This window comes from Nerophis ophidion, linkage group LG06 (genome assembly GCF_033978795.1).
Source record: "Nerophis ophidion isolate RoL-2023_Sa linkage group LG06, RoL_Noph_v1.0, whole genome shotgun sequence".
Taxonomy (NCBI): Eukaryota; Metazoa; Chordata; class Actinopteri; order Syngnathiformes; family Syngnathidae; genus Nerophis; species Nerophis ophidion.
The window spans coordinates 77,847,297-77,919,385 of NC_084616.1; the positions used below are offsets into that span (position 1 = coordinate 77,847,297).

A 72,089-nucleotide genomic window follows, 5' to 3' on the forward strand; every position below is an offset into this window, starting at 1 on the left:
AACAATCACTTACTGTACAATGTCTGCTCTCACTGGGATGCCGACTGAGGGGACGTTCATATCTTCCCATTTACATGAAAGAATAATCCTAATCCTCAGGAGCGGTTAAACAAAAAGTATTTTTGTGTCTTTCTCGCCATCGCCTGGTCTTAATTGGTTGTCAAAGTTGATCAACTTCTCGTTTATTGGCCACAACCTTTTACTATCCAGATGCGAAGCATGATTTGTAATCAAGGCGAGACTTTCACCAACGCAGAGGCGATGCAGCAGCTCACTGCCTCAATAAGCTAGTGATCACCGCACCGCTAACAATAAATCGTTAGTACTTATTATAACAATATTGCCAATACTTGCTTAATATTCAGGTCACAAGATGTATAGAGGATTGTTTAGAGTATATTTATATTATTCATATGTATATAATATATTATATACAGTATATTATAATATTTGTTATTATTATTGTCTATTGTGAGCGAACTGTGGTACTGAATTTCCCCCAGGGATCAATAAAGTACTTTCTATTCTATTCTATTTTATTCTATTCTATTTTTGGTGTTTTTTTTTCTTTAGAGGGCTCTATGAGCGGATTATTGTGAATTATAGGCAAAATTCTAAAAAAGCATAGTTCCCCTTTAAGATAAATTGTTTTAATTGCATAAAAAAGATTGTCTAATTGTGGGGAGGCGCAGCCGGCGAACGAGCAGCGGGGCGGGGCACGCTGGGGCCTGGCCCAAGATGGCGGCGAGGAGGCGGAGAATGCGGCTGAGCGGAGAGGCGGAGCGTGCCGGGAGCAACGCTACGAGCGAGATCAGGTGCGTGGCTCGCACACCGGGACACAATTAACCCATCTCCTCATGATGTATAAAAGTGGGAGAAGGAGGAGAGATCCCGAAAGAAGTTGGAGAGGCTGCAGCAGTGGACGAGGAGCGAAAGAGAGAAAGAGCAAGACGCAGACGACGACGGGTGCAGCTGAAGAGCGAGACGGACGAGCGAGCAGTGGGAGCGACGACGGCAAAAAAGACTTGTCTTATTTGAAAATATAAAAGAGTCAAACCTGCTCAAGCAAGCATGTCCTTCCTGAGTGGTCCATGGAACCCGAGCGACAGGGAAAGTCGTTAACACTAATATTACTGCACTACAGTATTTTCATAGTTTTTGATGATTTAATTTGGAATTCAAATAATTTATCCTTTTATCAATCATCAATCAATCAATGTTTATTTATATAGCCCCAAATCACAAATGTCTCAAAGGACTGCACAAATCAGTACGACTACAACATCCTCGGAAGAACCCACAAAAGGGCAAGGAAAACTCACACCCAGTGGGCAGGGAGAATTCACATCCAGTGGGACGCCAGTGACAATGCTGACTATGAGAAACCTTGGAGAGGACCTCAGATGTGGGCAACCCCCCCCCCCCCTCTAGGGGACCGAAAGCAATGGATGTGGAGCGGGTCTAACATGATACTGTGAAAGTTCAATCCATAGTGGCTCCAACACAGCCGCCAGAGTTCAGTTCAAAGCGGATCCAAGACAGCAGCGAGAGTCCCGTCCACAGGAAACCATCTTATTATAACAATATTAGGACAATAAAGATGTCATATAACAACAAGTATAATAATACAGGATTAAAACCATCATATTATGAAATAAAAATAATCGATAAAACAATATGACAAGAAAAAAACATATTTTTACAGAAAAATAATCTATTATGAAGAGTTTTTCATTTTTCTATAATTAAATGATATAGTACTTTTTTAATGGAAATAGAGTTCAAGAGAATGAAAGAAAACCAGTCAAATATGTAAAACGGTTTTATAATTCATGTTTAGAGTTGATTTATATTACAGCATATGAGAGTTACAAGTGAGAAGTGTGGCGTCGTCCCAATTACGAGCTTTTACCAAGCACCTGAAGGCAACATCCCTTCGAACCAGCATGCATTGCGCGGTCGCCATTTTTCTTGTTGTGTTGAGTAAACTCTCGCTAGCTGCCGCTTTTATACAGTCATTAATCGTGCTTTTTTGGCTTTTTGGTGTCATTTTACTTGAAAAAAAAAAGCTGCAAAAATGGCTCAATACAAAGGAGCTGCCAGCGAGGCGGGCAGAGCCATGCAACTGATGAAAAAACGAGAAAAGGAGAGAGAGCAACTGGAACAACTCAAACAGAAGATTGCAGAGGTTTGTAACATCCTAACCTTTAAACGTCATTAAGGTGTTGTCTGTAATGTGAGGCCTTCCGTACTTAACAACAGGCAACCATAGTCTGTCAAATAATAGTTTATGAAATTAACATTATTATGTGACAATACGTCGCTGTAGTTTATATCATCGCGAGACTTCCAACGAGATCTTACTAAATCTCGCGTTTTTTTTTTTTTTTTTTAATAAACCTTTATTTGTAATTTCAACATTTACAAACCGTTGAAAATACTCCATCCATCCATTATCTACCGCTTATCCCGTTCGGAGTGGCGGGGGGTTGCTGGAGCCTATCTCGGCTGCATTCAGGCGGAAGGCGGCGTACACCCTGGACAAGTCGCTCCTCATCGCAGGGCCAACACACAGACAACATTCACACTCACATTCACACACTAGGGCCAATTAAGTGTTGCCAATTAACCTGTCCTAAGGTGCATGTTTTTTGGCTGTGGGAGGAAGCCGGAGTACCCGGAGGGAACCCACGCAGTCACGGGGAGAACATGTTGAAAATATACACAAGTAGAATGTATAAATATAAAAAAGTGACATACACATAAATCAGAAATATGTATAAATAAACGTGTGTTTGTAAAATATATTTTTGAGATTTGAATATAAACATGCTTGATTTTGTATTTGGGCAGCACGGTGGTACCTTGAAGGTAGAAGAGTGCTACACAAGCATAACCCATTCACCATTTACTTTTACCTTTTAACAGTTGTTGTCCAGGGTTTGGTATGTTTATGTAAATACTCTTTTTTTATAATGGGTTTATCCACTATAACAGGGGTAGGGAACCTATGGCTCTAGAGCCAGATGTGGCTCTTTTGATGACTGCATCTGGCTCTCAGACAAATCTTAGCTGACATTGCTTAACGCGATAATTATGAATAATTTCGCTGGTAATCACAGTGCTAAAAATAACGTGCAAAATATAAAACATTCTCATGCATTTATATCCATCCATCCGTTTTCTACCGCACCTGTTCAAGAAGTCGCATTAATGGTAAGAAGTATTTTATGTCACGATGGGGGGGGGGGGGGGGTTACTGTTTGCTGCAGGGTCGTTCTCCCAGGAAGGCAGACGGACTACTCGGGACATGGCATTTAGGTAAAAACATGATTTAATTTTAACTAAAAAAATATACAAACAAAAATCTCTCACAGCGGAGGCACAACTTGGGCTAAAGAAAAAAGCTAACGCATAAACAGACTAAGAACATAAATCAAACAAAACTTACTTGGCATGGCATGAGGCACAAAACTATGGCAAGGCATGAAACAAGTCAGCACAGGGCGACTGACTGGCAAAGATGAGCTTAAATACTGCCTCTGATTAGTGCTCGGGAAGCAGGTGAGCGAGCATTTTGTCCACCCGAGACAGGTGGACAAAATGAGTAACCAAGGCAACCAGACAATGGAGTGGAAAAAAACTGGATCTTAAAGAGTCCAAATGACAAACAGCACATGGCCAAAGAAAAACATGATCAACAGACATGACATTTTATTTATTATTGATTAGCTTCAGAATAACAATGTTATTAAAAAGAATAAGAGACTTATTATACTCTAAAATGTTGGTCTTACTTAAAAATGCACACATTTAGTTGTATTCAGTGTTAAAAAATATGATATGGCTTTCACGGAAATACATTTTGAAATATTTGGCTTTCATGGCTCTCTCAGCCAAAAAGGTTCCCGACCCCTGCACTATATCATCGAAAAATGGTTTTCCTTTTTTGAACACAGTTGGATAGAAAGATAGATAGATAGATAGATAGATAGATAGATAGATAGATAGATAGATGGATGGATAGGTCTTTATTGTCATTGCACAAGTACAACGAAACTTTGTTTTCAGCACAAACCTGTTCAAGATTAGACAAACAAACAGTGTACAGGGTTACAGAACAGGAACGCTGATGGGTCGCCATAAGGCGCACCGTAAAAGATGGGGAAAAAGGTAAACGCTGGGGAAGGATGATTAAAAAAATACAATCTAGACATAGGAGCCCAGTCTGGAGTGAGAAAAAAACTCCATAGCAAAGCACATATACATATTACAACATACATCTCGAGATATCTAGCAACAGAGGGAAGGGAGTTCGAGGTCATTATGGTAGGCCGCAGCTCTCAGGCGCTGACCATCCATTCATCACCCCTATGGGATTTGCGTCGAGGGCGTTGTGTTGGGGGGGGGGGGTGTATGTGTGGCGTATATTTTTGTGAATGTGTGTGTGTGTAAGCCCGTAGTGTGTCTCTATTCCGCGGCCTTGATGTATTCTGCAGTCGCTAGTCTAAAGTCAACAACAACAGGTGTGTGTCCATGAGAGACGAGAAGGGAGTTTGTTGTGTCTTCGCCGCACTGTCCTTCAGGAGAGTCTCGAAGCCAGGGAAACAATCCAAGTTAGAATGTTTTGTATGCGGGTGAAAATAAAATTTGCTTTTCACTCTCAATCGTCTATAACTGGTCCTCAAAAACTGCGGGGTAGACAGTCCGATGTGATCCACAGTACTTCCCGCATCCTCCAATCATTTGTGGCAGTTTTGGGGTACTTTGAAGACTGCCAGCAACTTCCAATTTGTCGACAAACCAGAGCAGCGCTTACTCCAATCAGCAGAGCTATGGCATAGAAACAGCCTCATTGTTCCTGACATGATCTTGTCTACTAATAGGAGACCAAAATTGTGCATGTTGACCATAAAAGTCTAATTATGTTTTATTTATTTAAGTATGTCATTCAATTCAAACACGCCTTTTAAACACATCCCGTTTAAGCCAGTATGTTGTTATATATTCTCAAGGAACAATATTATTTCAAGTGAAATTAAATACACTAAAGAGTATTCAGGCTGTGCACAGTTCATATTGCAGTATACCGTATTTCCTTGAATAGCCGTCGGGGCGCTAATTAATTTAAAACCTCTTCTCATTTCTGCGCTTATTCAAGGCATGCGGTAAAAGTAAGCAGGCGCTAATAATTTTAAAACCTCTTCTCACCCCTGCGCTTACCAATGGCATGCAGTAAAAAATTGAGTGTGATAAAAAAAAGTTTAATAAAAAATTATTCTGCTGCCGCGGCCCGGTGGTTGGGGACCACTGCTCTACAACATGTCATCGCGCACACCTTTACACCATGCTATCTGCGTGTCGGCCGGACGCATGCATTTCGCTGCTTCTCATACGAGATTGCAATGCATACTTAGTCAACAGCCATACCTTTTACACTTATGGTTATGATATAAACAACTTTAACACTCTTACTAATATGCGCCACACTCTGTGAACCCACACCAAACACATTTCTTGAGAACATCGGCTCTGTAACACATTATAAACGCAACATAAGAATTACCCAGAATGCCATGCATCCATGACTCTTGGCTATATTATACACGCGCCCCCAACCCCGCCCACCTCAACCGACGCACGGAGGGGGAGGCGGGGTTTGGTTCTAGCGGTGTGTGTATTATAGCCAAGCGTCATAGATGCATGGCATTCTGGGTAAGTGTTATGTTGCGTTTATAATGTGTTACAGAGCCAATGTTCTCCCGAAATGTGTTTGTCATTCTTGTTTGGTGTGGGTTCACAGAGTGTGGCGCATCTTGGTAAGAGTGTTAAAGTTGTTTTATATCACAACCATCAGTGTGATCTGTACGGCTGTGGAACAAGACCCCTGGTTTACACATAGTAAAAGCAAAAAAAACCCTCCTCCGCTATTTTGAAAATGACGATAGGAGTAGCGTCGCCCGTGACGTCACGAATTTGACCCGGCGGCAAAAGTAAACATGCGCTAATAAATTTGGGGAGCGAGTTTGACCCGGCAGTGATTCAAGGCAGGCGCATATTACATGTCCGGCGGCAATTCAAGGAAATACGGTAGTTGTTTTCTTTGGAAAGTAAAACAAAGCAGTTATGCCTGAATAGCTGGCAACATAAGTCCACCTCATTTCCAAAATGTGTCCTTGGTTTGATACCGACCACTGCCTCTAAACCTCTTGGGAATGTAAGATATACTGTAATCAAATGATAGCTTAGATGGGGGCGTGGGGGTGTACTCTTGTGGGATACTATTATTGCATGCAGTAAATATCCATATGTGGAGCCTACTGTACTAAATATCTGCTTTCTTGCAGGACAATATGGTCAAGTCTAACATCGATAAGAAGTTCTCAGCACACTACGATGCTGTGGAGGCAGAGTTGAAGTCCAGTACTGTTGGTAAGCAAATCTTGCGGAAACGCTCCCAAAATTGGTGCCGCTACAAATGACATTACATTTTAGATGTTGTAAACAGTACATTGTTCAGGAGGTATGTATGGAGTGTTTCCTCGCCAATTAAGTGAACTCTGAACACCTTGATTAGGTCTGGTGACACTGAATGATATGAAGGCCAAGCAGGAGGCTCTTGTGAAGGAGCGCGAGAAGCAACTGGCAAAGAAGGAGCAGTCCAAGGAGCTCCAGCTGTAAGCAAACAAACAATATTCTTATTTATGTCCTATCCTTAACTACAACCTTAGAATTTAGCAAACATCTTCTTTGTACTTGCTTCTACCTGCAGTTATATTTCAAAGTGTTTCTAATATTTTGTTGACCTTACCTTGCCTTACCTTGTCTGCTTTACAAGGGGTACTAAATATCAGATACTTTCTTTACTATTTTACAACTGCCGTTCTATTGCTGGGCTGCATATGACGTCACATCCGGCTCACGTCCGGCGGTCAAGCCAGCGTCCGTTCCTAATAGATCAGGGATCGGGAACCCTTTTGGCAGAAAGAGCCAAGAAGCCAAATATTATAAAATGTATTTCCCTAAGAGCCATATATATATATATTTTTAACACTGAACACAACTAAACGCGTGCATTTTTAAGTAAGACCAACATTTCCAGAGTATAATAGGTCTCTTATTCTTTATAATAACATTATTATTCTGAAGCTAACTGTGGAGGGGGCGTGGCCTGCGGGCCTGCAGCAAAGCAGGATGTTGCCAGGACCGGCCTCTAAATCAGCGACAGGTGCGTAGATGGCCCACCTGGGCCTTGTTATCTAATCACCTGTCGCTCTGTTATAAGCAGCAGCCAAGAGGAGAGACAGGGTTGGGGTTGGGGCTGGAGCCAGAGCGCGAGTGAGGATGAAAGAGAAAAAGACAATTGCTGGAAAGCAATTGAGAGAAAAATAAAATAAAACAATATTGTAACCCTAAAACAGGCTCTTGGTGGTCTGAAGAACCCCCAGGAGGGCAAGCCCCACACTAACCAATAATAAATAAATTACTTCTTACCATTAACGCAACGTCTTGAACATAAAAAAGCATGACAATGTTTTATATTTTGAACGTTATTTTTGACACTGATTGCAAGTGGAATTATTCATTACTTATCGTGTTAAGCAATGTCAGCTAAGATTAATCTGAGAGCCAGATGCAGTCATCAAAAGAGCCACATCTGGCTCTAGAGCCATAGGTTCCCTACCCCTGTAACAGATACTAGGTGACGATTAGCCTTTCTCAGAGAAAATATATACACGTGTTGTTATCGGCTGAACGAACCGTTCGAATCAGGAAAAGGATGAACGTTTCTTCAGAGTTCCTCGAGAGGTAATCAAGACGGGTGGTCTGAAGAATCTTACGAAATGGCGATGAGAAAAGAAGCACGCACTCCAGTCTAAGGGAGCAGAGGCAAAGACTGCACACATTTTCAGTGGTCACTTCGTTAAAGGTTTGTTTGATATACTTTTAACGTTTAGTGTTTCCCATTTAGGTACTGTCTTAAAGCCCTACTGAAAGCCACTACTAGCGACCATGCAGTCTGATAGTTTATATATCAATGATGAAATATTAACATTGCAACACATGCCAATACGGCCGCTTTAGTTTACTAAATTGCAATTTTAAATTTCGCGCCAAGTATCCTGTTGAAAACGTCGGTATGATGACGCGTGTGCGTGACGTCTCGGATTGTAGCGGACATTTTTTTCCAGCCCGATCCAAGCTATAAGTAGTCTGCTTTAATCGCATAATTACACAGTATTCTGGACATCTGTGTTGCTGAATCTTTTGCAATTTCTCCAATAAATAATGGAGAAGTCAAAGAAGAAAGATGTAGGTGGGAAGCGGTGTATTGCAGCTGCCTTTAGCAACACAAACACAGCCGGTGTTTCCTTGTTTACATTCCCGAAGGTGAAGCTTCACTATGGAACAGAGCGGTCAAGTGAACATGGTTCCCGACCACATGTCAACCGGCAAGTTTCGGTGAGAAAATTCTGGTAATAAGTCTGCTCGTACCGACATGAGCGGAGTTTGCGTCCTCCTGCAGCTGTGTACTCTCTTGCCTCTTCCCACCGGAGACACTGGCGGTCACCACACCCGTGGCCACACCCCTCCGACTTTCAGGTACCATATAATCTCACTAAAACACTATTAACACAATAAGCAAATAAGGGATTTTCCAGAATTATCCTAGTAAATGTGTCTAATAACATCTGAATCGCTCTCACTGCCCTTGCCTTTTTTTTTTTTTCCTTTTTAGTCCTTCACTCTCAATATCCTCATCCACGAATCTTTCATCCTCGCTCAAATTAATGGGGAGATTGTCGCTTTCTCGGTCCGAATCGCTCTCGCTGCTGGTGGCCATGATTGTAAACAATGTTCAGATGTGAGGAGCTCCACAACCCGTGACATCACGCGCACATCGTCTGCTACTTCCGGTACAGGCAAGGCTTTTTTATTAGCGACCAAAAGTTGCAAACTTTATCGTCTGTGTTCTGTACTAAATCCTTTCAGCAAAAACATGGCAATATCGCGAAATGATGAAGTATGACACATAGAATGGACCTGCTATCCCCGTGTAAATAAGAAAATCTCATTTCAGTAGGCCTTTAATACATTTGTATTTCTTAAAACACACTTTTGCGACGGGTGTTAAGTAAAGCACCAACTCGGCAAGTCTAAATGAAATAAAGCAAATTTGAGTGAAACCTAAAAGAGTTAATTAAGTTTTTACCAATGGCAGCAATCATAAATAAAGCTTTTAGCATATACACAACATTGAAGTATAAAGTTATATTTTGATATAGACGGAGGATAACACGCATCCTCAAACATGGCCGTAGATGTGAAGTTAAGTCATGAAAAGCAACCTTATCCAATCAAAAACTATGCCTCTTTATAAAGGATGGTCTTTATAACAATTTCCTTGACCCAGCCACACACAAAGAAGTTGTGAACCTCCATGCTTTTCCAAATGTTCATCTGTTTTGTCGTGTAGAATGATGTCGGGAGCACACGATAGTTGGACATTCTTGAGAGTTTGCACCGGCTCCCTGTTCATTTTAGAATTGATTTTAGAACATTGCTGTTTGTTTTTAAAGCTTTACATGGACTGGCACCTCATTATATCTCGGACCTCATCCAAATGTACACTCCTGTGCGCGCTCTGAGGTCCGAGAGCCAGCTCCAGCTCGTGGTGCCCAAGACCAGACTTAAAACCTGGGGAGACATGGCCTATGCTCTGGAGCACTCTGCCCCTCCATGTTGGAACTGCTCCCACAGTTGAGTGTTTTAAGTCTCGTCTTAAGAACCACTTTTATTCTTCGTGAGTTGTGTGGTCCTCCGTGTTTTTTTAATTTTTATTTTATTTTATTTTTTTCTATTTCTATTCATTGTTTTAATTGGTTTTACCCTTTAAAATCGTTTGTAATCATTTATTTGTATATTGTTTTTGTATTGGTTTTATTTTTTATTAAGTCATTGGTGGAGCTAAGGATAATATTTGAATATTGTTTTTAATATTGTTGTGCAGCACTTTGGAAACATTTATACAAATAAAGTGGATTAAATTGGATTGGACATGTCTGGGAACGCCACCGACGGATAATCCTTGATATCACACAACAAATATTTTTTGATAAACATAGGGATTGATTCCATTGCATATTTAGATTTTTTTGGTTGTATCTGCTTTTTGTAGGAAGATCCAGGCCTTTTGCGTACTCAGATAGTTTGCACCCTGCTTGCTGCACAACAGCCATCTTGGCTTTGTTGACCACCGCTGTTTTTCACTTTCGGGAAGAAGTCACGTGTCGGAATACAAGCAATACCGCTGCAAAGTACAAAATGTGTCACTATTATTAAATGAGTCCGTGGCCATTTATACACTCAGTTGTTTTTTAAAGATGATTGTTCAATGGGTACAAATTTGGGCAGTGAATCTTTGAATTTTTTGACACAGAATCGACTCTTGATTTTTTTTTAACAACATTCGATGTCAGTCCTATGATTAACTACATTCCTCTGATCAATTTTTATATTACTAAAAGGAAAACTGTTATGTTGAATAAAGCGCTTCCCAAACATTTAATAAAGGGAAATACAAATATGGCGATACGAGAAATATAACATTTTGTAAAGTAACTCTGTAAAGCAGATATGGGCATCTACATCAAAAAAATGTGTGGTTGGACAGGACAGATTAAAAAAAAAATTATTGATTTTTTAAAATTGATTAAGAATCGTTTCAAATAAGAATCGAGGATAATCTGAAAATCAATTTTTTTAGACACCCTTTGTACGAATGCATTTCTGCTAAATAATGTTCATGGTATTATATGTATTTTATACATTTTCACGAAAAATGTTCCTTGTACAGCATTTATTAAATCACTCGAATATTTACATTTGTAAACCCAAAACATTATTCAAGATTGTTTTTATTTAATCTACTTTATCAATAACAACATGATTATTGATAATGTTAATAGTAATACAATTACAGAATGATATACTTTTAAAAAAATGTATACATTTTGAGGGTTATTATCTTTTTTTGTTGATATGCTGGAAGAATGTCCAATTATTACTTAAGAGCAGTGATTCTCAACCTTTTTTCAGTGATGGACCCCCTGTGAACATTTTTTTAAATTCAAGTACCCCCTAATCAGAGCAAAGCATTTTTGGTTGAAAAAAAGAGATAAAGAAGTAAAATACAGCACTATGTCATCAGTTTCTGATTTATTAAATTGTATAGGGTGCAAAATATTGCTCATTTGTCGTGGTTTTTCTTGAACTATTTGGAAAAAAGATATCAAAATAACTAAAAACTGATTCAATTATAAATAAAAAGTTCTACACATAGAGGTAATCATCTACTTAAAGGGCCCTCTTTGGGGATTGTAATAGAGATCCATCTGGATTCATCAACTTCATTCAAAACATTTCTTCACAAAAAAAAAGAAATGTTTAACATCAATATTTATGGAACATGTCCACAAAAAATCTAGCTGTCAACACTGAATATTGCATTGGTGCATTTCTTTTCACAGTTTATGAATTTACATTCATATTTTGTTGAAGTATTATTCAATAATTATATTTATAAAGGATTTTAGAATTGTTGCTATTTTTTGGAATATTTAAAAAAAATCTCACGTACCGCTTGGCATTCCTTCAAGTACCCCCATTTTTAGAACTGCTGCTTTAGAGAGAACCAGGTTTTTATTTGAGGTCAGGAGTTTCCCCCAGGGATCAATAAAGTACTTTCTATTGTATTCTATTCTATTCTATTATTACAAAGGTTTGGTTTGCATTTGGTAGGGGGAAGAAGAAGGCACTAGTCGATGTGAGGTGTGTGTTTATTTGATGCCTGGAGAGATTATTGAGATAAGGCATATGGAGCGGGAAATACATGCCTACTTCTCTGAATCTGAATCTTTATAAATGGCCACGCAAAGAATTGGTGGAATTCACATTCGGTACAGCTTTTTATAGCTCACGTCTACTCTGTACTTACAAACAAACAAACGTACAACACACAACAACAAAAAGGCATTCCAGGTAGTATGTTGCATCATTAGTCTGAAGGAGTGTTTTTATGGCAGAGGGGATGAAACTGCTGGTGAATCTTGTAGACTTGGCTGGCAGTGATCTGTAGCGCCTCCCTGTGGGCATGAGGGTAAACAGCAGGTGTAGTGGATGTGATGTGTCAGGGATGATCGTATGGGCTCTTTGAGTAATGCTGTGCTGGTTCAGTGTGTCTATGGAAGGGAGGGGTTGCGGATGGATTTATCAACGATGCACTGAAGTTTTTTGTGGGAGTGTGAGTCCAAGTTACCCAACCAAACAGTTACTGAGAATGATGGATGACTGAAGTAAAGAACTGTCAGAGAAGGTTGGGTCTGACTTAAGCTAGCGAATGAAAAATAGCTCTTTACTTGCTTTTTTGTAAATGTGATCTGAGCAGAGTTTCCAATTACAAACCTCTTTTCCATATGAGTTGGGAAGTTGTGTTAGATGTAAATATAAACAGAATACAATGATTTGCAAATAATTTTCAACGCATATTCAGTTGAATATGCTACAAAGACTTGATGTTCAAACTGATAAACGTTTTTTTTTTTTTTGCAAATAATCATTAACTTTATAATTTGATGCCCGCAATTTGTGAAAAAGAAGTTGGGAAAGGTGGCAATAAATACTGATAAAGTTGAGGAATCAAACACTGATATGGAACATCCCACAGGCTAATTGGGAACAGGTGGGTGCCATGATTGGGTATAAAAGCAGCTTCCATGAAATGCTAAGTAATTCACAAACAAGGATGGGTCGAGGGTCACCACTTTGTAAGCAAATTGTCCAACAGTTTTAGAACAACAATTTTCAACGAGCTATTGCAAGGAATTTAGGGATTTTACCAACTACGGTCCGTAAAATCATCAAAAAATTTAGAGAATCTGGAGAAATCACTGCACGTAAGCGATGATATTACGGACTTTTGATCCCTCAGGCGGTACTGCATCAAAAACCGACATCAGTGTGTAAAGGATATCACCACATGGGTTCAGGAACACTTCATAAAACCACTGTCAGTAATTACAGTTGGTCGCTACATCTGTATGTGAAAGTTAAAACTCTACTATGCAAAGCCAAACCCATTAATCAACAATATCCTGAAACGCTGCTGGCTTGGCTGGGCCCGAGCTCACCTAATATGGACTGATGCAAAGTGGAAAGGTGTTCTGTGGTCTGACGAGTCCACATTTCAAATTATATTTGGAAACAGAGGACGTGGTGTCCTCCAGAACAAAGAGGAAAATAACCATTCGGATTGTTATAGGCGCAAAGTTGAAAAGCCAGCATGTGTGATGGTATGGGGGTGCATTAGTGCCCAAGGCATGGGTAACTTACACATCTGTGAAGGCACCATTAATGCTGAAAGGTCCATACAGGTTTTGGAGCAACATATGTTGTCATCCAAGCAACGTTATCATGGACGCCCCTGCTTCTTTTTGAACATCAAATATATTGTCTTTGTAGCGCATTCAATTGAATATGGGTTGAAAAGGATTTGCAAATCATTGTATTCCGTTTGTATTTACATCTAACACATTTTCCCAACTCATATGGAAACGGGGTTTGTAAGTGAGTTGGATGAATTTAAAAGAGTCTGTTGATAGAGATGGGTTCGGAAGCGATGCACAGGGGGGATTTTAATGTGGGGTTACCGTTACGGGTGAAGTTGATGAGTTCCTGAGTTTCAGCTGTATTAAGTTAGTTTGTTGTCTTGGCACCAGTTTACTGTTCGACCTATTTGGTGACGGTATTGTTGTCGGTTATTAGTCCAATCACGGTAGCATCATCTGCATACTTGATCATGGAGACTAAGTTGTGGGTGCAGGTGAGGTTTTTTGTGTACAGAGAGAAAAGCCATGGAGACAGAACACAGCTCTGGGGGGCCCCAGTATTACGGGTTAGAGGTCCAAATAGGAGACCGCCCATCCTGACTCTCTGCCCTTGAGGAGAGGAAATTATAAATCTTGTGGCATATGGTAGTTTGAATCTTCATTTCTAGGATTTTATTTAGAAGATTTAGGGGATATTAGAGACCTGCTTGGGATCCCATTACAGTATTTTTAGGACTATAAGTCGCAGTTTTTTTCATAGTTTGACCGGGGGTGCAACATATACTCCGGAGCGACTTATGTGTGAAATTATTAACACATTACCGTAAAATATCAAATAATATAATTTATCTCATTCGCGGAAGAGACGAAGAAAATGTCAGCAATCGTCACACACACGTCAACCAATAAGAATTCGGCGGGGAAGGGTCATGGCGGAAGTGCATTGTGGGTCATTGAATGCTAACTGCTATATGCTACTGCCGAAGTTATCAAAATGGATCATTTCATCGTTGGCGGTAACTTATAAAAACTGAGAAGGGCTGAACAAAAATGGCACCGAAAAGGAAATCATGTACTGCAGATTACAAACTGGATGTAGTGAAATATGCAGCAGAAAAGGACAAGTGGAAGCGGCGCATACCTTTGGAGTTGGCAGAGTTGTTTGGAAGCGACATCCAGGAAGAATATTTCATCGGTTTTACCACTTAGGAGTGACAGATTGTTTGGTAAACATATACAGTAGCATCTTCTATATGTTATAGTTATTTGAATGACTTACCATAATATGTTAGGTTAACATAGCAGCTGGTTATTTATGCCTCATATAACCTACACTTATTCAGCCTGTTCTTCACTATTCTTTATTTTAAATTGACTTTCAAATGTCTATTCTTGGTGTTGGATTTTATCAAATAAATTCCCCCCAAAAATGCGACTTATACTCCAGTGCGACTTATATATGTTTCTTTCCTTCTTTATTATGCATTTTCGGCAGGTGCGACGTATACTCCGGAGCGACTTATAATCTGAAAAATACGGTAAATCAGGGATTCAAAAATGTGCCCTCTTGGAAAATTGCAGCTTGTGACTATTTATTTTTTTGCCCGCTGTTCATTGTAAAAAGTTTAAAATTTAAAAAAAATTGGGGAAAAAAATTTGAAAATGGAAAAAATTAACATTAACAGGTGTAGTAATATGATGACAAAAAGCTCAATCTTGACACACATAACCTAAATGTATGTAATGTCTGTTTTTTTAACGCATTTTTAGAAAGTGAAAAATATCACAAAAGGCCCCCACAGCCTTCGGTTAATCATTTTGTGGCCCTTGGTGAGGGTGTGGGGGGGTGTATTTAGATACTCCGTTATTGGCTTATGCACGTGTACCTAATCCTATGGCCAGTGAGTTTGTCAAAGTAATCATCACACATTCCTTGCAGAAAGCTTGAGAAGCAGAAGGAGAAGAAGAGGAAAGAAGAACAGAAGAGGAAAATTGCCAGTTTGTCATTCAATCCGGAAATCGACGGTGAAGAAGAAGAAGAAGAGGAGGAGGAGGAAGAGGAAGAAGAGGAGGATGAAGAGGATTGTGAGTACTCTATATGCAGTAATTACAAGTTGTTTGTGTACAAAGTCATTAGATCATATCTTTGCTCACAGATGTTCCTGTAAAGAAGAAGAAGCTTGGAAAGAATCCAGATGTAGACACAAGTTTTCTTCCTGATCGAGACAGAGAGGTGTGTACCATTGACTTTATGTAAACCAATATATATTCCGGAGTAGGGCTGGGCGATATGGCCTTTTATTAATATCTCAATATTTTTAGGCCATGTCACGATACACAATATATATCTCCATATTTTGCCTCAGCCTTCAATGAACACTTGATGCATATAATCACAGCAGTATGATGATTCTATGTGTCCACATTAAAAAATTCTTCTTCATACTACATTAATATATGCTACTTTTAAACTTTAATGCACAGAGGGAAATCACAACTAAGTCAATTGACCAAAAGTGTATTTATAAAACAGTTATTAAGCAGTGGCACAAACATTCATGGCATTTCTAAAACAGGAAGTGCAAGATTGTCAGAGATATTTTAAAAAAGGCTATTAGTGTGTGGTGGATTGTCCGAAGCTTACACTGCAAACAAAGTGGTTTTAGTGCAAAAGTTTTATTCACCCATTAATCCAAAAGTACAGGTTGGATTAAATTGCCCATGCAGACAGACATCGTCCTCCAGAGGATCCAGGATCAAACGAAAACATGCAAATCATATCAAATATTGGTCCTCTAGATTTTTATATGATTCCCTCATGTGGTCTTTTTCTTTTGCAACTGCTGGCTCCAAACAATCGTGGATCTCTTAGTCATAACAAACAGTCATCACATTCTTGTAGACTGGTTGGCGCGACCCCAAATTCAACTTTCCCGTACATTTGCTAGTCCAGTGATTCAGAATAGGCTTTTTGATATACTTTCTTTTTCGAACTTCAACAGAAAATAAATATTGTATAAGGGTCAGAAATTCCACTACATGTGCACTTTTGTGCACAATGTCACTAAGATGAGGTGGCGACTTGTCCAGGGTGTACCCCGCCTTCCGCCCGATTGTAGCTGAGATAGGCGCCAGCGCCCCCCGCGACCCCGAAAGGGAATAAGCGGTAGAAAATGGATGGATGGATGGTCACAAAGATGACTTATCAAAACAACACTAAATGAAAGTGTACTTTTTGTACAGAACGCCACTATAATAGTTAAAAACAAATAAGGTGCACTTTTGTGCATGATGTCACACAAGATGTTTTAATAAGTGTCACATAAAAATGAGCTGCATATCAAATAGTATATGTCCTTCGCTATGTGCTAGTTTACTGTGGACGTTAGCTCATTTTGTTGTTGATATTTTTTTTCACACGGTGTCGATCTGGAAATAGTTACCTCGGCATTTTGTTGGCGTGGCACCGAACGAAGATGTTGACATGCAGAGTTTCAAGCACTCCTTATTCTCGAGAGGGTGACTTTTCAAATGATGCTACATTTGCAGTGCTGCTACTTTTTGTAGCAACGCTTTTGCCGCATAAATGTTCACCGTATTCCCGCTTGAGGCCAAACCACCGCCAGATGATGGATCCGGTGCTGTTTTTCTTGGGAATTAATTCTTCCTCCATTTGTTACCAGATTTGCACCTTCTCTCTCTAGTATTACCACTCGCACCACACCGTTAGCATCACAGCTAGCGTGATGCTAACCCCCCGGTGTTGGTTGAGGTGGGCGGGGTGTATAATGTAGACCGGAAGAGTTAGGGATGCATGGGACTCTGGGTATTTGTTCTGTTGTGTTATGGTGCGGATGTTCTCCCGAAATGTGTTTCTCAATCTTGTTTGGTGTGGGTTCACAGTGTGGCGTATATTAGTAACAGTGTTAAAGTTGTTTGGGGGGGGGGGGGGGGTGCATAACGTAGCCTGGAAGAGTTAGGGATGCATGGGATTCTGGGTATTTGTTCTGTTGTGTTTATGTTGTGTTATGGTGCGGATGTTCTCCTGAAATGTGTTTCTCAATCTTGTTTGGTATGGGTTCACAGTGTGGCGTATATTAGTAACAGTGTTAAAGTTGTTTATATCACAACCCTCAGTGTGACCTGTATGGCTGTTGAACAAGTATGCCTTGCAGTCACTTTCGTGTAATAACAGAGGCCGCATATTACATGTGACCGGCCGGCACGTAGATAGCAATGTGTAAAGGCGGGCGTGATGACATGTTTCAGAGAGCGCGAATTTCGGCACGCCATCAATATTGTCGTCCGGGTGAAAATCATACAATTTTTCCCTGGGAGAGGCACTGAAATCCGAAAACCTTCTGGAAAAATCGGGGGTGGTCGGCAAGTATGCGGCTGAGCAACATCAGAGCGATCAAAGAGCCGCGGGTTCCCGACCCCATGCCTGATAGAAAGTTCTCAAAAGTAAGGCTTTTCAAAATGCTCCAGCTCAATGTTAATTTCCATTGGATATACCACATACATCAGGGGCGCTCACACTTTTTCTGCAGGTGAGCTACTTTTCAATTGACCAAGTCGAGGAGATCTACCTCATTCCTATTTATAATTTATATTTATTTATTTATGAAAGAGACATTTTTGTTAACAAGTTAATGGTGTTTAATGATAATACAAGCATGTTTAACACATATAGATGTCTTTCTTTCACGAAGACAAGAATATAAGTTGGTGTATTACCTGATTCTGATGACTTGCATTGGTTGGAATTAGACAGTGGTGCTGATAACGTCCGCATTTTCAAATGGAGGAGAAAAAAAGTCCTCCTTTCTGTCCAATACCACATGAAAGTGGTTGGATTTGGCATCTCATTTGTCCAACTTGCATACTCCTTTTTAAACACTTTGTTATGAGAGTAGCATATGTGTGTGGCCCTTTAATGTCTGGCAGCAGGTGAGTGACGTCAGTGAGTGTGCGGGTGGGCAAGCAAGTGAGAAAGCGGTCGCTGAGGGCGGGGGAGAAATACATTGGCATCAAACTCCGTAGCTTGCTAGCTTGTGCACGCTAGCTTTCTGAGACTCTTATTTTGTTAGCACAGGGAGGATGAAACAGGTATTTTATGGTGAAGACAGGAACTGTGCAGTCGCTCTTTAGAGTTTTGACAGTAGGTACGGAGTCTCTAGAAATAAAATGTGTTTCTCTGCGTCCGCCCTGTTAGTGATTTTTTTCTTAAATATGAGCTCGCAGCAGCCAGCGTCATCTCACAAGATCCTCGGGTGCCGAGAATGTCAAACAACTGACGAAAGTGAAGTCTTGGTATGATTGATGATTGCTCATTTTTATGTATATTTTTTAATGCCTGGCTTGAGATCGACTGACACACCCTCCGAGATCGACCAGTCGATCGCGATCGACGTAATGCCCACCCCTGACATACATGCTAGTGATTAGTATTACTGATTTTACATGGGGATTTCACCACCTCCAAATTCGGTAATCAAAACTACAACTAAGAACCACGTTGCAATCAGCAGCTTAAACCAGGGGTGGGCAATTATTTTTACCGGGGGCCACATGAGCAACCAGAGCACTGGTTACAATAGTTTGACTCTTGTGCGGCCTCCGGCCTCCATCTGATAGTTTACATGTTTTTTGCGGTGCTGTGATGGTTTTTATTTTTACCAAAACACATAGCTTTCGAAAGTTGCTGTTAGACTTTGGCAGCAGCTCTTTATAGACTTGAAAATCCGAGGATAGCAGGGATTGACAAAAGCTCTGCATTGGCCAGATATACGGTTAGTGTCCACCCTGAGATCGGTAGGTTGTGAGTTCAAACTCCGGCTTAGTCTTTCCAAAGACTATAAAAATGGGAGCCATTACCTCCCTGCTTGGCACTCAGCATCAAGGGTTGGGATAGGGGGTTAAATCACCCAAAAAAGATTCCCGGGCGCGGCCATCGTTGCTGCCCACTGCTCGACTCACCTCCCAGGGTAATCAAGGGTGATGGGTCAAAGGCAGAGAATAATTCCGCCACACCGAGTGTGTGTGACAATCATTGGTACTTTAACTTATCAACTTTATTTAACATATTGGCATGTGCCTCTGTCAATTTTTGTTGATGAACTTTGGTGCCTTTGGGTTCAGGAGGAGGAGAATCGACTGCGAGAGGAGCTCAGGCAGGAGTGGGAGCTCAAACAGGAGAAGATCAAGAGTGAGTGTCAAAGACACACACAGATGAACTTGTCACATACTTCTACACATACACATGCTTCTAAACCTGTGAGTTTTCAGACGAGGAGATCGAGATTACCTTCAGCTACTGGGATGGATCCGGCCATCGAAAGACTGTCAAGGTCAGGAGTGGCTCGTATTTAAAGAAAAGTTGTGAAAATGTCTCATCAAAATTGTTCACACCATCTTTGTGTGCGTTTCTCTCAGATGAAGAAAGGCAACACCATGCAGAATTTTCTGCAGAAGGCCCTAGAAGTCCTAAGAAAGGACTTCAGTGAACTCAGGTTAGATCACCGACTTTTTAGCCAGGGTTAATGGTTTATGTTTTCTGCCAATTGTTCAGAAAAAGCATAAAGTAGGTTCTGATGACACCTAGTGGTGAAGTGGCCATCTGCAAGCTGTTAAGTTAAAGTCAAAGGCCTACTGAAAGCCACTACTAGCGACCACGCAGTCTGATAGTTTATATATCAATGATGAAATATTAACATTGCCACACATGCCAATACGGACGGTTTAGTTTACTAAACTGCAGTTTAAAATTTCGCGCGAAGTATCCTGTTGAAAACGTCAGTATGATGACGCGTGCGCGTGACGTCTCGGGTTGTAGCGGACAATTTTTTCCAGCCCGATCCCAGCTATAAGTAGTCTCCTTTAATCGCATAATTCCACAGTATTCTGGACATCTGTGTTGCTGAATCTTTTGCAATTTGTTCAATTAATAATGGAGAAGTCAAAGAAGAAAGATGTAGGTGGGAAGCGGTGTATTGCGGGCATCTTTGGCAGCACAAACACAGCCGGTGTTTCCTTGTTTACATTCCCGAAGGTGAAGCTTTACTATGGAACAGAGCGGTCAAGCGAACATGGGTCCTGACCACATGTCAACTGGCAAGTTTCGGTGAGAAATTTGTGGTAATAATTTGGCTCTTGTTGTAAACATGAGCGGAGCTTGCGTCGTTCCTCGTGCACATGTCAAAGAGGCAGCTGCGTGGCTTCCCTCAGAGACACTGGCAGTCACCACACCCGTGGCCACGGCCCTCCGACTTTCAGGTACGACATTACAATCTCACTACAATACTAGTAACACAACAAGCAGATAAGGGATTTTCCAGAAATATCCTAGTAAATGTGTCTAATAACATCTGAATCGCTCCCACTGCCCTGTCTTTTTTTCTTTTTTTTTCTTTATTATTCACTCTAACTTTCCTCATCCACGAATCTTTCATCCTCGCTCAAATTAATGGGGAAATCGTCGCTTTCTCGGTCCCAATCGCTCTCGCTGCTGGTGGCCATGATTATAAACAATGTTCAGATGTGAGGAGCTCCACAACCCGTGATGTCACACGCACATCATCTGCTACTTCCGGAACAGGCAAGGCTTTTTTATTAGCGACCAAAAGTTGCGAACTTTATCGTCGATGTTCTCTACTAAATCCTTTAAGCAAAAATATGGCAATATCGCGAAATGATCAAGTATGACACATAGAATGGACCTGCTATCCCCGATTAAATAAGAACATCTCATTTCAGTAGGCCTTTAAAGTAGAACTGCACTTTTTTCCTTTTTTGCCCTTATGTGGGCCTACCAAGGATGTCGTAGTGGTTTGTGTTGTGGTTTGTGCAGCCCTTTGAGACACTAGTGATTTAGGGCTATATAAGTAAACATTGATTGATTGATTGATTTCCCTGTGGCACAGCTGGTGAAACCGATGAAAAACCTGAATGCTCTTAAAGCCCATAAAGATGCATACAGTAAGTCAGGGGTCGGCAACCCAAAATATTGAAAGAGCCATATTGGACCAAAAATACAAAAAAATTCTGTCTGGAGCCGCAAAAAAATTAAAAGCCGTATGTAAGTGTTATAATGAAGGCAACACATGACGTAAGTGTCTATATTAGCTATATTAAAGGCCTACTGAAATGAGAATTTCTTATTTAAACAGGGATAGCAGGTCCATTTTATGTGTCATGCTTGATCATTTCCCCATATTGCCATATTTTTGCTGAAAGGATTTAGTCAACATCGATGATAAAGTTCGCAACTTTTGGTCGCTAATAAAAAAAAGCCTTGCCTGTACCGGAAGTAGCAGACTTATCTGCTTATTGTGTTACTAGTGTTTTAGTGAGATTATAAAGTCATACCTGAAAGTCGGAGGGGTGTGGTGACCGCCAGTGTCTCTGATGGAAGCCATGGAGGAGCCAAGAAAGTCGCAGCTGCCTCTTTGACAGCTGCAGGAGGACGCAAGCTCATAGCCAAATTATTACCACAATTTTCTCACCGAAACCTGCCGGTTGACATGTGGTAGAGAAACATGTTCGCTTGACCGCTCTGTACCATATTAAAGCTTCACAACAAAAAAAGAAACACCGGCTGTGTTTGTTGCTAAAGGCAGCTGTAATCCACCGCTTTCCACCAACAGCATTCTTCTTTGACGTCTCCATTATTAATTGAACAAATTGCAAAAGATTCAGCAACACAGATGTCCAGAATACTGTCTAATTATGCGATTAAATCAGACGACTTTTAGCCGTGAGTGGGGCTGGGATAAAATGTCAGCTACAACCAATAACATCACAATCACACGTCAACATAAGCGTCAACGTTTTCAACAGGACACTTTGCGGGAAATTTAAAATTGCAATTTACTAAACTAACCCGACCGTATTGGCATGTGTTGCAATGTTAATATTCCATCATTGATATATAAACTATCAGACTGCGTGGTCGCTAGTAGTGGCTTTCAGTAGGCCTTTAGCCTACTATCAAAATGACTGTGTCGCAGGCTGACACAAATCTTTGTTGACAGAAATGTTGAAATATAATATTTATTGTACCCAGTTTTACAAAATTGGAAAACATTAGTAAAACGAAGGCTTATTAGAGGGGGAGATAATGTTTAGATATTACTGGCTTAGAATGGGCAAAGGTCCAGGTTAAAGAAAATGGCGGGCTGTCTTCTTCAAATGGATTTATAACAATATATGCAAGCTGGGTTATGTTTGCTGTGGTCTGGAACAACATGGCACACAAACAACTATCAGAAATGCAGCCAATATTACATACAGATACTATGTCACGAGAAATGCAGATATAAATTAAATACACAGAGGACATAGGAAATTAAATGAGCTCAAATATACCTGCAAGTGAGGCATAATGATGCAATATGTACATATAGCTATCCTAAATAGCATGTTAGCATTGATTCGCTTGAAGTCATGCGCTGACCAGATATGCCTGATTAGCACTCCACACAAGTCAATAACATCAATAAAGCTCACATTTGTGCATTTACACACAGCATAAATAGTTTGGTGGACAAAATAAGACAAAGAAAGAGTGGCATAAAACAAGAAAATTGTATATTTAAACAAACTCTGGTGAGTTCAAGGACTGCCAAAATCAGTAGGACAAATCTCCACACAAGTCAATAACATCAATAAAGCTCACATTTGTGCATTTACACACAGCATAAATAGTTTGGTGGACAAACAAGACAAAGAAAGGGTGGCACAAAACAAGAAAATTGTACATGTAAACAAACTCTGGTGAGTGCAAAGACTGCCAAAATTAGTAGGACAAAACGACACTCGCCAAATCCTCTCATCAGAAAGGCATGTTTAATATAAATAGTGGGATTGTCCTCGAAAAACCCTATTACAAAAATATATTTTTTCCCCCCATATATTTCTATTTTCATACATTTTTGAAAAGCTCCAGGGAGCCACTAAGGAGGCACGAAAGAGCCGCAGGTTGCAGACCCCTGCACTAGGTGATCTATTGACGCTGGAAAACTTAAAAACTTAATTTTAATTTATTGTTCTGTTAATTGACTCATCAGTTATCAAGCCAGGCCTATCTACACAAGAAACAGACATCAATTTGGATTAAACAGTCGATGTGCACATTTGAACAAGAGACAAATCCAATTGGCAAAAATTACGCTGATTGGCTAAAATGCGCAGAAATGTTGCGAGGATCGTACAAAGTTGCGAGGCCGTGCATAATTCACAGGGATTGGTTGAATTTGTGTGAATTATCACGAATGTCACGTCGCAAATTTCTGGAGGGACTGTATTGTGATCTCACTTGGCTTTATTTCTCTACTCCAGAGGTAGGGAACCTATGGCTCTAGAGCCAGATGTGGCTCTTTTGATGACTGCATCTGGCTCTCGGATAAATCTGAGCTGACATTGCTTAACAGGATAAGTAATGAATAATTCCACTTGTAATCACAGTGTTAAAAACAACGTTCAAAATATAAAACATTGTCATGCATTTTTATGTTCAAGACGTTGCGTTAATGGTAAGAAGTCATTTATTTATTATTGGTTAGTGTGGGGCTTGCCCTCCTGGGGGTTCTTCAGACCACCAAGAGCCTGTTTTAGGGTTACAATATTGTTTTATTTTATTTTTCTCTCAGTTGCTTTACAGCAATTGTCGTTTTCTCTTTCGTCGTCACTCGCGCTCTGGCTCCAGCCCCAACCCTGTCTCTCCTCCTGGCTGCTGCTTATAACAGAGCGACAGGTGATTAGATAAAAAGGCCCAGGTGGGCCATCTACGCACTTGTCGCTGATTTCGAGGCCGGTCCTGGCAACATCCTGCTTTGCTGCAGGCCCGCAGGCCACACCCCCTCCACAGTTAGCTTCAGAATAACAATGTTATTACAAAGAACAAGAGACTTATTATACTCTGGAAATGTTGGTCTTACTTAAAAATGCACGCGTTTAGTTGTGTTCAGTGTTAAAAAAAAAATTATATGGCTCTTAGGGAAATACATTTTAAAATATTTGGCTTCTTTGCTCTCTCAGCCAAAAAGGTTCCCGATCTCTGCTCTACTCACTCCACCTACTCAATGAGGCAATTTAGGCTTCATAGTCGAAAGGCATACCTCATTTCAATTATAATGATGCAACCTTGTCAACTTTAACCACACATTTGAACAACCTTGAACATTGTTATTTTTAGATGCTAAAAATAACAATGTCACACCTTAAAGGTGTAATAGAAACAATGAGTAAAACGTGTTGCTTTCTGTGCAGGTCCGCTGGTGTCGAGCAGCTGATGTACATCAAGGAAGATCTGATAATCCCACATGTGAGCACACCTGACTTAAAGTGGCTAATAAAACAAACATTTATTTGCTTAATATATTTTTTTTTTTGTTGTCAAGCAAATGTCTCCTTATGCTTCTCCATTTAGCACCATAGCTTCTATGACTTCATTGTGACCAAAGCCAGAGGCAAATCGGGTAAGTCAGGAAGTGAATAGCCTCATATTTTATTCTTAAGTCAAGCATGATCGTTCCCAATTGTTTGTAATTGGGATATCGGCCAACATAAATGCAGTTTCACCAGCCTAGATTAGAACATAAGACAATTACACAACCTCCAAGGAATTTAGTTCCCTCTAAAAATAAACATGCTTTCAGACTGTTGGTAGCAAAGGGGAAATGTGCACAGAGAACGGCTCCCGTTAAAAGTTGTGCAAAGTTGTCACTTACAGTTTTAAAAAGTCTTGAAATTGTTTATCTGAAGTTTGTGCACATGCAGGTTTTTACTTAACAAAGTGACTAGCGTATTTCTTTGAATTGCCGCCGGGGCGCTAATTAATTTAAAACCTCTTCTCACTCCGGCGTTTACCAAAGGCATGCGGTAAATGTAGGCCTGCACTTATACATTTGAATGTAATGTAAGGATACCACCATGAAAAGCACATTTAATAAAAAAAACGTTATTATGGTCTTACCTTTACTTATAAATGAAGTCCATGCACAGCTCCTTCTGATCAAAAGCATCGATAACTTGTTTATAGAAGTCTTCCTTATCTTTCTTCAGTTTTAAAAGTCTCTCTGTCTCGATGGAGATCTTCCTTTATTACCTCCTGCTTCCATTGAAAGTCCAGTTTAGAAAAGTGTTTTATTTTAGATATGTAATCCTCCATGTTAAAAGTGCAAGCGAGAGGAAAAAATAAAGGATTGCTGCTCACTCTTGCTGCTTGTTGTCACTTCTTCTGCAGCCGAGTAGTCGCAAGAAGGATCACTAGCGCCCTCTACCACCAGGAGGCGGGAGTCATTTAATGACTCATATTTGACACACGCAGCTACGGTATATTAATAAAACATAGCTGCTTACTGTTTTTTTTAGCATATTCAATAGCTTGGAGCTTGAATCCTACTGAATAGCTCTTAATCTTCTTCCCTTTATGCGATTTCAAATTATTGAAATCAGCCTCCTCCGTTTTGAAAATGGTGACGGGTGAAGTGTCACTCGTGACGTGACGAGTTTGAACCGGCGGAAATTCTAGGCATATGCTAATTATTTTGCGAAACGAGTTTGACCCGGCGTTAATCCTTAGCCGGCGGTAATGCTAAGCATGCACTAATTATTTTGCGAAATGAATTTGACCCGGCAGTAATTTTAGGCAGGCGCATATTACTGTATATATTACTGTATATATAATACTGTATATACCCGGCGGCAATTCAAGGAAATGCGGTAATTTTGTATTGTGTTAAGAAACTGTCAAAACATCACAGTGAGACACTAAATAGTAATATGTTTTGAAACTACAGTATGGCCTTACTAAAAAGTTTGACTCTTTGTCTTTCTCTCAGGTCCTCTCTTCAGCTTTGATGTCCATGATGACATCCGACTGGTCAATGACGCTACTGTAGAGAAAGATGAGGTAAGGACAAAACCTTCTGTTACGTAAATTAAGTTGTTTCTGGATCCATCATAAATCCTTTATTAAGCGTGCAGGCTGTCTCTTAGGTCATTTTTATTACATTCCTAATGCTCATACAAGTGTAAAAATAAGTCAATCCCTTTTCTCAGAGGATCAAGGGCCTGATTTACTAAGATGCAATTACCACGTGCTAAACAGCGTGTGCAATTTATAAAATAATGTGTGGTATTAGCGGGCGTGTTGCTTGCAATCTACTAAACTTGCACGTCCTAATCATAACCGATGCAGACCGCCTTATTGAAATGTTTTTGCGTTTACTACGTAGCTTTCACCATGGAGAGTGGCCGTGCGCAACCCGAGGGTCCCTGGTTCAAATCCCACCTAGTACCAACCTCGTTACGTCCGTTGTGTCCTGAGCAAGACACTTCACCCTTGCTCCTGATGGGTGCTGGTTGGCGCCTTGCATGGCAGCTCCCTCCATCAGTGTGTGAATGTGTGTGTGAATGGGTAAATGTGGAAGTAGTGTCAAAGCGCTTTGAGTACCTTGAAGATAGAAAAGCGCTATACAAGTACAACCCATTTATCATTTATTTATTTATCTTATCATGCTACTACATATGGCGTTTTGCTATGTTTTTAAACAAGCAGCAGTCATGTACCACTTTTTATGGGCATTTTAGTAGTAGTCATGAGGCGCATCCACATTGAAACCCACTTTTTTTGTATGCTGCAGATGCGTTAATGTGGAGAGGCTGAACTTACTGTGCTCAAGAAACAAAAAAAGCATTCTTCAGAAACTGTTTTTTCATATTGTAAATATGTTAATATATCTTTTATGCGAATAAACAAACGCCACTTAAAAACACTGCAGGATACTAAAATGCATCCATTTAATTTGTTTTAATCAGCCTTTGAATCATCCATCAGCTATAAAATCATAAAAGGAAATTGCTGAATAGATATGTCTAATATTTTTTTTATTTCTGACGGTCCAAATATGTTGAAACGCACACGTAGGATGAAGGAGTCTCTGTGTTTATATATATATATATATATATGTATGTATGTGTGTATATATATATATATATATATTTATATATATATATGTATGTGTGTATGTATATATATATATATATTTATATATATATATGTATGTGTGTATGTATATATATATATATATATATATATATATATGTATGTGTGTATATATATGTGTGTGTATGTGTATGTATATGTGTGTGTATGTGTATATATATATGTATATATATGTATGTATGTATGTATATATGTATGTGTATGTACATATTTATGTGTATGTATATATGTATGTATATATGTATGTATGTATGTATATATATGTATGTGTATGTACATATTTATGTGTATGTATATATATATATGTATGTATGTATGTATATATATGTATATATATATAAATATGTATGTATGTGTATGTATATACAGTGCCCTCCATAATTATTGGCACCCCTGGTTGAGATGTGTTTTTTAGCTTCCAATTATTTTATTTTTTTTCTAAATAATATGGGACCTTAATGGAAAAAAAGAGAAAAATCCAACCTTCAATACAAGTGCATTTATTCAGTGGGGAAAAAATCCCACATAAAGAAATATTTATTTGACATCAAATAATGTGTGTCACAATTATTAGCACCCCTGGTGTTAATATTTTGTACAACCCCCTTTTGCCAACAAAACAGCACCTAATCTTCTCCTATAATGTTTCACAAGATGGGCAAAGACAGAAAGAGGGATTTTCAGCCATTCCTCTTTGCAGAATCTCTCTAAATCATCCAGAGACCTGGGTCCTCTCCTCTGTACTCTCCTTTTCAGCTCACCCCACAGGTTCTCAATGGGGTTGAGGTCAGGGGACTGAGATGGCCATGGGAGGAGCTTGATTTTGTGTCTGGTGAACCATTTCTGTGTAGATTTGGCCATATGTTTAGGGTCATTGTCTTGCTGAAAGACCCAGTGACGACCCAGCTTCAGCTTTCGGGCAGAGGGCAACAGATTTTGATTTAAAATGTCCTGGTATTTCAAAGCATTCATGATGCCATGCACCCTAACAAGGTTCCCAGGGCCTTTGGAAGTGAAACAGCCCCACAGCATCACTGACCCACCCCCATACTTCACAGTGGGTATGAGGTGCTTTTCAGCATGCGCATCTTTCGTGGTACGCCAGACCCACTTAGAGTGTTTGTTGCCAAAAAGCTCAATCTTGGTCTCATCTGACCAAAGCACACGGTCCCAGTTGAAGCCCCAATACCGTTTGGCGAACTCCAGACGCTTGCGTTTATGATTGTGAGTGAGGAAAGGTTTTCTCCGTGCATGCCTCCCAAACAGCTTGTTGGCGTGTAGACAGCGCCTGATGGTTGATTTGGAGACTTTGTGACCCCAGGATGCTACCATTTGTTGTAATTCTGTAACAGTGAGCTTTGGAGATCTTTTGATTTCTCTTACCATCCTCCTCACTGTGCGTGGTGGCAAAATAAACTTGGGTCCTTGTCCAGGCTTATTTACCACTGTTCCAGTTGTTTTGAACTTCTTAATTATTCCTCTCACAGTGGATATGGGCAGCTGCAGTTGAGTGGCAATCTTCTTGTAGCCTCTGCCTGACCTGTGAAGGTCGACGCACATCTGCCTCACTTGTATGCTGTGTTCCTTTGTCTTTCCCATGTTTAAGAGTGGATAAGAGAAATGGCCTCGGTGTCACGTCATATTTATACCCCAGGGAAACAGGAAGTGATGAATTACTAATTAAATGTTCCTACGTACTCTGGTAAACTTTGTAAACTACTGTAGAAATGACAGAAATGCTTCAATTATATTTATTTCCTGGGAATTGTTAAGGGTGCCAATAATTGTGGAACAGGTGATTTAATGAAAAATAATTATTTTTTAGTCAGGGATTTTTTTATTTTCTTACAATTCATTTGAGTTGAAGGCTACATTTTCCTACAATTTTCAGTGTGACAGTATTCTTCTGCAATAAACACTGAATTTATTTTAAGGCTTTTAACACATCTCAACCAGGGGTGCCAATAATTATGGAGGGCACTGTATATATGTGTGTATATATATGTATATATATATTTATATGTATGTATATATATATATTTATGTCTATATATATATGTATGTATATATATATATATATATATATATATATATATATGTATGTATATATATATATATATATATATATATATATATATATATATATATATACATATATATATATATATATATATATATATACATACATATATATATATATATATATATATATATACATATATATATATATATATATATATATATACATATATATATATATATATATATATATATATATATATATATATATATATATATATATATATATATATATATATATATATATATATATATATATATATATATATATATATATATATATATATATATATATATATATATATATCTTGATTGGATTATCCAGAGAATAGTGCTCGATACTGTGGTAGAGCGCAATATGTAAGTGTGGGAAAAATCACAAGACTACTTCATCTCTACAGAACTGTTTCATGAGGGGTTCCCTCAATCATCAGGAGATTTCTCCTGATGATTGAGGGAACACCTACATATTGCGCTCTACCACGGTATCGAGCACTATTCTCTGGATAATCCAATCAAGATATATATATATATATATATAAGTGTGTGTTTTCCTTGCCCTTATGTGGGTTCTTCCGAGGATGTCGTAGTGGTTTGTGCAGTCCTTTGAGACATTTGTGATTTAGGGCTATATAAATAAACATTGATTGATTTATATATATATATATATATATATATATATATATATATATATATATATATATATATATATATATATATATATATATATATATATATATATATATATATATATATATATATATACATATCCTCCCAACATTGTGGGTGTTAAGATGATCAGCATATATTCTGCATATTAATGAGGACAGTGGCGCAAAATAGATTGCACTCCCTGTTCTGCTCACTTAACAGACGCAATCCACTTTGCACACGTTTAGTAAATCAGCTCTGCATGTACTATCAAGTTTGCACGTGTTTTAGTACACCCAAACCTTTAGTGGATCTGGCCCCTGGTGGCAATATATGTCATTAGTATTGTTGGAACTAGTAAATGTAGTTTTACTTGGTAAAATGAATTGTGTATGTAATTGTTCTACGACTTCAAAAAAACTTAAATATTCAACTTTAATAATGGATTAGAAAGTGGTAGGGACCTTGTGGACCACCATTTAGGAACAAGTAGAATGCAACACAACACAGCAAAAACAGAACCAATGTTATAACAAATGCTCAGTCAGCCTTAAAACATAATTTATTTGCAAAAATAATATACTGTGGTATATGTCGTTATGGCTATATAGACTTTAGGGCATATTGCCCATCACTTCTGCAAGGAAACAAAGATGTGGTAAAGTAAATTCAATGTTTTCTTCAGCTAGTATGATTCCATTTAAAGTGAAATTTATAATATCCTGCTTGTCAATATAGCATCCCTTGTCAATAAATATATATTTTAATGTTTTGTCAATATATTTTTTCTTGCCAATATGTTGTCTACTTTAGACATTATTTGATATCTTTCTATTCTGGTCACAAGTCACACGCAGGGAAAGTGGTGCTGAGGAGTTGGTACGAAAAGAACAAGCACATTTTCCCTGCCAGTCGCTGGGAGCCGTACGACCCAGAGAAGAAATGGGACAAATATACGGTGAGCCTCTCCAATTCTTTCTTTATAAGCATTTTTGTTCAGTGCAATTTTCCAGTTTTTGGCATGAGTAAGTCTGCCCTGCCCACTCTCAAATTGTAACCTGTGGCCACCTATCGCTATACAGTCATCCCTTGTCTACCGCGGTCTGACTGAATGTATTAGTTATAAATCAAATAGAACGCTGTAGACATGAAATACTGTAACACCCATGTAGTCACCTTGACACTAATTTCACCCAATATAGTAGGCTTGAGTGTGTGTTACTGTAGATTACAGTACTGCCCTGTAAGCTCCTCCAAGTGTCATTGCCATGTCTATTACCGGCCCAATAAAATACTGCCACGAGGTGGAAATACTCAATCAAATCCTAGGTAATTCCTCTAAATAAGAACTGGGTTTCGATGTTTAAAGCTCGGGTGTGTGTTGTTTTTCAAAAACTGGATCAACCACACAGTTGAGATAGGCACAGCCACTCGCTGTCCTTCAACGCTTTTCATATCGCTCACATCAAAGGCTCACCAGTGTCATGTGGAGCTGTGTTATTGATCTGGAAGATGAAGTGCATCAACATACTCCATCACCGCTTAGGAAAAGGGTAGATGCTTCATTAGATGCGGCATAGCTCGGTTGGTAGAGTGGCCGTGCCAGCAACTTGAGGGTTGCAGGTTCGATTCCCGCTTGTGCCATCCTAGTCACTGCCGTTGTGTCCTTGGGCAAGACACTTTACCCACCTGCTCCCAGTGCCACCCACACTGGTTTAAATGTAACTTAGATATTGGGTTTCACTCTGTAAAGCGCTTTGAGTCACTAGAGAAAAGCGCTATATAAATATAATTCACTTCACTTCACTTCACTTATACGTCAAAAGAGATTACATTTTTGGGTGTTAGGATTTATGACAATTTAAATGCAGGGAACTCACAAGCCAAATATTAAAACTGTTAAACTTATTAAAATTCAATGAACTGGTAGAGTACAGTATTATAAAAGTTATGTATAAATTACATATAACAATACTACCAAACAATATTCAAAATAAATTGGTCAAAAACGAAAGTAATTGTAACCTAAAAACAACATTTTTTTTTAAATCTAAATTTAGAAGAGTGACAATGGAAAGATGCATTTCTTTTTTTACTTTTTTTTTTTTGTCCTGTCCAGCGACTCAGGCAAATCATGTAGTTGATGTAGAAGCCCATGTCGGCTGTACAGATTTACTTTACGAAAGAGAAGCGTGGGATACTTCTCTTGTTGCCTTATTTGTATTTGATTTGTACTTGATTCATATTATTATTTGGTGCAGGAGGGGATAGAAAGAGGAAAAAAAGGAAGACGGAGGGGGAAATAGCGGGGATAAGACAGAGAGACAACAACAACAGCAATAACAACAACAGAACAGCATCAGCGAATAGGATATGTACAAACATGAAGTCACTCCGGAGTATAAGTCGCACCTGCCGATAATGCATAATAAAGAAGGAAAAAAACATATATAGGTCGCACTGGAGTATAAGTCACATTTTTGGGGAAATTTATTTGATAAAATCCAACACCAAGAATAGATATTTGAAAGGCAATTTAAAATAAACAAAGAATAGTGAACAACAGGCTGAATAAGTGTAGGTTATATGAGGCATAAATAACCAACTGCTATGTTAACCTAACATATTATGGTAAGAGTCATTCAAATAACTATAACATATAGAACATGCTATATGTTACCAAACTATCCGTCACTCCTAATCGCTAAATCCCATGAAATCTTATACGTCTGGTCTCTTACGTAAATGAGCTTATATAATATTATTTGATATTTTACGGTAATGTGTTAGTAAATTCACACATAAGTCACTCCTGAGTACAAGTCGCACCCCCGGCCAAACTATGAAAATAACTGCGACTTATAGTCCGAAAAATACGGTAAATGTAAATATTTCTTCTCTGTCATGTCAAGCTAATATAAATCACTGCAACTTCCTAATTCCAACGTTCTTGTTAATAAGCCAGTCATTAGATTTGGTTAGTTAGGGCGGTGGTTCTCAAATGGGGGTACTTGAAGGTATGCTAAGGCAGTGGTGCCCAACCTTTTTGTAACCGCGGACCGGTCAACGCTTATTAATTTGTCCCGCGGCCCGGTTGTTTGGGGGGGGGGGGCTTTTTTTTTTTTTCTTTGTCATGAAAAAGGGAGGTTTTTGTGGTTGGTGCACTAATTGTAAGTGTATATTGTGTTTTTTATGTTGTTTTAATAAAAAAAATAAAAAAATATTTTTTTATTTATTTTTTTAATAAAAATGAATAAAAAATTCTTCTGCGGCCCAGTACCAATCGGGCCATGGCCCCCCGGTGGTTGGGGACCACTGTGTTAAGGGGTACGTGAGATTTTTTTTTAAATATTCTAAAAAATTGCAACAATTTAAAAATCCTTTATAAATATATTTATTGAATAATACTTCAACAAAATATGAATGTAAGTTCATAAACTGTGAAAAAAAAATACAACAATGCAATATTCAGTGTTGACAGCTAGATTTTTTGTGGACATGTTCCATAAATATTGATGTTAAAGATTTATTTTTTTGTAAAGAAATGTTTAGAATGAAGTTGATGAATCCAGATGGATCTCTATTACAATCCCCAAAGAGGGCACTTTAAGTTGATGATTACCTCTATGTGTAGAACTTTTTATTTATAATTGAATCACTTGTTTATTTTTCAACAAGTTTTTAGTTATTTTTAGTTTTTTTTTTCAAAATAGTTTAAGAAAGACCACTACAAATGAGCAATATTTTTGCACTGTTATACAATTTAATGAATCAGAAACTGATGACATAGTACTGGGGGATGGGGGGGAGGGAGGGGGGTCCTGGGGGGTTTGTGGGCGGGGGGGGGAATTCTTTTTTTTTTTTTATTTAATTTTTTTTTATTTGTCATGAAAAAGGGAGGTTTTGGGGGTTGGTGCACTAATTGTAAGTGTATCTTGTGTTTTTTATGTTGATTTAATAAAAAAAATATAAGTAAAAAATTTTTAAAAAATTATACTAAATTCTTCCGCGGCCCAGTGTTTGGGAGCTACTGGTTTACGTCATCGAGCAACTTTTAGAACAGCAAATAGCTACCTTTCTTACTGAGGAGTTTTTATGTTCGGACGTTCTATCGTGTCGAAGCAAACAGTAAAAGGCAGATTTGCTGCACTCAAAGTTTGTCATCTGTTGGCAGTGGTGGGCAGCACTGTGTTTGTCTTCTTTTTGCACATTCCCTGCCCACATATCTGACTTTAGTTTAATTTTTAGTGTTCCTTCAGTCGTTTTCCAGCAAATTAACCCTTTTCTTCTCTGTTTTTTCCAGATCCGGTGAAACTACATCAAACGTCTTCTGTATTGTAACATATTTCTTCTGTTTCCTTCTACAATTGGACCCTTTTAAGTTCATCAAAATGCTAACTTAAATGCTTGTGATTGAATGATGGTTAATAAATGTAGTCTGTAATGACAATTGGATGTTCTTGGACTCCTGTTTGTGTTTATCAATACAAGTTTTGGAAGGCTGGCAATTTAAATGTGCTGCAATCACGCGATCAAGCCAGCCTATGCCAGCCTGTTGTATAACGACGCCACGCCCACTGAAAGGTATTTCTTGACTGCACTATGTCTTCAGTTTCTGATTTATTCTTGCAATCATAACTCAACCATAACAACATGTTGATGGCTGCCTTCTTTTTTTACTCCGTCCTGATTTTGGCGGATTCTGAGTCGTGGAATAGTGAGCAGTGTTCTCTGAGTTGCATACGCCAGGTAAGCTCCCACTCTCTTTTTGTGCATGTCTTCCAGTCACGCGTTCACAACATCAACACAGAAGCTGCTCAGTAACTTTGTGGAAATGCGGGGTGAAAATCATTCCCGAAAAATGCTGTTATACAGTGACAAAATTGTATTATTAGGCCGAATAATATGTTCAAAATATTAAATAACTTATATGGCTAATTGTGTTACTGTTAACATTGATTTAATACATTTTTTTTTCCCATTGACTTAATATCTTTTTTTCTTTTACATTTTTATTGAAATTAAACAGCACTCTGTTTGAAAACAAAAATATACAGACTCTGGACAGGGAGGACAGATGGTAAAAAAGAGTGAGGGAAGCCATCGGTGTCGAAGTTGGAAAACCATGCCTGAACAGAGGAGGTGGTCTACAACACCACCTATTGGAAATCATAAATGATTAATGTCAAATATTATGCCAACATTATGTATTGTAATGATTTTTCTTATCACTAATGAATACAAATGTGTTATTATGATAAATGACTGATGACTTTTGACCATCCTAACAGACATTTTCTTTGCACGAACATCACTTCTAGAACACAAATGATGAGCTATTAAATAGTTCAACAATGATGCAATGCCATGCCTCTCAGACAAGAATGTCATACCATGCCTCTCGTCCTATCAGATTTGGTGCGATTATTTCCTTGTTCTACTTACAGCCAAGAGAGGAAACTTTTAACATCTGTGATTTGCTATAATGTGCTGTAATGAAGTAACCACTTAACATACATGGCTCCTCCCCTCTGGAGGAGGTCATACCATTTCTTGAATTGTATTTAATTTGTTGTTGTTCTGTTGTAGAGATGTTGTCCTGCAACTTGTCTTCTTTTTGGAACTTTGCAGTAGCAAAGTGTATCATTTGTCAATTCACAGTAACACTACACTTTTGTGATTATTGGCCTATTGTTTGTGTATACAAACTCCCGCCGAGCTTAGTTTTTGCTGATTAACATCTTATAAACTCGATTGGGATAGCTTACAGCAGGGGTCCCCAAACTACGGCCCAGGGGCCGGATGCAGCCTGCCAGCGTCCAAAATCCGGACGCTTGTTTGGTGTGGGTTCACAGTGTGGCGCATATTTGTAACAGTGTTAAAGTTGTTTATACGGCCACCCTCAGTGTGACCTGTATGGTGGTTGACCAAGTATGCCTTGCATTCACTTGTTTTTGTGTAAAGTCCGTATATAGTATGTGACTGGGCCGGCACAATGTTTGTATGGAGAAAAAGCGGACGGGACGACAGGTTGTAGAGGACGTTGAATGCAGTGCCTTTAAGGCACGTCCCCAATGATGTTGTTTGGGTGGAAATCGAGAGAAATTCGGGAGCATGGTAGCCCCGGGTGATTTTCAACGGGGGCACTGAAATTCGTGAGTCTCCCGGGAAAATCGGGAGGGTTGGTAAGTATGAATATTAACGGTGAATGCGGCGGGCCAGCTCTAATGTTAATTTGATATTGCCTCAAGGGACAAATTAAATTACACGGTGGGCCAAATTTGGCCCGCGGGCCAGAGTTTGACACCCATGGCCTACAGGATGGGTGCATTATTAGCCAGCATGAGCCTTAGTGGCGGCGATATTGCTTAATTATCGTCTTTGTGTGGGACTTGTTACTATTCGATGACACGTCCGCAGCTGCAATGAGCTAATAACTAGACAACCTAACTATCTGTGAATTATACACACACACAAGAAGATGTTACAGCACTTTCCGCAAATACTTGTGTTTTCTTGACTCTTATAAAGGACTTGCATACTTTCTACCACATTTTTTAAAAAACGCTCAGTTTTTTTACACAGAATGACAGTAAATATTCTGAAACAGAATGAATATAGAAGTAGTACAAAGACACTTTCACGATTAAACGGTATGCATTCGTGTGCATGACATAACTTTTAATCTTGGAAGTATTTCTGCCACCTACAGAAAGGACCTGGATGTCACTATTGCCGGATAAGCAACGATGAAGTGGACCAAGTGATTCGCCTGAAACACAGAAATACTTTAGGAGGTAAATGGAATTCTTTCTGCCTTTCCATTGACATCAAACAAGACAAAGAATGTAGTGGGGTGCACTTTGATACATTTTGAGCATTAGAGATTCAAACTCTGGGCCTCCGCTTCAAATGATAGACGTACTTTTTTACCTGAATTGATCATTTTGAATTTGTATATACCGTATTTCCTTGAATTGCCGCCGGGTATATGTTATCCGCATGCCTCCTTTTACCGCCGGGTCAAACTCGTTTTGCAAAATAATTAGCGTATGCCTAGAATTACTGCCGGGTCAAACTTGTTTAGCAAAATAATTAGCGCATGCCTCAGTTTACCGCCGGTTCATACTCGTCACGTCAGGAGTGTGTAACACTGGTGGGAAATAAGCCATATTTCTTGTCATGGCATCCCCTCATATTACCTGCGCCGTTTACACGTTTAATCTCGCGAGTTTAACACAGGCGCACTCGTGACCCGCTGCAGCCTATCGTGCTCTATATAATCCAGCGTTCCGAGGTGGCTGCCAGGTGCGGTGGCTAAGCCTGGGGACATCTGAAGCTGGTATCTTTTAAAGTTGACCTTGTAAACTTATAGGTGCCGACCATCAGGGCCGAGTTGCGATGAGAGAGTGTGGCGGTGTTAAAATATTAAGCCGAGTTGGTAAGTGAATTTGTTTGCTAATAGTAGCTACTAGCCGTACCCATGTATTTTCTATGGGCTGTTAGCATCGGGTTTTAATTCCGTTTCCTCCAATGTTTCTGATCCGATTGAATTTATATTTATGTCGAGTCTTTATTTTGGGTACTTGCATACGGTGACTGAGTGTTGTGGCGTTATAAGGCCATCTGCATTTTTTATGCTACATATTAACTGTTCTGAAGGTTTGCATATTTATTGATGTAATTGTTCCTTTAGTTCACGGGTCAGGAACCTTTTTGGCTGAGAGAGCCATGAAAGCCAAATATTTTAAAATGTATTCCCGTGAGAGCCATATAGTATTTTTTTAACAGTGAATACAACTAAATCTGTTCATTTATAAATAAGAGCAACATTTTTAGAGTACAATAAGTCTCATTCTTTTTAATAACATTGTTATTCTGAAGCTAACCAATAATAAATACAATACTTCTTACCAATAATGTGACCTTCCTGTACCCCAAAAGACAGCTGGGATTGGCTGAGCCACCCAAAACTTCGAACAGGTGCATTATTCATTACTTATCCCGTTAAGGAATGTCAGCTAAGATTCATCTGAGAGTCATCAAAAGAGCCACATCTGGCTCGCGAGCCATAGGTTCCCTACCCCTGCTTCAGTTCTACAAATAGGAGATTGTTTCTGTTAAGGGTTCAATTATTATTAATTATTTCTATTTCATATGTGTCGTTTGGAAAGGTAAAATGTGTTTCTTTAAGTTATTTAACCGTTGCTATGGCTTCGGTTGCTGTGGTTCCCGGTTGCTATGGTTAAGGGCAGTTTTGTTTCCGCCGGCACGTTAAACAAAGTGTTGAAAGAGCTCCGGCATTAATAAGCAACGTAGCGTTGGTAATACTACACGGGACATAGTTCACCACGGTTGCAGTTCAGAGAAATAACCACAGTAAGCTTCCTGTTTTAGTGTGTTATAAGTGACAGTTTATAAGTTGCACTCGTTAAAGTTTAGGACGTTTGGGCTCTAACGTTGCCAGTAGATGGGACGGGTGTGCTAACCGCAGCTCGCACGTGTGTTTGTTTGCTGCACAGTGACTTCACGAACGGCAGGTTTAGTCACATATTAGTTAAGTTTGTTAAAGAGACTCTCTCCCTTGTGACTGTTTACTATTTGGAGAGCGAGTGTGGAACATTATAAAGAGTTTAGTTGTGTGCTATTGTGGCTACATGGCTGCGAGGGAAGTGGGGAGGTAGCGTGTGAGTGTATCAGCGTAATTAATGTGTGTTTATTATTGTCTGGTTATCGTATGTTTATGTGGTGTATATAGTAAATTGTTCAACAATATAGGCCGTCTCCTGTCACTCTCTGTTAGACTAGATTTATTGGGTAAATAGTGAATAAATGGAGCATCCCCCCAAGGTAAAATACAGTCCTTCACAGGCTCCCCGTACATTAACGTTTTTTTTATTAAATGTGCTTTTCATGATGGTATCCTTACATCACACTCAAATTTATAAGCGCAGGCATAAATTTACCGCATACCTTTGGTAAACGCCGGCGTGAGAAGAGGTTTTAAAATAATTAGCGCATGCTTACTTTTACCGCATGCCTTTGGTAAGCGCAGGAGTGAGAAGAAGTTTTGAATTAATTAGCACCCCGGCGGCAATTCAAGGAAATACGGTGTATATATATATATATATATATATATATATATATATATATATATATATATATATATATATATATATATATATATGTATATATACTAAATTGGCCCTAGTGTGTGAATGTGAGTGTGAATGTTGTCTGTCTATCTGTGTTGGCCCTGCGATGAGGTGGCGACTTGTCCAGGGTGTACCCCGCCTTCCGCCCGATTGTTGCTGAGATAGGCGCCAGCGCCCCCCGCAACCCCGAAAGGGAATAAGCGGTAGAAAATGGATGGATGGATATATATGTATATATATATATATATATATATATATATATATATATATATATATATATGTCATTAGAGATAACATTCATATTTCTCAGCATGCACTCCATGGCCATGCTTTGAACTGCTGGCAGAAGACGACCCTCATTTGTGTGAACACTTGGTTGAAGCGCCACGCGATATCAAGATTGACCTTCGACCCAGCTCAGACCCTCATTCCGATGATGTGGTGATCTCCTGGAAGCCCAGTGAACATGGTGTGTTGAGCTCAACTCTACAACTACTTTACATACGTCATTCTATATGTCATTTCCACTTTCCGTAGATGATGTCAGACTACACAAAACCTCCCCTGGGTTTATTTCTCTTTGGCACATACAATATTAATGATTTTAAGCTAATGAATATTGCCCGAGAGACTGTGAGGTTTTAATTCTTTAAAAGCTTAGTGGCCAGATGGGTGGACAGCACCTTTTAGCTTTTATTTCCAAAATTCTGTACATTACTGAATTGGGGTCTTATGGCCACTTATGTGGACACTTATACTGCCATCTGGTGGTGTCGGTCTAGTGTAACATACAATGTAATTTGGAAAAAAATTGGAAAAATAGGAATTGGCATGTCACTAAACATGAAGTACACTTTTGTGTACTTATGGACTAAGTACATCATATCAAAAGATCATTCTTAGTTTTTTATTCTAATTAGGGTCCAATAAAGAGAAATAAACAAACAAACATGTAAACAAATAGCTTGAGCCTTAAGAGGTTATACATTTTTTTCCCCACATGATGGTTATCAATAATCATGTATTTGTTTATTGTTTTCCTTTTCTGCAGGAATTGGCTTTCTAAGAGGTTTCCAAGTGTCCTTGCAGTCCTTAAGAGGGTTCGATCTTACCTGTCAACTGTTTCTCTTCCAGCCAAACCTGACACTTCCAGCGTCCCACGCTGAAACGGTATTTTTGTTAGACACAGACACAGACACACACACACACATGTACACATACATATGTCATCATCATCGGCGGCCACTCGAAGCGAGTATGACGATCCTCCTGGTAGGGGTGTATCTCTTTTATGGAAGATGCCTGTGCGTGACTTTGTTTAACGTGGGGAGACTGGTGCACAGACAGTCACCACACCATCATTGACAGATCCAGCTCAGGGTCCAGTGGCATGGAGTCCAAGACGTCTGAAGCTCCTTTTCTGCTGCAGCCATCCTCCGCCATCCCAGCCGTTGTGACGCTCCATCGGGTTAACAATCATCCTCCGCCTGTTCCACCGTTGAGGCCTTAGGTTGTTATTTCCCCCATAACTGGGCCCACACGGATGTGGGGGTGCCTTCTTCCGCCTGCTCCGCCGTTGAGGTCTTCACCGTATCCCTGGCTAGGGGGTAGTCAGGTACTAGCATACCTGCCAACCTTGAGACCTCCGATTTCGGGAGGTGGGGGGTGGAGGGTTGTCAGGTGTGGGGCGGGGGGCGTGGTTAAGAGGGGAGGAGTATATTTACAGCTAGAATTCATCAATTCAAATATTTCATATATATACTGTGTGTATATATATATATATATATATATATATATATATATATATATATATAAATTATTGTATCATATATATATATATATATACTTGAATTTCAGTGTTCATTTATTTACATATATACACACATAACACTCATCTACTCATTGTTGAGTTAAGGGTTGAATTGTCCATCCTTGTTCTATTCTCTGTAAATATTTTTCTAACCATGCTGAACACCCTCTCTGATGATGCGTTGCTGTGTGTCACGCACAAAAGTGCTTTCTTCAAAATGCACTAGCGTCCGGAATCTTCCATCTCTCCCTAGCATGGCCCAAATCTGGTCATTCTTTGCTTCCTGAGGAAGATCTTCACTGCCAAGCACTTGGTAGTCCACTACTTCTTCCCGGAGGCTATCCAAGTCCAATCGCAGCTGCGGCTTGGAACTTACAAGCTATTTCTTCATCTTACTCGTTGTCGGCGTCGCCACAGCTGCATCTTCCTCGTTCTTCCGCTTCGTCTCCTTATTGTGTGCGCAGTTGTGCACTGCACTCTCTAAAAGCCGTACATGTTATTGTCACAAATGCATGTACAGTAGATGGCAGTATTGTCCTGTTTAAGAGTGTCACAACATTGCTGTTTACGGCAGACGAACTGCTTTACGGTAGACGAAAACGTGACTGCTGTTGTTGTGTGTTGTTACCGCGCTGGGAGGACGTTAATGAAACTGCCTAACAATAAACCACATAAGAAACCAAGAACTCGCCCTCGATCATTCTACAGTTATAACGTCATTGGGCAGACACGCTGTTTATATTGTGGGAAAGCGGACGTGAAAACAGGCTGTCCTCACTCAGGTCCTCATGGAGCTGGAAGGAGAGTGGCCTCCAGCTCCGCCTGAATTTCGGGAGATTTTCAGGAAAAAAATTGTCCCGGGAGGTTTTCGGGAGAGGCGCTGAATTTCGGGAGTCTCCCGGAAAATCCGGGAAGGTTTGGCAAGTATGTGTACTAGGCTTTTGCCAAGGGCCACCTAGGATAACAGTAGTAAAGGGGTTATCGTCCTAGTGCCCCAAGACCCCTTAGAGGAGCCTCCATTGCCAGATGCACTTTAACGTCATGCCCAGGACACACATACATAAACACAAACACACATATGTACACAAATATACATATATAAACCGTATATATTTATGTATATGGTGTAGTTTCTTAATGAAGCCTCTACTTTCTCTTGCTCCCGCTTGCTGCGGCAACAACAAACACAATCCAGATACTCCTCTTCGTTTGGTATCGTTTACTTGTCAACTTAATCATTCAAAATGTCAAACAATAACGATGTGGGAACAAATCAATGGCAAATTAAAGCCAGTGTGTTACAGTAAGAAAGCATAATAAAAATTTAAGAGTAATGTAAAAAAAAAAAAATGTGGCTCGAGTCCACCATACCTGACTGTCATTACCTATAATACATTGTGTCCAAACCTTATTACCACACAGATCCTTCCGCCATATATGCAATTAAACAGTTACTTATTCTTCGCTGTATTAAAGCAGTATAAAATAGTACGTCATCAAATTATTCAGACCAATGTAATATTTACAGATAAAGTGTACCTTATAATTATTCTAAACATGCAATATTTACAATTTCGTATTATTGAAATAAAGTTAATAGTCCCCTTTTGGCTGAATTAACATAAAGCACCTTCCATAAAGTATAAATGAACTTAAATAGCATTTAGGCTCCTACATATGGTTTAAATCAATCAATCAATCAATCAATGTTTACTTATATAGCCCTAAATCACTAGTGTCTCAAAGGGCTGCACAAACCACCACGACATCCTCGGTCAAATAAAATGACTCACACTGAAATTTGTTTATTCACAGCGTTACCAGTCGGACATTTTCTCGGGCCTCTCCCTTGGTTCCAAATATGCTGTGACCGTGATGGCCCTGCCTGTGCCTCGGGATTGGGATAAATTCTACCAAACAATGTTCTTCTCCACACGCTGTAAGTCGCATCCACTCACAAACACATAATACTGCAACTGCCATATTACTGCTTTTAAGTTTGAATAATAATAATAGATTTCATTTGTAAAAAGCACTTTACATTGAGCAAACAACCTCAACGTGCTACAGTGTATTAAAAAAATAAAAAAATAATACAAATAAAAACTACAGCAGCCTTATAGCTAGAACTAGTATGCATGCATCTATAAAAAAGGCTTTTTTTTTTAAAAGGAGGGGTTTTAAGCCTTTTTTAAAAGCATCCACAGTCTGTGGTGCCCTCAGGTGGTCAGGGAGAGCGTTCCCCAGACTGGGAGCAAAAAGCCCGGTCTCCCATAGTTCGTAGCTTTGTCCTTTGAGGTTGGAGGAGGTTAGCCTGTTTGGAGCGGAGGTGTCGTGTGGAGGATTTGGGGGTGAGTAGTTCTTTGAGGTAGAGGGGGGGGGGGGGGGGGGGCATTTCCATGGAGGCACAAGTTTTATTTGGCCCAAATTCATTGTGAACCCACAGTTGGCGCGTTGTGTAAATGGGAAATAAAAACAGAATACAATGATGCGCAAATCCTTTTCAACTACTATATTACTGTTTTTAAGTTTTATTTGGCCCAAATTTATCGTGAACCCTTATAAAAATGCATGCTTACCCCCTGTATCTATTCTAATATTCACATTTTTAATGGCATTTTGATAAAAATATGAACTGTTTGTCATGCCCCTTACAAGTAGTTTAAGTCCTACAGTTGTGCAGGAAGTTGTTGCTAGGCAGAATTCATAATAGGGTTCATTGATAACTGCAACAAAGCCCAATAAAAATGTGTTTATTCATCTAAAACAGTGGTTTTCAAATGGGGGTACTTGCAGGTATGCCAAGGGGTACAAGAGATTTTTTTTTAAATACTCTAAAAATAGCAACAATTCAAAAATCCTTTATAAATATATTTATTGAATAAAACTTCAACAAAATATGAATGTAAGTTCATAAACTGTAAAAAGAAAAGCAACAATGTAATATTCATTGTTGAAGCTAAATTTTTTGTGGACATGTTCCATAAATATTGATGTTAAAGATTTCTTTTTTTGTGAAGAAATGTTCATGAATCCAGATGGATCTTTCTTACAATCCCCAAAGAGGGCACTTTAAGTTGATGATTACTTCTATGTGTAGAAGTCTTTATTTAGGGTCCGCCAGGCCCATTGCAAAAGAACTCCAAAGGAGTCCTTTTGCAATGGGCCTGGCGGACCCTATTGAACCTGCTGCGTTTTATTCTGTCTTTATTATTATTATTATTCCGCACCTATGCGCTGTAATTTGACCCTCTTAACATGCTTCAAAACTCACCAAATTTGACACACACATCAGTATGGACCGGCAGACCAACTTATTAAGCAACCAAACCCCAAAAAACAAAATTGCGCGCTAGCGCCCCCTAGGAAAAAAAAAAACCCAGACTACTTGTAACTTCCGTTTAGCAATGTCGTAGAGACATGAAACTAAAACCTCTATGTAGGGCTGACTTACACCTAAATTTCATAATTTTACTTTCTCGGGCAAAAATCAACAACAATTTTGCAAAAACCATTCAAAGCAAAATTTTCGCAAAAAATGCTAATTTTGCCTCTTTGAGCTGTAATTTGACCCCCTTAAAATGCTTCAAAACTCACCAAACTTGGCACACACATCAGGACTGGCAGAAATTGGGATCTACTGGAAAAAAAAATACCCAAAACTTAAAATTGCGTTCTACCGCAATTTTTGAATAAAACACAGAAAAAAATGCTACAAGGAAGAAAACACAGACACAACTGCTTGTAACTTCCTGTAGGAATGCCGGAAAGACATGAAACAAAAACCTCTATGTAGGTCTCACCTAGACCTACTTTTTAATAATCGACATCCTGCAGCAAAAATCAACAGGAAGTTAAAAATTACCCCTTTAAAATAAAAGTTTTGTAAAAACCTGTCACCTTTTTTCAAACATTATCTCCTCTGAGGGCGTTTGTCTTGTCGGCTTCGAACTCGCACAGGAGAGGGATTGAACCCTTCTGATTAAAAGTTTTTATTAAAAGTTTGATTAAAAGTTTTGATTACTGCTCCGGTTTTGATTTTACACGCCTTCAAAGAACCCCTACGCAAAATTTTGCCTCTTTAAACTGTAATTTGACCCCCTTAAAATGCTTCAAAGTGCAAGTTAAAGCTCTACTATGCAAAGCGAAAGCCATTTATCAACAACATCCACAAACGCCGATCTGTAATTTGACCCTCTCTTAACATGCTTCAAAACTCACCAAATTTTACACATACAGCAGGACTGGCGAAAATTGCCATCTAATAAAAAAACCTAACCCAAAAAAATCTAAATTGCGCTTTAGCGCCTCCTAGGAAAAAACCCAGACAAAACTGCATGTAACTTCTGTTAGGAATGTTGAAGAGACATGAAACAAAAATCTCTATGTAGGTCTGACTTAGACCAGGGCTTGGGTTGCGGGGGCAGCAGCCAAAGGCGGACCCGGCCAACGCTGCTTGCAGCTTTAATTATAATTGAACCACTTGTTTATTTTTCAACAAGTTTTTAGTTACTTTTGTATCTTTTTTTCCAAATAGTTCAGGAAAGACCACTACAAATGAGCAATATTTTTCACTGTTAATAAATCAGAAACTGATGACATAGTGCTGTATTTTACTTCTTTATCTCTTTTTTTCAACCCAAAATGTTTTGCTCTGATTAGGGGGTACTTGAAGTAAAAAAATGATCACGGGGGTACTTCAGTGAGTAAAGTTTGAGAACCACTGCTCTAAAATCCAAAAAATTGAAAGGCTATTTTGTATACCCTTGAAAAGAGCACCACCTGCTGGTTTTAGTGGGACATTGCATTGAACCGATCAAAATGAATGTGTAATATAATATAATGCAATTTGTGCATGTTGTGATTTTTGCAGCATGTGAAGAGAAAACTGGTGTCCCCGAGTGCAAAGCTGGTAAGAAAATATTGTCTTCTACATTACTACTTTTCAGTCTCTGTCTAACGTCAAATACTGCTTGGTCAACCTAGACTGGTACCCCAAGTATGTTGATGTGCAGCAAAAAGAGGGCGTGGTCACGGTCACCTTCAACCTGGCTCCTCCCATCATGGGCATCACAAGCTACTTCTGCATCTGTACAGCAGACAACAAGACGACATCCAGGGACATCATTCCTGTGAGTAAGCAAAATATTGGAAACCTTGAACGCAGGGGTGTCAAACTCAAATACAGAGTGGGACAACATTTTAAACTGAACAAAGACGCGGGCCAAGGTTGAACAAGTTAACCTTTTAATAGGGACCCCAACAAGTTTTGCATTGAATATTGAACAAGCAAGGCTTACTTTATAGTGACATGCAAAATCGAGTTTGGAATAATAATAATAATAATAATAAAATATCAATAATTATTGCTCAGTTTGCTACACTGATTTGCTTTAACAGTGAATAGAATAGAATAGAAAGTACGTTATTGATAGAATAGAAAGTACTTTATTGATCCCTATGGAACAAGCAACGCTTATATAACTTAATAGTTCAAAATCAACTTTTAAAAACCAAACAAAAAAACATCAATGGCATATTAAATACAATTTTAATAAAAAAAATTGAATGCCTCTTTTCTATTTGCAGCCTTCTGAGGTAAATATCAACATTAACTTTTTACACAGGCTAATACATTTTAAAATAAATGGGGGGGGGGCTGTTTGTAGCGGGGGGTTTATATTATAGCGTCCCGGAAGAGTTATTGCTGCAAGGGGCTCTGGGTATTTGTTCTGTTGTGTTGCGGTGCGGATGTTCTCACAAAATGTGTTTGTCATTCTTGTTTAGTGTGGGTTCACAGTGTGGCGCATATTTGTAACAGTGTTAACGTTGTTAATACGGCCACCCTCAGTGTAACCTGTATGGCTGTTGACCAAGTATGCCTTGCATTCACATACCTGTGTGTAGAAGCCGCACATATTATGTGACTGTTTGTATGGAGGAAAAGCGGACGTGACGGTTGTAGAGGGCGCTAAAGGCAGTGCCTTTAAGCCACGCCCCCAATATTGTTGTCCGGGTGGAAATCGGGAGAATGGTTGCCCCGGGAGTTTTTCGGGAGGGACACTGAAATTCGGGACTCTAAGTATGAGTATTAGCGGTGAATGCGGCGTTAGAGCGACACCGCTGCTGTATAACACCGGCGGGCCAGCTCTAATGTTCATTTCATATTGCCTCAAGGGCCAAATGAAATTACACGGCGGGCCAGAGTTTGACACCCATGCTTTAACGTATCATTTAATTGTGTTCTGAATGCTGTTTGAAGTGCATGAACTATTTATTACCTGTGTGAATGTGTTTTTACATACAGTAGAGTTGTTGTTAATAAATATTTCAATGTGCATTTCTCCAGAATTTCTCCAGAAACAAAACACACCACAGCTTTGCATTCAGTGACCTCGAAGAAGGAAGTAATTACAAATGCGAGGTAAATACCAACATGCAATATCAACTAAATGACCAACATGGTAAAGTTCTTATTAATGAATATTATAAATGACAGCTTTAAAGGATGATCAATGAACCCTTTTTGAAATTTCAGACTTAACGACTAATTAATGCATACAAAAGTGTGATTGTTCTAATTTACAACTTGGCAAATTATAAACAGAACTTAAAGTCCTACTGAAAGCCACTACTAGCGACCACACAGTCTGATAGTTTATATATCAATGATGAAATATTAACATTGCAACACATGCCAATACGGCCGCTTTAGTTTACTAAATTGCAATTTTAAATTTCCCGCGAAGTATCCTGTTGAATACGTCACGTATGATGACGCGTGCGTTTGACGTCTCGGGTTGTAGCGGACATTATTTTCCAGCCCGATCCAAGCTATAAGTAGTCTGCTTTAATCACATAATTATACAGTATTCTGGACATCTGTGTTGCTGAATCTTTTGCAATTTGTTCAATTAATAATGGAGACGTCAAAGAAGAAAGATGGAGTTGGGAAGCTTTTAGCCTTTAGCCACACAAACACACGGTGTTTCCTTGTTTAAAATTCGCAAATGTAAAGCTTTACTATGGATCAGTGCGGTCAAGCGAACATGGATCTCGACCACTTGTCAACCGGCAGGTTTCGGTGAGAAAATTGTGGTAATAAGTTGTCTCTTACCGGAGACACCAGCGGAGTTTGTTCTGCTGCAGCGCGTGACTTCCCTCAGAGATTCTGGCGTCAACACACCCGTGGCCACCCCCGTCCGACTTTCAGGTACTGCATAATCTCACTAAAACAATAGGCCGATAAGGGATTTTTCCTAGAATTATCCTAGTAAATGTGTCTAATAACATCTGAATTGCTCCCACTGCAATCTTTTTTTTTCTAGTCCTTTACTCCAAATTTCCTCATCCACGAATCTTTCATCCTCGCTCAAATTAATGGGGAAATTGTCGCTTTCTCGGTCCGAATAGCTCTAGCTGCTGCTGGCTATGTTTGTAAACAATGTTCAGATGTGAGGAGCTCCACAACCCGTGATGTCACACGCACATCGTCTGCTACTTCCGGAACAGGCAAGGCTTTTTTATTAACGACCAAAAGTTGCGAACTTTATTGTCGATGTTCTCTACTAAATCCTTTCAGCAAAAATATGACAATATCGCGAAATGATGAAGTATGACACATAGAATGGAGCTGCTATCCCCGTTTAAATAAGAACATCTCATTTCAGTAGGCCTTTAAAGTGTGACGATTGACAGCATCAAAAGTTGTCTAAGAATCATTTCAATCTTTTATCTGCAATCATGTAAGATTTCATACAAACATTTAAGAAAACCAACACGTGTTGTCTGCAAAAAATGAACACATTCTGCCCCGATCCTGAGGGAGATAAAAATGTATGCAGTATAAAAAGAAAATCTAACATTTCCTGGCAGGTGGCAGCCAGTATGGTCGATGCAGTGAGGAAACAATTCAACGTGAATGTCAAAACCCAAAGTAGGTGATGTTTTGGATGATATGTTGAAATGTAGATGTGGACACTTAAACAGGAGTATATAATACACTTGCACAATATAATGTACAATCTGGCCCTCAGAAGCTACAACGAGACATTACAGCCTTTCCTACTGGAGTTTGGCCTTTCTTTTCGTGTTTGCTGGGGTGACAATACTTGCTGTGTTGAAGAAAAAAGGCTACCCACAACAAGGGAAAACCCTCACGGAACCAGGTTCATATTATTGATATTACAAACCCCGTTTCCATATGTGTTGGGAAATTGTGTTAGATGTAAATATAAACGGAATACAATGATTTGCAAATCCTTTTCAAGCCATATTCAGTTGAATATGCTACAAAGACAACATATTTGATGTTCAAACTCATTTACTTTATTTTTTTTTTGCAAATAGTAATTAACTTGGAATTTCATGGCTGCAACACGTGCCAAAGTAGTTGGGAAAGGGCATGTTCACCACTGTGTTACATCACCTTTTCTTTCAACAACACTCAATAAACGTTTGGGAACTGAGGAAACTAATTGTTGAAGCTTTGAAAGTGGAATTCTTTCCCATTCTTGTTTTATGTAGAGCTTCAGTCGTTCAACAGTCCGGGGTCTCCGCTGTCCTATTTTACGCTTCATAATGCGCCACACATTTTCCATGGGAGACAGGTCTGGACTGCAGGCAGGCCAGGAAAGTACCCGCATTCTTTTTTTACGAAGCCACGCTGTTTTAACACGTGGTGAATGTGGCTCGGCATTGTCTTGCTGAAATAAGCAGGGGCGTCCATGAAAAAGACGACGCTTAGATGGCAGCATATGTTGTTCCAAAAGCTGTATGTACCTTTCAGCATTAATGGTGCCTTCACAGATGTGTAAGTTACCCATGCCTTGGGCACTAATGCACCCCCATACCATCACACATGCTGGCTTTTGAACTTTGCGTGGATAACAGTCTGGATGGTTCGCTTCCCCTTTGGTCCGAAAGACACGATGTTGAATATTTCCAAAAACAATTTGAAATGTGGACTCGTCAGACCACAGAACACTTTTCCACTTTGCATCAGTCCATCTTAGATGATCTCAGGCCCAGAGAAGCCGGCGGCGTTTCTGGATGTTGTTGATAAATGGCTTTCGCTTTGCATAGTAGAGCTTTAACTTGCACTTACAGATGTAGTGACAAACTGTATTTAGTGACAGTGGTTTTCTGAAGTGTTCCTGAGCCCATGTGGTGATATCCTTTAGAGATTGATGTCGGTTTTTGAGGGATGGAAGGTCCCGGTCATTCAATGTTGGTTTCCGGCCATGCCGCTTACGTGGAGTGATTTCTCCAGATTCTCTGAACCTTTTGATGATATTATGGAGCGTAGATGTTGAAATCCCTCAATTTCTTGCAATGTCACTTTGAGAAAGGTTGTTCTTAAACTGTTTGACTATTTGCTCACACAGTTGTGGACAAAGGGGTGTACCTCGCCCCATCCTTTCTTGTGAAAGACTGAACATTTTTTGGGAAGCTGTTTTTATAGCCAATCATGGCACCCACCTGTTCCCAATTAGCCTGCACACCTGTGGGATGTTCCAAATAAGTGTTTGATGAGCATTCCTCAGCTTGATCAGTATTTATTGCCACCTTTCCCAACTTCTTTGTCATGTGTTGCTGGCATCAAATTCTAAAGTTAATGATTATTTGCAACAAAAAAAAAATGTTTATGAGTTTGAACATCAAATATGTTGTCTTTGTAGCATATTCAACTGAATATGGCTTGAAAAGGATTTGCAAATCATTGTATTCTGTTTATATTTACATCTAACACAATTTCCCAACTCATATGGAAACAGGGTTTGTACATCATTATGTGCTACATTCAGCAGCGTGTAAATATAACCCCTCCCCTCTCCCCTCCTTATAGAGGAAGGTAGGAACATGAACGAAGAAAACCCACCCTCCTTCCCTGAGTAGTCATGCGGTGTGACCAAGCAGGTCTGCAGACCCAAGACCAAGCAGCAGGGGACACGGACAGTCCACGTAATCTGCGCTCATGTGGACTGCACGTGTGTTTGGGAAGAACGATCGCCTGTGCTGCTGAACGAAAATTAACACCAGGCTCATTTTTTCAAACTTGCACACCCGTTTACATAAAAACAGCAATAATTTCTACTTGCAGTCTATAGCTACAAAAGCCACTTTCACATCTATAGCTACAAAAGCCTGTTTTAAAAGAAAAACAAATAAGATGGAGGCAGGTGAAAAAAAATAGTATTGTCACAAGTCCCAAAAAATAACTTTTTACTGTTTTTCTGCTGTAGTTAAATCAGCAGCAACAACGATGCACTTTGACTTATGAACTACACAGGAAGTATGCGTGCCCTCAAAAGGCTGCATGAACACTCCCATCAGTATGACATTTTACTGTTGTTTTGCTGTAATGAAGTCGCCACAACGATGCACTTTGCACTATGACCTGCACACATACTTGCCAACCCTCCCGGATTTTACGTGAGACTCCCGAAATTCAGCGCCTCTCCCGAAAACCTCCCGGGACAAATTTTCTCCCAAAAATCTCCCAAAATTCAGGCGGAGCTGGAGGCCACGCCCCCTCCAGCTCCATGCGGACAGCCTGTTTTCACGTTGTCTGCCCAATGACGTTATAACTGTAGAATGATCGAGGGCAAGTTCTTGGTTTATTATTATTAGGCAGTTTCATTAACGTCCTCCCAGCGCGGTAACAACAACACACAACAACAGCAGTCTACCGTAAAAGCAGTTCGTCTGCCGTAAACAGCAATGTTGAGACTCTTAAACAGTACAATACTGACATCCACTCTACATGTATATGGTTGGAAAAATAGTGACAGAGAATAGAACAAGGATGGACAATTCAACCTTTAACTCAACAATGAGTAGATGAGTGTTATGTGTGTGTATATGTGTAAAGAAATGAACACTAAAATTCAAGTATTTATATACATATATATATTGGGGTGTTGGAAAAAATCTCTACTTCTGTAGAGATGAAGTAGTCTTGTGATTTTTCCCACACATACATATTGCGCTCTACCACCGTATCGAGCACTATTATCCAATTAAGATATATATATACTGTAGATACCGTATATTACCAAATAAACGCCTCTTCCTAATAATAGCCCATGTATAGCTCTCCCGTCCAAAGGCAAAACCCAGTAACTCAATTTTGGTAAATCTCCTGATGATCAGGAAATCTCCTGATGATTGAGGGAACCCCTCATGAAACAGTTCTGTAGAGATGAAGTAGTCTTGTGATTTTTCCCACACCTACATATATATATATATATATATATATGAAATATTTGACTTTCAGTGAATTCTAGCTGTAAATATACTCCGCCCCTTTTAACCACGCCCCCGGCCTCACCCACGACCACGCCCCCCCACCCCCCGAAATCGTAGGTCTCAGGGTTGGCAAGTATATCTATACAGGAGGTATGAGTGCCCTCAAAGGGCCAAATGAACACTTCCATTAAAACACATTTTACTGTTGTTGTGCTGTAATGAAGTCACTTTGAACTTTGACCTACACAGTCGTCATATTTGTTGTTGTGCTGTAATGAAGTCAGTCGCCACAACGATGCACTTTGACCTTTGACCCTACACAGTCGTTATATTTGTTGTTGTGCTGTAATGAAGTCACTTTGACCTTTGACCTACACAGTCGTCATATGTGTTGTTGTGCTGTAATGAAGTCACTTTGAACTTTGACCTACACAGTCGTCATATTTGTTGTTGTGCTGTAATGAGGTCAGTCGCCACAACGATGCACTTTGACCTTTGACCTACACAGTCGTCATATTTGTTGTTGTGCTGTAATGAAGTCAGTCGCCACAACGATGCACTTTGACCTACACAGTCGTCATATTTGCCCTCAAAAGGCTGCCTGAACACGTGCGATAAGCTAACCATATATTGTGTGTTATTTTAAAGTATGGATGTTTAAAGTGTGTATTTAATACCTTGAAGTATGTTTGAAATGTTGTTTATGGTTAATATGATGAATGAATATAAACTTGGGAAGAGTTCCGTCCTCACTTGTGCAACATCATCACTTCTTCATGCTTTCAACTCATGTTGTGCTCCACATTTATTTGGACATTTATGTGTTTAGTGAGTGCAATGACAATATGAGCTGGGAAACATTTATTGGGAAAAGAAGCTAATGGTTTTGATGCACTATGTCATCTTTTTTTCTACTTTTCTTTTTATTTATTACATGTTTTTAATATCTAAATATATGACAATAAAGCAAGAAACAGCAGTTCACATGCAGATTTGTATTAAATGTCTAGATGTCATGCAACTACAGCCTTTTTTGCAGAGGAGGCCCCAAAACAGCAGTGTTCCTGTCACATAGAGGATCTTTGACTGTTCCTGTCACATAGAGGATCTTTGACTGTTCCTGTAACATACAGGATCTTTGACTGTTCCCGTCACATAGAGGATCTTTGACTGTTCCTGTCACATACAGGATCTTTGACTGTTCCTGTCACATACAGGATCTTTGACTGTTCCTGTCACATACAGGATCTTTGACTGTTCCTGTCACATACAGGATCTTTGACTGTTCCTGTCACATACAGGATCTTTGACTGTTCCTGTCACATACAGGATCTTTGACTGTTCCTGTCACATAGAGGATCTTTGACTGTTCCTGTCACATACAGGATCTTTGACTGTTCCTGTCACATAGAGGATCTTTGACTGTTCCTGTCACATACAGGATCTTTGACTGTTCCTGTCACATAGAGGATCTTTGAATGTTCCTGTCACATAGAGGATCTTTGACTGTTCCTGTCACATATAGGATCTTTAAATAAATTCCTAAAAACAGAAGAGCGCTCCTGTCACATAGAGGATCTTTTACTAAATTCTTACAAACAGAAAAGTGCTCCTGTCACATAGAGGATCTTTGACTACATTCCTACAAACAGAAGAATGCTCCTGTCACATAGAGGATCTTTGACTATATTCCTAAAATCAGAAGTGTTCCTGTCACATACAGGATCTTTGACTAAATTCCTAAAAACTGAAGAGTGCTCCTGTCACATATAGGATCTTTGACTACAGTCCTAAAAACAGAAGAGCGCCCCTGTCACATAGAGGATCTTTGACTACAGTCCTAAAAACAGAAGAGCACCCCTGTCACATAGAGGATCTTTGACTACAGTCCTAAAAACAGACGAGCGCCCCTGTCAAATGGAGGATCTTTGACTACATTCCTAAAAACAGACGAGCGCCCCTGTCACATAGAGGATCTTTGACTACATTCCAAAAAACAGAAAAGTGCCCCATTAAGGATCTTTGACTAAATTCCTGAAAACAGAAGAGAGCCCCCTGTCACATAGAGGATCTTTGACTAAATTCCTAAAAAAAAACAGAAGTGCGCCCCTGTCACATAGAGGATCTTTGACTACATTCCTAAAAACAGGAAAGTGCCCCATTGAGGATCTTTGACTAAATTCCTAAAAACAGAAGAGCGCCCCTGTGACATAGAGGATCTTTGATTACATTCCTAAAAACAGAAGAGCACCCCTGTCACATAAAGGATCTTTGACTAAATTCCTAAAAACAGAAAAGTGCCCCATTGAGGATCTTTGACTAGATTCCTAAAAACAGACGAGCGCCCCTGTAACATAGAGGATCTTTGACTACATTACTAAAAACAGGAAAGTGCCCCATTGAGGATCTTTGACTAAATTCCTAAAAACAGAAAAGTTCCCCATTGAGGATCTTTGACTAAATTCCTAAATTCCCTTTAGTGGTGTTGGAAAAAGTTAGTGTGACATCTTGAAGAGTGTGTAAGAATACACAACCGTTTCCACATAGAATGTTCTTAGAAATACCAAAGTTATCAGTGAAAGTTCCATACAATTTTTTTAAATTTTACTTATCGTGCGGCAACCCTAAAAAATATAATCTGAACAACTCCCAGTGTGTTATGTTCTTTAACATGACCCCCTGAGACATTTGGTTTTAATTTTGCTCTTTTGTCAGAGTTATACATTTTGGAAAAAACAAACTAAACAAAAGGACTGTAATGCAATACACAAATGTCCACTGTAGAGGGCGCTGGTTCTCAGAAAGATATAAATGATTAAAAAAAACAAAACATTTCAGAACAGGTCATAGAAGGAAACTGTTAAAATCGATAGATTTATTGTGCAAAACTGTGATTATAAAATAATGTTGCTGATCAATTTGTCCAAGACTTGTGTGTGCGTAAAGAATTCTTCTCACGTGTGACTTTTGCGACACTTCTGCCGTTTAAAAGTTGTGAGTTGTGCATGATCCCATAGTACCAAAAAAAAATAAAAAATAGACTCGACTATGTAACTTCACCTTGTCTTTCCCTAAACTCACCACTAGTCGGCGCCTTGCACCCACTCACACTCCTGTTGAACTCTACTGGAATAAAGGCTGAAGTGTCTTGCTCAAGGACACAACGGACATGACTGGGGGATCAACCCTTGGGCCGCTGGCACGGCCGCTCTACCAACCGAGCCACACCGTCCCCATGTTTGTTTTGAAATCCCAATTATTAGTTTTTGACTTGAAGCGCGAATGTTGTGTTTTTGTGAATTGGTGGTAGATGTACGTGTCTTCTGCTCCTTTTTAAATGTTGAATCTACTATTTTATTAGATATTGAGTGAATGAATTATGAAAAAAAATGAAAGTGTTGGAATAATCATGTTTATATTATTACACAACTCCTCTGCTTAAGGGCCGTTGCTATAGTTATTATCAATTGTGCTGAAGTTGTGTTTTAGTTTTATCCTGCCTTCTCCTTTTTTCTGCACCCGTGTAATCAGCGATTCGTCCTCGGCGAGGGGCGGACCTTGTGGCGCACCTGCTGGCAATTAGCACGCTAGTATTAAGGCTCGTCACTGACAGCTTGTGTCTTGAACCACTCTTGTTCATGCGTCTTCTTGACCTCATCAGACCTGGTATGTTGTCGCTATTTAGTCCTGCATTCCCTAACCTCTTCTCTGTTTGTTTCCCGGCCTCCCTGAGTTAAAGGGGATTCTTTTGTTGGACTCTTGCCCTGCTCAGTGTGCCCTGGCCTTTTCTCCGGCCGACCTCTGAGGAACCTATTTTTGTCCAGGTTAAAGGGTGTAACCTGTAGTTTTCCCTTTTGTCTCAATTACAATGTTCTTTTTCTGAAATTCCACCTTGTCTCCCGTCTCTGCATTCTGGGACTGGACTCTCACACTATTATTTTAGATCCATTATGGACTGGACTCTCACTATTATGTTGGATCCACTATGGACTGGACTCTCACTATTATGTTAGATCCACTATGGACTGGACTCTCACTATTATGCTAAATCCGCTATGGACTGGACTCTCAATATTATGTTGGATCCACTATGGACTGGACTCTTACTATTATGTCAGATCCACTGTGGACTGGACTCTCACTATTAGGTTTGATCCACCATGGACTGGACTCTCACTATTATTTTGGATCCACTATGGACTGGATTCTCACTATTATGTTAGATCCACTATGGACTGGACTCTTACTATTATGTCAGATCCACTATGGACTGGACTCTCTCACTATTATGTAAGATCCACCATGGACTGGACTCTCACTATTATGTTAGATCCACTATGGACTGGACTCTCACTATTATGTTGGATCCACTATGGACTGGACTCTCACACTATTATGTTAGATCCACTATGGACTGGACTCTCACACTATTATGTTAGATCCACTATGGACTGGACTCTCACTATTATGTTAGATCCACTATGGACTGGACTCTCACTATTATGTTGGATCCACTATGGACTGGACTCTCACACTACTATGTTAGATCCACTATGGACTGGACTCTCACACTATTATGTTAGATCCACTATGGACTGGACTCTCACTATTATGTTAGATCCACTATGGACTGGACTCTCACTATTATGTTGGATCCACTATGGACTGGACTCTCACTATTATGTTAGATCCACTATGGACTGGACTCTCACACTATTATGTTAGATCCACTATGGACTGGACTCTCACACTATTATGTTAGATCCACTGTGGATTGGACTCACACTATTATGTTAGATCCACTATGGACTGGACTCTCACTATTGTGTTAGATCATCTATGGACTGGACTCTCACACTATTATGTTAGATGCACTATGGACTGGACTCTTACTATTATGTCAGATCCACTATGGACTGGACTCTCACTATTAGGTTTGATCCACCATGGACTGGACTCTCACTATTATTTTGGATCCACTATGGACTGGATTCTCACTATTATGTTAGATCCACTATGGACTGGACTCTTACTATTATGTCAGATCCACTATGGACTGGACTCTCTCACTATTATGTTAGATCCACTATGGACTGGACTCTCACTATTATTTTGGATCCACTATGGACTGGATTCTCACTATTATGTTAGATCCACTATGGACTGGACTCTTACTATTATGTCAGATCCACTATGGACTGGACTCTCTCACTATTATGTTAGATCCACTATGGACTGGACTCTCACACTATTATGTTAGATCCACTATGGACTGGACTCACACTATTATGTTAGATCCACTATGGAATGGACTCTCACTATTATGTTAGATCCACTATGGACTGGACTCTCACTATTATGTTAGATCCACTATGGACTGGACTCTCACTATTATGTTAGATCCACTATGGACTGGACTCTCACACTATTATGTTAGATCCACTATGGACTGGACTCTCACACTATTATGTTAGATCCACTATGGACTGGACTCTCACACTATTATGTTAGATCCACTATGGACTGGACTCTCACTATTATGTTAGATCCACTATGGACTGGACTCTCACTATTATGTTAGATCCACTATGGACTGGACTCTCACTATTATGTTAGATCCACTATGGACTGGACTCTCACTATTATGTTAGATCCACTATGGACTGGACTCTCACTATTATGTTAGATCCACTATGGACTGGACTCTCACTATTATGTTAGATCCACTATGGACTGGACTCTCACTATTATGTTAGATCCACTATGGACTGGACTTTCACAATACTATGCTAGACACACTAGATGTACATTGCTTCCGGGGGGGGGTCACCCACATCTGCGGTCCTCTCCAAGGTTTCTCATAGTCATTCACATTGTCATCACATTGGGTGGTGAGTTTTTCCTTGCCCTTATGTGGGCTCTGAACTGAAGTTGTCGTCGTGGTTTGTGCAGCCCTTTGAGACACTTGTGATGATGTAGGGCTATATGAGTAAACATTGATTGATTGATTGATTGATTGATTGACATAAAAACAACAAGCAGCATGACATCATGCAAGTAAATATGCGACACATCTTTGCTAAAAATGGTTGATTTCCAAATTGTGCCACCTGAGGAACATTGAGACCATTGAGAAGTTCCACCTGGTGGAAGCAGACAGTCAAATCTAACAATGAGTTGGCAGAGGTGTGCAACACACTCCCTTCTTGTCGTCTGTCAGCTTCCTCTTCTTTTTAACTGTCTTGTAGTCCTGGCGCGCCCAGCAGGCAGCACCAGGCCACACCGGTCCTTCCACATGTCTGACTTGTCTGTCCAATGTTCCTTCTATTGTTTTCTAGCAACTTAACCCTGTGTTTGTGTTTGTTTTTTCCACATCTGCTAAAACTGCATCAAACACTCTTCTGTATTGTAACACATTTCCTCTCTTCTCTTCCCCGATTGGAAACTCTCATCAAAATGTTAACTTAAATGCTTGTGGTTGAATGTCGGTTAAAGGAGCCATATGTAGGAATCTGGACAGAAATGGTACTGCAATCACGGTCAAAATTGTGTAGTCCCCAACCCCAGTCCTGGACTGAGGTTGCCAGGTACGCAGCCGAATCCGGCTTGATGGACTGGGCTATTCCAAAGAACTTCAAAGAACTGGGCTATTCCAAAGAACTTCAAAGAACTTCAAACTTCCAATACCTCTTACTAAGGGTGCTGGGACCTTATTAGCAGAATAGACAAACATTTAGTGAATAGTCACTGGCTTCATGTGACTTTAAGGTTTTACTACTTACGTATAAAATACTACACGGTCTAGCTCCATCCTATCTTGCCGATTGTATTGTACCATATGTCCCGGCAAGAAATCTGCCTTCAAAGGACTCCGGCTTATTAGTGATTCCCAAAGCCCAAAAAAAGTCTGCGGGCTATAGAGCGTTTTCATTTCGGGCTCCAGTACTCTGGAATGCCCTCCCGGTAACAGTTCGAGATGCTACCTCAGTAGAAGCATTTAAGTCTCACCTTAAAACTCATTTGTATACTCTAGCCTTTAAATAGACTCCCTTTTTAGACCAGTTGATCTGCCATTTCTTTTCTGCTCTGCCCCCCTCTCCCTTGTGGAAGGGGGGGCACAGGTCCGGTGGCCATGGATGAAGTGCTGGCTGTCCAGAGTCGGGACCCAGGGTGGACCGCTCGCCTGTGCATAGGTTGGGGACATCTCTGTGCTGCTGACCTGTCTCTGCTCGGGATGGTCTCCTGCTGGCCCCACTATGGACTGGACTCTCACTATTATGTTAGATCCACTATGGACTGGACTCTCACTATTATGTTAGATCCACTATGGACTGGACTCTCACACTATTATGTTAGATCCACTATGGACTGGACTCTCACACTATTATGTTAGATCCACTATGGACTGGACTCTCACTATTATGTAAGATCCACAATGGATTGGACTCTCACTATTATGTTAGATCCACTATGGACTGGACTCTCACACTATTATGTTAGATCCACTATGGACTGGACTCTCACACTATTATGTTAGATCCACTATGGACTGGACTCTCACTATTATGTTAGATCCACTATGGACTGGACTCTCACTATTATGTTAGATCCACTATGGACTGGACTCTCACTATTATGTTGGATCCACTATGGACTGGACTCTCACTATTATGTTAGATCCACTATGGACTGGACTCTCACTATTATGTTAGATCCACTATGGACTGGACTCTCACACTATTATGTTAGATCCACTATGGACTGGACTCTCACACTATTATGTTAGATCCACTATGGACTGGACTCTCACTATTATGTAAGATCCACAATGGATTGGACTCTCACTATTATGTTAGATCCACTATGGACTGGACTCTCACACTATTATGTTAGATCCACTATGGACTGGACTCTCACACTATTATGTTAGATCCACTATGGACTGGACTCTCACTATTATGTTAGATCCACTATGGACTGGACTCTCACTATTATGTTAGATCCACTATGGACTGGACTCTCACTATTATGTTGGATCCACTATGGACTGGACTCTCACTATTATGTTAGATCCACTATGGACTGGACTCTCACTATTATGTTAGATCCACTATGGACTGGACTCTCACACTATTATGTTAGATCCACTATGGACTGGACTCTCACACTATTATGTTAGATCCACTATGGACTGGACTCTCACACTATTATGTTAGATCCACTATGGACTGGACTCTCACACTATTATGTTAGATCCACTATGGACTGGACTCTCACACTATTATGTTAGATCCACTATGGACTGGACTCTCACTATTATGTAAGATCCACAATGGATTGGACTCTCACTATTATGTTAGATCCACTATGGACTGGACTCTCACTATTATGTTGGATCCACTATGGACTGGACTCTCACTATTATGTTAGATCCACTATGGACTGGACTCTCACTATTATGTTAGATCCACTATGGACTGGAATCTCACGCTATTATGTTAGATCCACTATGGACTGGACTCTCACACTATTATGTTAGATCCACTATGAACTGGACTCTCACTATTATGTAAGATCCACAATGGATTGGACTCTCACTATTATGTTAGATCCACTATGGACTGGACTCTCACACTATTATGTTAGATCCACTATGGACTGGACTCTCACTATTATGTAAGATCCACAATGGATTGGACTCTCACTATTATGTTAGATCCACTATGGACTGGACTCTCACTATTATGTTGGATCCACTATGGACTGGACTCTCACTATTATGTTAGATCCACTATGGACTGGACTCTCACTATTATGTTAGATCCACTATGGACTGGACTCTCACACTATTATGTTAGATCCACTATGGACTGGACTCTCACACTATTATGTTAGATCCACTATGGACTGGACTCTCACACTATTATGTTAGATCCACTATGGACTGGACTCTCACTATTATGTAAGATCCACAATGGATTGGACTCTCACTATTATGTTAGATCCACTATGGACTGGACTCTCACTATTATGTTGGATCCACTATGGACTGGACTCTCACTATTATGTTAGATCCGCTATGGACTAGACTCTCACTATTATGTTAGATCCACTATGGACTGGACTCTCACTATTATGTTAGATCCACTATGGACTGGACTCTCACTATTATGTTAGATCCACCATGGACTGGACTCTCACACTATTATGTTAGATCCACTATGGACTGGACTCTCACACTATTATGTTAGATCCACTATGGACTGGACTCTCACTATTATGTTGGATCCACTATGGACTGGACTCTCACTATTATGTTAGATCCGCTATGGACTAGACTCTCACTATTATGTTAGATCCACTATGGACTGGACTCTCACTATTATGTTGGATCCACTATGGACTGGACTCTCACTATTATGTTAGATCCACTATGGACTGGACTCTCACACTATTATGTTAGATCCACTATGGATTGGACTCACACTATTATGTTAGATCCACTATGGACTGGACTCTCACTATTTTGTTAGATCCACTATGGACTGGACTCTCATTATTATGTTGGATCCACTATGGACTGGACTCTCACTATTATGTGAGATCCACTATGGACTGGACTCTCACTATTATGTTAGATCCACTATGGACTGGACTCTCACTATTATGTTAGATCCACTATGGACTGGACTCTCACTATTATGTGAGATCCACTATGGACTGGACTCTCACTATTATGTTAGATCCACTATGGACTGGACTCTCACTATTATGTTAGATCCACTATGGACTGGACTCTCACTATTATGTTAGATCCACTATGGACTGGACTCTCACACTATTATGTTAGATCCACTATGGATTGGACTCACACTATTATGTTAGATCCACTATGGACTGGACTCTCACTATTTTGTTAGATCCACTATGGACTGGACTCTCATTATTATGTTGGATCCACTATGGACTGGACTCTCACTATTATGTTAGATCCACTATGGACTGGACTCTCACTATTATGTTGGATCCACTATGGACTGGACTTTCACACTATTATGTTAGATCCACTATGGACTGGACTCTCACTATTGTGTTAGATCCACTATGGACTGGACTCTCACTATTATGTTAGATCCACTATGGACTGGACTCTCACACTATTATGTTAGATCCACTATGGACTGGACTCTCACTATTATGTTAGATCCACTATGGACTGGACTCTCACTATTATGTTAGATCCACTATGGACTGGACTCTCACACTATTATGTTAGATCCACTATGGACTGGACTCTCACACTATTATGTTAGATCCACTATGGACTGGACTCTCACTATTATGTTAGATCCACTATGGACTGGACTCTCACTATTATGTTAGATCCACTATGGACTGGACTCTCTCTATTATGTTGGATCCACTATGGACTGGACTCTCACTATTATGTTAGATCCACTATGGACTGGACTCTCACTATTGTGTTAGATCCACTATAGACTGGACTTTCACTATTATGTTAGATCCACTATGGACTGGACTCTCACTATTATGTTAGATCCACTATGGACTGGACTCTCACACTATTATGTTAGATCCACTATGGACTGGACTCTCACTATTATGTTAGATCCACTATGGACTGGACTCTCACTATTATGTTAGATCCACTATGGACTGGACTCTCACTATTATGTTGGATCCACTATGGACTGGACTCTCACTATTATGTTAGATCCACTATGGACTGGACTCTCACTATTGTGTTAGATCCACTATGGACTGGACTTTCACTATTATGTTAGATCCACTATGGACTGGACTCACACTATTATGTTAGATCCACTATGGACTGGACTCTCACTATTATGTTAGATCCACTATGGACTGGACTCTCACTATTATGTTGGATCCACTATGGACTGGACTCTCACTATTATGTTAGGTCCACTATGGACTGGACTCTCACTATTATGTTAGATCCACTATGGACTGGACTCTCACTATTATGTTAGATCCACTATGGACTGGACTCTCACTATTATGTTAGGTCCACTATGGACTGGACTCTCACTATTATGTTAGATCCACTATGGACTGGACTCTCACTATTATGTTAGATTCACTATGGACTGGACTCTCACTATTATGTTAGATCCACTATGGACTGGACTCTCACTATTGTGTTAGATCCACTATGGACTGGACTCTCACAATACTATGCTAGACACACTAGATGTACATTGCTTCCGGGGGGGATCACCCACATCTGCGGTCCTCTCCAAGGTTTCTCATAGTCATTCACATTGTCATCACATTGGGTGGTGAGTTTTTCCTTGCCCTTATGTGGGCTCTGAACTGAAGTTGTCGTCGTGGTTTGTGCAGCCCTTTGAGACACTTGTGATGATGTAGGGCTATATGAGTAAACATTGATTGATTGATTGATTGATTGATTGACATAAAAACAACAAGCAGCATGACATCATGCAAGTAAATATGCGACACATCTTTGCTAAAAATGGTTGATTTCCAAATTGTGCCACCTGAGGAACATTGAGAACATTGAGAAGTTCCACCTGGTGGAAGCAGACAGTCAAATCTAACAATGAGTTGGCAGAGGTGTGCAACACACTCCCTTCTTGTCGTCTGTCAGCTTCCTCTTCTTTTTAACTGTCTTGTAGTCCTGGCGCGCCCAGCAGGCAGCACCAGGCCACACCGGTCCTTCCACATGTCTGACTTGTCTGTCCAATGTTCCTTCTATTGTTTTCTAGCAACTTAACCCTGTTTTTTTTGTTTGTTTTTTCCAGATCTGCTAAAACTGCATCAAACACTTTTCTGTATTGTAACACATTTCCTCTCTTCTCTTCCCCGATTGGAAACTCTCATCCAAATGTTAACTTAAATGCTTGTGGTTGAATGTCGGTTAAAGGAGCCATATGTAGGAATCTGGACAGAAATGGTACTGCAATCACGGTCAAAATTGTGTAGTCCCCAACCCCAGTCCTGGACTGAGGTTGCCAGGTACGCAGCCGAATCCGGCTTGATGGACTGGGCTATTCCAAAGAACTTCAAAGAACTTCAAAGAACTGGGCTATTCCGAAGAACTTCAAACTTCCAATACCTCTTACTAAGGGTGCTGGGACCTTATTAGCAGAATAGACGAACATATAGTGAATAGTCACTGGCTTCATGTGGCTTTAAGGTTTTACTACTTAGGTATAAAATACTACACGGTCTAGCTCCATCCTATCTTGCCGATTGTATTGTACCATATGTCCCGGCAAGAAATCTGCCTTCAAAGGACTCCGGCTTATTAGTGATTCCCAAAGCCCAAAAAAAGTCTGCGGGCTATAGAGCGTTTTCTATTGGGGCTCCAGTACTCTGGAATGCCCTCCCGGTAACAGTTCGAGATGCTACCTCAGTAGAAGCATTTAAGTCTCACCTTAAAACTCATTTGTATACTCTAGCCTTTAAATAGACCTCCTTTTTAGAGCAGTTGATCTGCCGCTTCTTTTCTGCTCTGCCCCCCTCTCCCTTGTGGAAGGAGGGGGCACAGGTCCGGTGGCCATGGATGAAGTACTGGCTGTCCAGAGTCGGGACCCGGGGTGGACCGCTCGCCTGTGCATCTGTTGGGGACATCTCTGTGATGCTGACCTGTCTCTGCTCGGGATGGTCTCCTGCTGGTCCCACTATGGACTGGACTCTCACTATTATGTTAGATCCACTATGGACTGGACTCTCACTATTATGTTAGATCCACTATGGACTGGACTCTCACTATTATGTTAGATCCACTATGGACTGGACTCTCACTATTATGTTAGATCCACTATGGACTGGACTCTCACTATTATGTTAGATCCACTATGGACTGGACTCTCACTATTATGTTAGATCCACTATGGACTGGACTCTCACTATTATGTTAGATCCACTATGGACTGGACTCTCACTATTATGTTAGATCCACTATGGACTGGACTCTCACTATTGTGTTAGATCCACTATGGACTGGACTCTCACTATTGTGTTAGATCCACTATGGACTGGACTCTCACTATTGTGTTAGATCCACTATGGACTGGACTCCCACTATTATGTTAGATCCACTATGGACTGGACTCTCACTATTATGTTAGATCCACTATGGACTGGACTCTCACTATTATGTTAGATCCACTATGGACTGGACTCTCACTATTATGCTGGATCCACTTTGGACTGGACTCTCACACTATTATGTTAGATCCACTATGGACTGGACTCTCACTATTATGTTAGATCCACTATGGACTGGACTCTCACTATTATGTTAGATCCACTATGGACTGGACTCTCACTATTATGTTAGATCCACTATGGACTGGACTCTCACTATTGTGTTAGATCCACTATGGACTGGACTCTCACTATTATGTTAGGTCCACTATGGACTGGACTCTCACTATTATGTTAGATCCACTATGGACTGGACTCTCACTATTATGTTAGATCCACTATGGACTGGACTCTCACACTATTATGTTAAATCCACTACAGACTGGACTCTCACTATTATGTTAGATCCGCTATGGACTGGACTCTCACTATTATGTTAGATCCACTATGGACTGGACTCTCACCATTATGTTGGATCCACTATGGACTGGACTCTCACTATTATGTTAGATCCACTATGGACTGGACTCTCACTATTATGTTAGATCCACTATGGACTGGACTCTCACTATTATGTTAGATCCACTTTGGACTGGACTCTCACACTATTATGTTAGATCCACTATGGACTGGACTCTCACTATTATGTTAGATCCACTATGGACTGGACTCTCACTATTATGTTAGATCCAATATGGACTGGACTCTCACTATTATGTTAGATCCACTATGGACTGGACTCTCACTATTATGTTAGATCCACTATGGACTGGACTCTCACTACTATGTTAGATCCACTAGGGACTGGACTCTCACTATTATGTTAGATCCACTATGGACTGGACTCTCACTATTATGTTAGATCCACTATGGACTGGACTCTCACTATTATGTTAGATCCACTATGGACTGGACTCTCACTATTATGTTAGATCCACTATGGACTGGACTCTCACTATTATGTTAGATCCACTATGGACTGGACTCTCACTATTATGTTAGATCCACTATGGACGGGACTCTCACTATTATGCTGGATCCACTTTGGACTGGACTCTCACACTGTTATGTTAAATCCACTACAGACTGGACTCTCACTATTATGTTAGATCCACTATGGACTGGACTCTCACTATTATGTTAGATCCACTATGGACTGGACTCTCACTATTATGTTAGATCCACTATGGACTGGACTCTAACACTATTATGTTAGATCCACTATGGACTGGACTCTCAATATTATGTTAGCTCCACTATGGACTGGAATCTCACTATTATGTTAGATCCACTATGGACTGGACTTTCACAATATTATGTTAGATCCACTAGTATATATATATATATATATATATATATATACAGTATAGGTATATATAAAGGTATATACAGTGTATTATGTAGATATCAAATATCCCAGCTGAACTTCTGTTATCATTTATAGAGTTATTCGAAGAGAACAGGATTTATTAATGCCTTTAGATCGGAGGTCGACAACCCGCGGCTCTGGAGCCACATGCTGCTCTTTAGCGCCGCCCTAGTGGCTCTCTGGAGCTTTTTTGAAAATATATGAAAAATGGAAAAAGATGAGCGGAAAAAAAACATAATTTTTGTTTTAATTTGGTTTCTGTAGGAGGACAAACATGCCACGAATGTCCCTAATTGTTATAAAGCACACTGTTTATATTAAACACGCTTCACTGATTCCAGTATTTGGTGAGCGCCGTTTTGTCCTACTAATTTTGGAGGTCCTTGAACTCACCGTAGTTTCTTTACATGTATAACTTTCTCCGACGTGATTTTTGCCACTTGTTTTTCTGTCTCATTTTGTCCACCAAACTTTTAACACTGTGCATGAATGCACAAAGGTGAGTTTTGTTGATGTTATTGACTTATGGGGAGTGCTAATCAGACATATTTGATCACTGCATGACTGTTAGCTAATCGATGCTAACATGCTATTTAGGCTAGCTGTATGTACATATTGCATCATTATGCCTTATTTGTAGCTATATTTGGGCTCATTTAGTTTCTTTGAAGTCCTCATAATTAGGGACCGAATGTCCCTTTGGGACAGAGGACCCTATTGTATTTCTAAGGTTTTATTATTATTATTGTACCGCAGCCTCTTTGAGCTGTAATTTGACCCCCTTAACATGCTTCAAAACTCAACAAATTTTACACACAATCAGGGCTGGCGAAAATTGCCATATAATAAAAAACCAAACCCCAAAACTCAAAATTGCGCTCTAGCGCCCCCTAGGAAAAAACACAGACAAAATTGCTTGTAACTTGCGTTAGGAATGTCGTAGAGACATGAAACAAAAACCTCTATGTAGGTCTGACATAGACCTAGATTTCATACACCGACTTCTACAGCAAAAATCAACAGAAAGTTGGCAAAAACCCTTTCAAAACAAAAGTTTCCTAAAAAATGTCATTTTTGCTCCTTTGAGCTGTGATTTGACCCCCTTAAAATCCTTCAATACTAACCAAACTCGACACACAAATCAGGACTGGCAAATATCGCGATCTAATCAAAAAAACAAAACAAAAAAAACCTCAAAATTGCGCTCTAGCGCCCCCTAGGAATAAAACACAGACAAAACTGCTCCCATGAAGAAAACACAGACAAAACTGCTTGTAACTTCCTGTAGGAATGTCATGGACATGAAACAAAAACACCTATGTAGGTCTCACTTAGACCTACATTTCATTCATTTACATCCTTCAGCAAAAATCAAGATTAAGTTGGCAATTACCCCTTCAAAACAAAAGTTATGTAAAAACCCGTCACCTTTTTTTTTTTTAAACATGATCTCCTCTGAGCGCGTTTTTTGTGTCGGCTTCAAACTCGCACAGGAAACAGATTGAACCCTTCGATTAAAAGTTGCGGAAAGAGTTTTTCTAACTGCTCCGGTTTTGATTTTACGAGCCTTCAAAGAACCGCTGCGCTCGCTGCTGCCGTCTCAAGATGGCCGCTTAAAAGCAGGAAGCACCAGCGTGACCACACAATGCAGAGAAGGTAGGTAATGTGCAGGTAAAGATATGTTAACTGGGTGAAAGAAGGAGGCACCAGTTTGACTCCAGGATACAGAGAAGGGAGGTAATGTGCAGGTAAAGATATGTTGTCTGGGTGATGGCAGGAAGCACCAGTTTGACTCCAGGATACAGAGAAGGTAGGTACTGTGCGGGTAAAAATATGTTGTCTGGGTGAGAGAAGGAGGCACCAGTTTGACTCAAGAATACAGAGAAGGTAGGTACTGTGCAGGTAAAGATATGTTGACTGGGTGAAAGAAGGAGGCACCAGTTTGACCCCAGGATACAGAGAGGGTAGGTAAAGTTCGGGTAAAGATATGTTGACTGGGTGAAAGAAGGAGGCACCAGTTTGACTCCAGAATACAGAGAAGGTAGGTAATGTGCGGGTAAAGATATGTTGTCTGGGTGAAAGAAGGAGGCACCAGTTTGACTCCAGGATACAGAGAAGGTAGGTAAAGTGAAGGTAAAGATATGTTGTCTGGGTGAAAGAAAGAGGCACCAGTTTGACTCCAGGATACAGAGAAGGTAGGTAATGTGCAGGTAAAGATATGTTGACTGGGTGAAAGAAGGAGGCACCAGTTTGACTCCAGGATACAGAGAAGGTAGGTAATGTGCAGGTAAAGATATGTTGTCTGGGTTATGGCAGGAAGCACCAGTTTGACTCCAGGATACAGAGAAGGTAGGTAATGTGCAAGTAAAGATATGTTGTCTGGGTGAAAGAAGTAGGCACCAGTTTGACTCCAGGATACAGAGAAGGTAGGTAATGTGCAAGTAAAGATATGTTGTCTGGGTGATGGCAGGAAGCACCAGTTTGACTCCAGGATACAGAGAAGGTAGGTAATGTGCAGGTAAAGATATGTTGTCTGGGTGATGGCAGGAAGCACCAGCGTGTATGAGTGAAAGAAAGAAGCTCCAGTGTGACCCCAGGATGCAGGGAAGGTAGGTAACGTGCAGGTAAAGATATGTTGAATGGGTAAAGGCAGGAAAGACCAGCAAAAGTCGGTCCCGTCCATCGCTGCTTGCAGCTTTAATTCAATTTATACCTCAAGAAACACTATCTGTATGTAATTTGGCTTTTAATTGGTTGCGGCTCGAGAGAGATTTGTTTTGTATTTTTGGTCCAATATGGCTCTTTCAACATTTTGGGTTGCCGACCCCTGCTTTAGACGTACAGTATCAGGGCCATTTAATGATGACTTGACATTACATTTTTACATATGGCTCCTTTAATAAATGAATTCTGTATTGTTCTTGGACTCCTTGTTCATTAATTGAAGTTGTGGAAGGCTGTAGTCTTTGATGTGCAACAGTCACGTTAAAGACGCCGATCACGCCAGCCTCGCCTGCTAGAGACACCACGCCCCCCCCCTGCAAGATATTTCCTGACATCACTCCTCCTGTTGCAGTCACAACTCTGACACTTCAGCCTGCTCTCTGTTTCTCTACTCAGTGCTGTGGCGTGTTTTGACTGGCGGCGTCGGTGGTGGCGAAATGTGGATGAGAGCCTTGGTGTTGTGTCACCTCCTGATAGCGGCCGATCTCCAATCGTCCAATTCTCAGAACTGTTCGCTCACGTGCCTCCGCCAGGTAAGCTCTCACGCTTTTTTGTGCAGGTCTCCTGTTAGAAAATTTTAATCTAAGTTGTCACAAAAACTTTGTTTTGAAATGAGTTCCCGGCGAGAAGACCAATAAGCTGTCTTTGAACCTACCGAGAAGTAGGATGGAAAGCAACTTGAAGGTGTTCTGTTTCTTTCATGTAATATAAACCCCGTTTCAGCCCATATTCAGTTGAATATGCTACAAAGACAACACATTTGATGTTCAAACTCATAAGTTTTTTTTTTTTTTTTTGGCAAATAATAATTAACTTAGAATTTCATGGCTACAACACATACCAAAATAGTTGGGAAAGGGCATGTTCACCACTGTGTTACATCACCTTTTCTTTTAACAACACTCAATAAACGTTTGGGAACTGAGGAAACTAATTGTTGAAGCTTTGAAAGTGGAATTCTTTCCCATTCTTGTTTTATGTAGAGCTTCAGTCCTTCAACAGTCCGGGGTCTCCGCTGTCCTATTTTACGCTTCATAATGCGCCACACATTTTCCATGGGACTGCAGGCGGGCCAGGAAAGTACCCGCATTCTTTTTTTACGAAGCCACGCTGTTGTAACACGTGCTGAATGTGGCTTGGCATTGTCTTGCTGAAATAAACAGGGGCGTCCATGAAAAAGACGGTGCTTAGATGGCAGCATATGTTGTTCCAAAACCTGTATGTACCTTTCAGCATTAATGGTGCCTTCACAGATGTGTAAGTTACCCATGCCTTGGGCACTAATACACCCCCATACCATCACACATGTGTAAGTTACCCATGCCTTGGGCACTAATACACCCCCATACCATCACACATGTGTAAGTTAGTCATGCCTTGGGCACTAATGCACCCCCATACCATCACACATGTGTAAGTTACCCATGCCTTGGGCACTAATACACCCCCATACCATCACACATGTGTAAGTTACCCATGCCTTGGGCACTAATGCACCCCCATACCATCACACATGTGTAAGTTACCCATGCCTTGGGCACTAATGCACCCCCATACCATCACACATGTGTAAGTTACCCATGCCTTGGGCACTAATACACCCCCATACCATCACACATGTGTAAGTTACCCATGCCTTGGGCACTAATGCACCCCCATACCATCACACATGTGTAAGTTACCCATGCCTTGGGCACTAATACACCCCCATACCATCACACATGTGTAAGTTACCCATGCCTTGGGCACTAATACACCCCCATACCATCACACATGTGTAAGTTACCCATGCCTTGGGCACTAATACACCCCCATACCATCACACATGTGTAAGTTACCCATGCCTTGGGCACTAATACACCCCCATACCATCACACATGTGTAAGTTAGTCATGCCTTGGGCACTAATGCACCCCCATACCATCACACATGTGTAAGTTACCCATGCCTTGGGCACTAATACACCCCCATACCATCACACATGTGTAAGTTACCCATGCCTTGGGCACTAATGCACCCCCATACCATCACACATGTGTAAGTTACCCATGCCTTGGGCACTAATACACCCCCATACCATCACACATGTGTAAGTTACCCATGCCTTGGGCACTAATACACCCCCATACCATCACACATGTGTAAGTTAGTCATGCCTTGGGCACTAATGCACCCCCATACCATCACACATGTGTAAGTTACCCATGCCTTGGGCACTAATACACCCCCATACCATCACACATGTGTAAGTTAGTCATGTCTTGTTCACTAATACACCCCCATACCATCACACATGTGTAAGTTACCCATGCATTGGGCACTAATGCACCCCCATACCATCACACATGCTGGCTTTTACACTTTGCGTGGATAACAGTCTGGATGGTTCGCTTCCCCTTTGGTCCGGATGACACAATGTCGAATATTTCCAAAAACAATTTGAAATGTTGGCTCGTCAGACCACAGAACACTTTTCCACTTTGCATCAGTCCATTTT

The 72,089-nt window shown here is 40.0% G+C and overlaps 3 protein-coding genes across 4 annotated transcripts in view; all 3 read left to right on the plus strand.

Annotated features, from left to right (window-relative positions):
- Positions 1-1,940: 1,940 nt before the first annotated feature.
- On the plus strand, positions 1,941-34,581 carry fam50a (family with sequence similarity 50 member A). The gene is made up of 13 exons (XM_061904895.1): positions 1,941-2,188; positions 6,348-6,432; positions 6,578-6,677; positions 15,328-15,473; positions 15,545-15,621; positions 19,530-19,596; positions 19,677-19,738; positions 19,824-19,900; positions 24,657-24,711; positions 24,817-24,865; positions 26,231-26,301; positions 30,974-31,084; positions 34,430-34,581. Exons 1-13 carry the CDS (start codon positions 2,078-2,080, stop codon positions 34,436-34,438), a joined length of 1,020 nt encoding a protein of 339 aa, XP_061760879.1. The 5' UTR covers positions 1,941-2,077; the 3' UTR covers positions 34,439-34,581.
- A 50-nt stretch (positions 34,582-34,631) lies between these two features.
- Positions 34,632-53,325, plus strand: LOC133555265 (uncharacterized). The gene is made up of 11 exons (XM_061904894.1): positions 34,632-34,875; positions 36,839-36,923; positions 39,592-39,750; positions 40,333-40,451; positions 42,907-43,030; positions 45,965-46,003; positions 46,078-46,223; positions 47,441-47,515; positions 48,967-49,027; positions 49,128-49,259; positions 50,939-53,325. The coding sequence occupies exons 1-11, from the start codon at positions 34,780-34,782 to the stop codon at positions 50,986-50,988; spliced, it is 1,086 nt and encodes a 361-aa protein (XP_061760878.1). The 5' UTR covers positions 34,632-34,779; the 3' UTR covers positions 50,989-53,325.
- Positions 53,326-69,918: 16,593 nt separating this feature from the next.
- The window catches only part of LOC133555267 (interleukin-17 receptor D-like), a 30,559-nt gene continuing 28,388 nt past the window's right edge, over positions 69,919-72,089 (plus strand). Inside the window, exon 1 of one of the 2 annotated variants that reach the window (XM_061904897.1) lies at positions 69,919-70,125. In XM_061904897.1, the coding sequence (XP_061760881.1) occupies positions 70,030-70,125 (96 nt within the window). In that variant the 5' untranslated portion in view covers positions 69,919-70,029. The remainder of the gene's footprint in view (positions 70,126-72,089) is intronic. The other variant, XM_061904896.1, reaches the window with a different exon arrangement.

Excerpts from the sequence above, each read along its gene's own strand:
- fam50a (XM_061904895.1), top strand. The coding sequence starts at position 2,078 with ATGGCTCAATACAAAGGAGCTGCCAGCGAGGCGGGCAGAGCCATGCAA. Across the intron at positions 15,474-15,544 it reads AGAGGAGGATGAAGAGGATT|ATGTTCCTGTAAAGAAGAAG; the intron begins GTGAGTACTCTA and ends CTTTGCTCACAG. Across the intron at positions 15,622-19,529 it reads TTCCTGATCGAGACAGAGAG|GAGGAGGAGAATCGACTGCG; the intron begins GTGTGTACCATT and ends CTTTGGGTTCAG.
- LOC133555265 (XM_061904894.1), top strand. The coding sequence starts at position 34,780 with ATGTTGATGGCTGCCTTCTTTTTTTACTCCGTCCTGATTTTGGCGGAT. Across the intron at positions 43,031-45,964 it reads AATGTTCTTCTCCACACGCT|CATGTGAAGAGAAAACTGGT; the intron begins GTAAGTCGCATC and ends TGATTTTTGCAG. Across the intron at positions 46,004-46,077 it reads TGTCCCCGAGTGCAAAGCTG|ACTGGTACCCCAAGTATGTT; the intron begins GTAAGAAAATAT and ends TGGTCAACCTAG.